The sequence below is a fragment of the Macaca nemestrina genome, chromosome 19 (genome assembly GCF_043159975.1).
Source record: "Macaca nemestrina isolate mMacNem1 chromosome 19, mMacNem.hap1, whole genome shotgun sequence".
NCBI classification, from domain to species: domain Eukaryota; kingdom Metazoa; phylum Chordata; class Mammalia; order Primates; family Cercopithecidae; genus Macaca; species Macaca nemestrina.
The window spans coordinates 56,036,921-56,109,009 of NC_092143.1; the positions used below are offsets into that span (position 1 = coordinate 56,036,921).

At 42.1% G+C, this 72,089-nt stretch overlaps 1 protein-coding gene across 2 annotated transcripts; it reads right to left on the reverse strand.

Moving 5' to 3' along the window:
• Nucleotides 1–1,327: 1,327 nt before the first annotated feature.
• On the reverse strand, nucleotides 1,328–8,301 carry C19H18orf21 (chromosome 19 C18orf21 homolog). Of its 2 annotated transcripts, XM_011771268.3 has the most exons (5): nucleotides 8,102–8,288; nucleotides 8,000–8,022; nucleotides 5,705–5,904; nucleotides 3,053–3,243; nucleotides 1,328–1,763 (listed from the first exon to the last, which is right to left on the reverse strand). In XM_011771268.3, exons 1-5 carry the CDS (start codon nucleotides 8,176–8,178, stop codon nucleotides 1,598–1,600), a joined length of 657 nt encoding a protein of 218 aa, XP_011769570.1. In that variant the 5' UTR covers nucleotides 8,179–8,288; the 3' UTR covers nucleotides 1,328–1,597. The 2 variants fall into 2 exon arrangements, with proteins under 2 accessions (XP_011769570.1, XP_011769577.1); XM_011771275.3 differs by lacking the exon at nucleotides 3,053–3,243 and having other exon boundaries at nucleotides 8,102–8,301.
• Between the last annotated feature and the right edge of the window lie 63,788 nt (nucleotides 8,302–72,089).

Genomic DNA, 72,089 nt, shown 5'->3' on the forward strand with positions numbered 1-72,089 from the left:
TGACACAATGTGTTTCATTACATGTATACACTGGTGTAATCCAATCAGGCTTATTAATAGATCCATCACCTCAAACGTTTATCATTTCTTTGTGGCGAGAACATTAAAAAATCCTCTTTTGGCTGGGCACTGTGGCTCACGCCTGTAATTGTAGCACTTTGGGAGAGTGAGTTGGGAGGATTGCTGGAAGCCAGGAATTCAAGATGAGCCTGGGCAACATAGTAAGATCCTGCCTCTACAAAAAATAAATAATTATGGCTTCTTGTAGTAGGAAATGAAAAAATTTAAAATGAAATATTAGCCAGGTGCAGTGGTGTGTGCCTGTAGTCCCAGCTATTCTGGAGGCTGAGGCAACAGATCACTTGAGCCCAGGAGTTCAAGGCTACAGTGATCTATAATCATGCTACAGCACTCTAGCCCAGAGCAAGACTCTATCTCTAAAGAAAAAAAAAAAAGCCAAAACCCTCTTTCAGCTATTTTGAAATATACATTAACTATAGTCATCATGCTGTACGATAGATCACTGGAACTTACTCCTCTTAATTGAAATTTCCCTTTCCCTTTCTACTCCCCCCACCCCCAGCCACAGCCTCCAGTAATCACCATTATGTCCTCTACTTCTATGAGCTCTACTTTTTTAGATCCCATGTAAATAATACAGTATTTGTCTCTGTGTCTGGCTTATTTCACTTAGCATAATGTCCGCCAGGTTCATCCATGTTATCACAACTGACAGAATTTCTTGCTTTTTAAAGGCTGAATAGTATTCCATTGTGTATATACACATTTACAAAAATCCATGCTTTGACAAGCATTTCTGTTGTTTCCGTATCTTGGTTATTGTGAATAATGCTACAATGAAATACTGTAGGGCAGACATCTCTTCGACTACTGATTTCAATTCCTTTGGATATATATGCAGATGTGGGATCATATGGTAATTCTACCTTTAGTTTTTTGAGGAACCTCCATACTGTTTTCCAAAGTTGCTGTACTAATTTATAGTATCACCAACAGTATGTTCCCTTTTCTAAACAGAAAGAAAATTTTAGTCTCCTATTGAGTGATCTATAATCAGGAATGTTCCAGATATTTACTTTTGCAATCAAAATAGGAATAAGGTTCAGGTTTTACTAAAAGTTATGCAGATAATTGTGAGAAAATAGGACTTGATCCCTTTCCTGAATTATCAGTAACGCTATAGACACATGGAAGAAACCCTTCTGAGTGAATAGACCCTCTCATAAAGATCTCAATTCCCTTTTGAAAGAAAATGACATAAATAAAAACTGCTGACAAAAGGAAGAAAAAATAGTAATGCCACTACTCAGTGTACACATATATCTTTATATACATACACATACATATCTATAGATATATATCTACAAGGAACTTTCATATATTTTTTGATCCTCACAGCCGTCCTATGAGGTAGGCAGGTTTCAGGTATTCATACTAATGAGGTACTTTCCCCATAAACACTGAAGGATGCCAAGAAAAGTTTGCATTCAGATCTAGTTTCCACGTATTCAAAAACTAAAAGTTTAAAAAGTTGTTTTACTTTAGTTTCAGAATTGACATCAGGCACTTCTTATTTTCAAAGTCCACCCTTCAGAGAAGATAAGAAATTTCTGAAGTCCACCTTTGGATTCTTTTGGGACTCATTCTGACTAAGTAACCTTTTCAGTTGAGAGAAGTGTTTCTTTGTTTTGCTTGTATTCTTTGAGGAGCAAGTAGATACGGACTGTCCAGACGTAGGTGTTCTGAAAAAAAAAACCCACACTTAGTTATACCAACAAATGACAATCATTTTCTACTCTTTTTTTTTATGGCCATATACAGGCAATGTATATGCTGTGTATTATCAGCATATATAATTGGTGTATTATCATTTGGCAAATGCCTGTTAAGATTTTCTCAGGAATTTCTGACAGAGAAAAGGGCAAGAACAAATGTTTAGGGCAAGAAAGTATACTATGAATGGTTCGGTTTTTTTTTTTTTTTTTTTTCTGGAGACGGAGTCTCGCTGTGTCGCCCAGGCTGGAGTACAGTGGCGCCATCTCAGCTCACTGCAACCTCTGTCTCCCAGGTTCAAGCAATTCTCCTGCCTCAGCTTCCCAAGTAGCTGGGACTACAGTTGCACGCTGCCATGCCCAGCTAATTTTTTGTATTTTAGGAGACATGAGACACGGGATTTCATTGTGTTGCACAGGCTGGTCTCGAACTCCTGAGCTCAGGCAATCCACCCGCCTTGGCCTCCCAAAGTGCTGGGATTACAAGTGTGAGCCACCATGCCCAGCCGTGAATGGTTCAGTTTTGTTGGCACATAGGATGATTTAAGGCAAAGAAAGACAGGCAGACAGATTGGTGCCAGATAGGGCTGGAAAGCACTGATCCATATGCTACACAGTGATGCTTCTAATCAGAGCTATGCTCCAGAAAGATGATCACACTAAAAGAGTTTGATCCTAGAAGCAGGGAGACCCATTAGGAAAATCACTGCAGTAGTCCTGACAAATGCTGCATAAGGACCTGAACCAGAATATAGCAGCACTAGAGAGAAAAAGGAGTAAAAAGATGAAAACATGGAAGTAGAATATATATATATTATAAAGTATAATATAAATCAGTGACAAGGATGAAGGGAATAGGGATTTTTGAATGTATCTGTCATTTTAGGTCAAAATGTCCAGAAAGGTGTGTTCATTCACAGAATAAGGAACTAAGGAGGATGGACAGGTTTGAGTGGTTAGCTGTGGGGAAATGATGAACTAAGTTTTGAACATGTAGGGGACTGAAGTGGATATATTTAGCAGGCAGTTAGAAATAGGTGCAGGAGATGTTGGAAGTAGAGTAACATACGTAGAAGTCAAATGCATTGAAATGAGCATTGAAGATATGGGAGTATGTGACATTAGAAAAGCATATGGAGGAAAAATGGCCAGGTTCTGAAATGCATGGCATATTTAGGGAGTATATATTAAACACAGGAAATTAGAAGAAAACACTTGAGTTAACACTGGCAATTCAAAAACTTCATGGATAAAGATACCTGAAAATCGATGCTGGACTCCTGCCTTTGGAACCAGACATGTCAGGATTTGGGTTTGCAGTCCTTCTCTCTGGTGTCTTCAGGCTGAGTTTACTTGTAGGAGTGGCAGGATTGCTCTTCAATGCTGATAGAAAGCTTCTACTTTTACCATGATGTTTCACTGTTCTGTTGCATGTTTTACAAGTGATCAACTACCATAAAAAGAAATATCAGTCCCGTCATTTATCTCATAATTTAACCCCATAAACCACATGTTAATTGAATTCTTAAATGTCAGGGACTACACCAGATACTATAGGGGTAAGTAAAATAGAGGCTGTCCTTAGGGAACTTGCAATCTAGTAGCAAGAATCAAATAAGACAAAAATTTTTTTTTTTTTTTTTTTCTGGGACGGATTCTTGCTCTGTCCCCAGGCTGGAGTGCAATGGCGTCATCTTGGCTCACTGCAACCTCTGCATCCCGGGTTCAAGCGATCCTCCTGCCTCAGCCTCCCATGCAGCTGGGACTACAGGTGCCTTCCACTGCATCTGGCTAATTTTGTATTTTTAGTAGAGACAGGGTTTTGCCATGTTGGCCAGCCTGGTCTTGAACTCCTGACCTCAGGCAATCCACCCGCCTCTGCCTCCCAAAGTGCTAGGATTACAGGTTTGAGTCACTGTGCCCAGCCGACAAATTTAAAGTGAGAAAATGTTCAATAAAAATGAATGGCTAAACATTTTTATTTAATTTAAAATAGATTTTCAAAGATAATGAACTCTTTACTTTTTAAATATAAAACCATGTTTGGGGGGAATTAGGGAAGAGATGGGAGACAATACTCTTTAACATCTGGAGGAATGTTCTTTGTAACAGCAGTAAGCATTTAGTATTTTTTTACAGATGAACTTCAAGCCTCTTCTCAAAAAAAGCATGGCAGAGTATCACTGGAAATTTAAGTAGCCCCTTCAAATCCTTAGCAATTTTGTAAATATAGGTCTAAAGTAACTTATACAACCAAACGAGTTGTTATATTCTCACACCTCTTCACTCCTATCATTAGATCTAGAAGTTGACTTTCTTTTCAAGATTCATTTCTCAAGAAATGGTCCATTTTCTAGCTAATTTCCTTTCTTCTACATATCTAACTGACTATGCACAGGACTCAGCCCATGCCTCAGCAAATTAATACAAACTAATTTAAGTGAGAAGTAGTTTGATGTTCATGAGCAGATGAAAATGCCAATGGAAGATCTGCATCTATCAAAGGTTTATGTTGCTTTACACTTTTTGGAAGGAGGCTGTATACAGATTAAAATAAATCAGAAAAACACCTCTAGCACCTTTCTAGCTGACTTCTGATTAAAGTACATTAGAATGTAAGCTTCATGAGGGCAAAACACTGCAAGACAGTGAGGCAGCATTTACTGTCTTCCCATTTAAGAACATTTTCCAAATATGTGGCAGTAATGATTTTTGAAAACTACAATTCTCCAAGAACTAAGAAACTGAATTCTATACTCACTTCAATATTCTATCTCTTCTTTCTTTCCCTTTAACCATTCAATTTTATGACAAAGCAAAATGTACCTACGTGACCAACACTAGTAAACTCCTAAATATGGCAATTTTCAACCCAAGTAATTACTAATTATAGTCTTAGGCCAGACATAAGCTGTCATCATGTCCAGTGCCTGGCACAGTGCTGGACAATAAGCACATACTTGAACAGTTGATAAATGTTAACATAGAATATGCAGGATATAAAGTGTATTTGCTACTGGCCTCCGTATGGTAAACCATACGTAATCTGATTTTGGTTGTTTTATTTCATCTTATATCCCCAATATTAAATGTTGCTTGGCATATGATAGACCCTCAATAAAATGTTTAAAGAACAAAAGGCGCATTCACCTTTGTTGGGCATACCTGTAAATACACACTGATATGGAGTGGGAGGACAGCTGAAGAAGTGGCATGATACCTACATACATAACATACTACTATTTGAAGCAAAGGACCATTAACTGAAAAAATAATGTAGTGGTAACTGCAATTTAGGTGGAGTCATAATGGTCAGTTCAAGAAATCTGCACGTTTGTGAAAAATAATGCTCAACAATGGGATCTCAAAACAACTGAGAGCTCACCATGTTTGGTTTAGGTAATCATGAAAAATAAAAATAAGCTGTCCTTATGATAAAACACTAATCATTAGAGAAATAGTTTATGTATATATTTTGATAATCCAAATATACTACTATAAATCTGAGTTATATCGAGGTTGATTCTTTTTTTTTTTTTTTTTTTTTTTTGAGACGGAGTCTCGCTCTGTCACCCAGGCTGGAGTGCAGTGGCTGGATCTCAGCTCACTGCAAGCTCCGCCTCCCGGGTTTACGCCATTCTCCGGCCTCAGCCTCCCGAGTAGCTGGGACTACAGGCGCCCGCCACCTCGCCCGGCTAGTTTTTTGTATTTCTTAATAGAGACGGGGTTTCACCGTGTTAGCCAGGATGGTCTCGATCTCCTGACCTCGTGATCCGCCCGTCTCGGCCTCCCAAAGTGCTGGGATTACAGGCTTGAGCCACCGCGCCCGGCCGAGGTTGATTCTTAAACTGATTTTAAGTGAAAGAAAAGAAAATTCTAGTTTACTCATACATACTGGACTGAAATCTTACCAATACACTTTTGGAGTCTTTGAACTTTTTCACAATTTTCGCTTCTTTAAAACTGAGTGTATAGTTTCTTGCTTCTCGATTAAGAAGTTTCTGTATTTTGGGTGTCAACTTGGCTTTGGGTTTGAGACGCACTCGAGAGTTATCCAGAACCAACAACTGGAAACAGTATGGACACGTTTCTTCAAAAGTGCTCTTATCATCTAAAATTATACAAATGAAACTCACAATTCAGCAAATTAGAATGTTTTGTTACCTCAAACTGCCAACACTATAAAAAGTATATTGATATTTAATATAAGCAGATATACATTTTTAAGTAAACTCAAAATATAAACATTTACAAAAAGACAAATTGGCAGTAATTTACTTTGCAAATATAATTCCATCCATTCACTCCTTTCAGCAACAGACCCGCAAATCTCCAACCTATGCTAGCAAATCCTGTAGGCTTTAAAATATATCCAAAATCTAGCCACTTCTCATTACTTGCTACCAAGTTTTAAAAGGCTGTTATGTTTCACCAATTTTACCAGTGCATTTACCACAAAATAACAAATTGCACTGCGATTTTGTTTCTTTTTTTAAATAATTAGCACAATGAATAGTATCTACCATTGAGCACTGTGCTAAGTGCCAGGGATATAGCAGCACTTATGAAGCTAAAGACCACACTTAAATTTAGCTCCGCCAAATGTGAAATTCATTCATATTTACTAAGTGACAATTAAGAATGCCAGGCACTGTTCTGAGTGCTGGAGACACAGCAGTGAACAAAGGACAATTCACTGAGGCATACAATAAATATAGCAACATCAAATGTTAAGTGCTGGGAATAAAAAAGCAGATACGAAAGGGGAATAGAAGTGTTGATGGAGTTAACTGTAATTTTAATTTTAAATAGGTGGCTAGGGAAAGCTTCATTGAGTGATATCATAGAGACCAGATGGAAACGGAGGATTAGCATGATAGCAGGTATGTGAGGCAAGAATCCCAGGCAGAGTGAGGAGTAGCTGCAAACGCCCTGAAACAGAAAAGCAAGGATGCCTAGTGTGACTGGAGTTGTGTGAAGGAGAGAGTAGGTCAGAGAGGTATGCGGGCCTATGATGTAGGGCCTTACAATCCTTTTAAAGGACTTTCACTTTTACTGGGAGATGGGAAGCCATTTGAGTTTGTGGCAGAGAAGTGACATGATCTAGCTTTGGTTTTTATCAGAATCACTCATGCTGCTGGCTTGAGAACACACTAGAAACGCATGGGAGCTGTTAGCAATAATCCAGGAGAGAGCTGGTGATAGGCTGGGGCAGGGTAGTAGCAATGGATGTGGTGAGGAATGGAGTGCATTGGCGCCACCTCTGCTCACTGCAACCTCCACCTCCCAGGTTCAAGAGAGTCTCATGCCTCACCCTCCGGAGCAGCTGGGATTACAGGCGTGCACCACCACGCCGGGTAATTTTTTTGTATTTTTAGTAGAGACGGGGTTTCGCCATGTTGGTCTCGAACTCCTGGCCTCAAATCCACCCGCCTCGGCCTCCCAGAGTGCTGGGATTACAGGTGTGAGCCACCGCTCCTGGCTGATTCTGGATACATTTTAAAGCCAACAGGATTTGCTCGCATACTGGCTTGGGGGAAGAAAGAGAGTTTGGGAGTCAAGAATGGCTCCAAGGTTTTGGGGCTCAATAACTGTAAGGGAAGGATGGAATTATTTACTGAAATGAGAAAAACTGGAGGATCTTGTTGGGGGGTAAAGCTCAGGTTTTGGACATATTAGCTAAGTTTGAATTACTAGACACTGAAAAGAATTTGTCACGACATTTGGATATATGAGTCTAGAATTCAGAGGAGAGGTCTGCACTGAGTATATACATTTGTAAGTCCTCGGTATATGGTATTTAAAAGCCATGAGATTGGATGAAAAACTGTCACCAAAGAAGTGAGTGTACCTAGAAAGGAGGTCCAAGGGCTGAGTACTGAGATACGACAATACTTAAAGCTTGGGGAGATTAGGAGGAACCAGCAAAGCAAATCGAGAAGTAATAAATAAAGAGGAGGTGAACTACGTAATGACCTAGAAGCCAAGGCAGGAAACTATTTCAAGACTGATCAGTGTCTCAAATGCCGCTAACAAAGCAAGCAGGCACATTAAGGAATCTGGATTTTTCACGAAACGCAGAAACATGCGGGTTTTGTTTTGTTGTAGTTTTTAAGGAGGGGAGAGAGTCCATCGTCCTTATTTGAGCGTTGTGCAGAACGGAGGAAAGCGGGGCAGGAGCACTAAGAGACAGGCGTTCTTCCTACCGTGTGACGAAGTGTAGGCCCAACTGTAAAAGAGAAACAGACTTGTGAGGAGCAAAGGAACACCTCCCCGCTCGCCTCCCGCTTCCTCTCCAGTCCTCTTACAGGAGATAGCGGGCTTGGCCCGGGCAGCTGTCGTGCAGTCCCCGCGCTGCAGCCTCAAGGTAGTGCTTCTGTCTCATCGCCGCCGCCGCCGCTAGCTCGCCGCAGATACCTGGTGAAACTATATGGCGCCGGAAGTCTGCTTCCCAGCGTCGCCGACGTTGGCGTCCAGACTCAAGCTGCTTCCGGAAACTGGCACCCCCCCCCCCGGCAGAGAGGTTCCGGTTTCCTTCGTGTCAAGTCTGGCGTGGAGGCGTGCCCAGGCGGGAGGCTGCCCCACCCGCCCGCCGCGTCCCCGTCCCCTCAGTACCACCCCTCCGCCTGCCGCGTCGTCTCAGGCACCCAGCGGAGTTAGGAGTCCGATTTGAGCCTGGGCGGAGCGGCTTGGCCGGGCTGCGGCAGTGGAGTCCAGAGATGAGGCTGCCACCCGCCTTTCCATCTTCCTCCCGGCTCGCCTCCTCTCTGACAGTCCTATTGTGATTGCTCCACCGCAGCTTCGCCCTCCAGATTCGCCGGGCGCCGTACTGACTGGGGCGCCGGCGGGCGGAAGCGCTGCCAGCAACGAGGCCGCCCGGGAGGAGCGTCCCCATCCTGCCCTCTGCCTGCGTAAACGCTAGCGTTTCTCTTTCTTTTTGTAATTAAAGTGAAATTCAGGTAATGTAATATGGACCGTTTTAAGGTGAACAATTCAGTGGCGTTTAGTAAATTTACAATGTTGTGCAAGCACTATTCTGCTATTTCCAAAATATTTCGATCACTCCGAAGGACAGCCAACTCCGTGAAGCACTTACGGCCCATTTCCCCCTCCTTCCCGGGTCTTGGCAACCACCAGTCCGCTTTCTGTCTGTATGGGTTTACCTATTCTGGACATTTCATATAAATGGAATCATACACGTGACCTTTTGTGTCTGGCTTCCTTCACTTAGCATGTTTCTGAGTTTCATCCACCTTGGAGCACCTATCAGTACTTCGTTTTTTTTTTTTTTTTTAAGACAGAGTCTCGCTCTGTCGCCCAGTCTGGAGTGCAGTGGCCCAATCTCGGCTCACTGGAAGCTCCGCCTCCCGGGTTCACGCCATTCTCCTGCCTCAGCCTCCCATGTAGCTGGGACTACAGGCCCCCACCACCGCACCCGGCTAATTTTTTGTATTTTTAGTAGAGACGGGGTTTTACCGTGTTATTCATTCGTTTTTATGGCTAAATCATACTCCATTGTATGGCTGTATCACAATGGTTTATCAATTCATCAGTTGATGAACGTTTGAATTGTTTCTACCTTTTGGCTGTTATGAATGAATGCCGCTGTGAACATGTGTGTACATGCATTTGTTTGAGTGCCTGTTTTCTGTTCTTTGGGTATAATACCTACGAGTAGATCTGCTGGGTTATGTGGTAATTCTGTGCTTAATGAGGGTTCCAGTTTCCCCGTATCCTCACCAACATTTGTTTTTCCTTTTTTTTTTTTTTAATGTAGCCTTCCTAGTGAGTGTGATGTAGCATCTCATTGTGGTTTTTATTAACATTTCCCTGACGACTGATGCTTTTGAGCAGCTTTTCATGTGCTTGTTGGCAATTTACAGTTCTTTGGCTGTTTAAGTTCTTTGCTCATTTTTAAATTGGGGTTGTCTTTTTGTTGATGAGTTGTAAGTTTTTTTAATGTGTATATTCTGGATAGTGGACCCATATTTAGACTGATTTATTTATTTATTTATTTATTTATTTATTTATTTGAGATGGTATCTCACTCTGTTGCTAAGGCTGGAGTGCAGTCGTGTGATCACAGTTCACTGCATTCTTGAATTCCTGGGCTGGGCTAAAGGGTTCCCTTGCCTCAGCCTCCCTAGTAGCTGGGAACCAGGCACACTGCCATACCTAGCTTTTGTTTTTGTTTTTGTTTTTGGTAGAGATGGGGGAATCTCACTATGTTGCCCAGGTTGGTCCCGAACTCCTGGGCTCAAGGGATCCTCCCACCTCAGTCTCCCACAGTGTTAGGATCACAGGTGTGAGCTACTATGCCCAGCCCATTTTTAATTTTAAAAGGGAGCTAAATTGGCTAGGTGCAGTGGCTCACACCTGTAATTCCAGCACTTTGGGAAGCCAAGGCGGGTGGATTACCTGATCTCAGGAGTTCACAACCAGCTTTGGCAACACGGTGAAACCCTGTCCCTACTAAAATACAAAAATTCAGCCAGGTGTGGCGGCATGCACCTGTAGTCCCATCTACTTGGGAGGCTGAGGCAGGAGAATGGCTTGAATCACAACCAAAGAGGTTGCAGTGAACTGGGATCGTGCCACTGCACTCCAGCCTGGGCGACAGAGCTAAAGTCCATCTAAAAAAAAAAAAAAAAAAAAAAAAAAAAAAAAAAAAGGGAGGGGGGTCTAAATTATATAAAGATTTGTAAAGAGAAAGTATGTATTTACGTCTCTATAGGCATTTTAACTTTTTCCAAAGTACGGTTCTTTTCCCTGCTCTTCCCACCTTTCCATCCCACTTCTCTGAGGCGATCAACATGAATAATTGGGTGTCTCCTCTACATATGTCCTTATACACTTAAGTACATGTATAAATGTGCACCTCCCCCCACTTACCACCACCACAACAAAAAGAAACAAACCAAACACACACACAAAACCAAAACCAAAAGTAAAATGTTAGTTCTTTACTATATAACTTGCCTTTTTTCCTTAACAGCAGGCCACAGACATGTTTTCAAGTTAGTATATGCTTTTAAATAGCTGAACATATTACAAAATGTAATGAAACATAATTTATTTAATACATAAATAACCATAATTAATTTTCCTATTGATGATCATTCAGAAAAAAATTAGTGCTTTGCTGGTTCATACAGTACTGGTGCTTTTTATTTCTTTTGTCTGAATTCCTAAAAGAGAAATTACTGGGTAGAATAATATGCACATTTTTTATATGCCAGATCATCCAGAAGAGGTTGTAGCAATTCATATTCCCAGCATCAATGACTAAGAAGGCTGGGTCAAATTAGACGGGTGAAAAGCAAATCCTCTTTTCATTTATCCCTTGATGGTTTGCATTTTCTCTTATGAAGAGAAATCTCCTGTTGGATTATTTATCCGGGTTTTTTTTTTTTTTTTTTTTTTTTTTTTGAGATAGAGTCTTGCTCTGTCGCCCAGGCTGGAGGGCAGTGGTGCCATCTCGGCTCACTGCAAGCTCCGCCTCCCAGGTTCACGTCAGTCTCCTGCCTCAGCCTCCCAAGTACCTGGGACTACAGGTGCCCGCCACCACGCCCAGCTAATTTTTTTGTATTTTTAGTAGAGACGGGGTTTCACCATGTTAGCCAGGATGGTCTCCATCTCCTGGCCTCATGATCCACCCGCCTCAGCCTCCCAAAGTGCTGGGATTATAGGTGTGAGCCACCGCTGCTGGCCTTATTTATCAGTTTGTAGATCTTTTATTTCGGTGAAATTCACTTTCTGCTTGTCATATATGATGCAATATTTTCTTTTTCCTTATCTTTGGCATAATTTATAACTTTTTTTAACTTTACAGAATTTTGTATGTGATCAAACAAGTCACTCTTTTCATTATTGCATCTGGGTCTTCCGTGTGGTCTAAAAAGTCCTGCTTTGTCAAGGTTAGGCAACTAACTATTCAATCAGATTTTTGTTTTGTTTTGTTTTGTTTGAGACGGAGTCTCACTCTGTTGCCAGGCTGGAGTGCGGTGGTGCGATCTTGGTTCACTGCAACCTCTGACTCCCTGGTTCAAGCGATTCTCCTGCTTCAGCCTCCCAAGTAGGTGGGATAACAGGCATGTGCCACCATGCCCAGCTAATTTTTGTATTTTTAGTAGAGACAGGGTGTCACCATGTCCTGTTGGCCAGGATGGTCTCGATCTCCTGAACACGTGATCCACCTACCTCAGCCTCCCAAAGTGCTGGGATTACAGGCGTGAGCCACTGTGCCAGGCCAATCAGATGTTTTTCTCATACTTTTCTAGTATGATTTCTTCCATGCACATATTTAATATTAAATGTATTTTCAATTAAAGGTAAGAGCATCTGACATTTTTTCAAAATGGATAGTAAGTTATGCAAAAGCCCCTTGCTAGGTAAACTAGTCTTTTTCCATTTGAATTGAAATAAAAATAATATGCAATGAGCACTGTATATGTGCCAGGCACTTTTCTAAGCATCTTAACATGTATTAATTTATTTAATCTTCACAACAACACCATGGCATAGGAGAAATGCCACTACACCATATAGAAGTTTTGTTTTGTTTTTTACATAGTTGTATATGTTTCTAGGTCACTCACTAGTAAAGCAGAAAGAGGGAAAATGTGAAAATGAAATCCAATATGTGTGCAAGGGTGCTCACTCACCCACCTGCCCACCCTCACACACTCCTCCTCCTCCCAGCACATTTCCCTTCAGCTGCTTCTCTTCTCTCTCCTCTGAGCGCTACACTCCTCCATCCGGGATGCCTCCTCAGCATTCTGCCCTTGCATTGCAGCTTGTCTTCTTAGATGCAGTGTGGCCAAAAGCACTCTTGCTTTCCCCACCAACTTGCCTGGCTGCCCAGTCTTCTTCCATCTTAAACCCAGCAAGTGTCATTGGTGCTTCTTCCTTCCCACGGCTTGCAGCTGGTCTGCCCACAGGTCCTGCTGGCTGTACATCAGAAGCAAATCCTGACTACCCGCTTCTCTGCACCACCACAGCCACCCTCTTCTCTTGCCCGCACCCCTACTATGGCCCTGTGCATTCATTTCCTGCCTTCCTCTTTTATCTCTCCCAGTCCAATTGAAACTGCTTTTGCAAAAATTAACAGTGAAAACGATTAGCGTGAAAGAGATCTGACCTAACCAACTCCATCTTGCTTCTAACCTCTAAGCTGTCCTTGCTCATTCCCAGGAATTGGCTGAACTAATTTTGGGAGGAACTTAGTTTATAATTTAACTTTGTAACAGCCCTTTATAGTTTAACTTTGAAAAAAAGATGATAACAGCTCTTTCCCAAAACAAAACCCCTTCTTGCCTAGGGACCAGTCTGCCTTTGTAGGACTAACAAATTAGCTACAAGATTAGAAATTATGGTTTAGGAGCCATGCAGCTGGAGGCTGCAAGATTCTGATCCTCCCCAAATTGCTCCTGGGGATAATAACATCACTGTTGTAAAATCTGAGATCAGTGCTTGGTAATCTGGCTCAACCAGTTCTGTTGTGATGCCCTACCTTGTTTTAACCTGACTGACTCTGTCTTAGCTGAGAGAGCCGGACAGACTTCATTTTGGTTCCTTCACTTGCAGCCCCCCTTAACCCCCTCCCTTAAGGACATAACTAGTGCAGGCTGACTCCAAGCACATCCAGGAATGCACTTGCTGATAAGATACTGAGGCAAGCTGTACCAGCAGCTCCTAGGAACGTGCTCAGTTGATGGCACCGAAAGCCCCTGCATTGATCACTTTGTGATAGTTTAAACCTGTGCACCTGGAACTGTTTATTTTCCGGTAACTGTTTCTGTAACCATTTATCTTTTAACTTTTTGCCTGTTCTGCTTCTGTAAAAATTGCTTCAGCTAGACTCCCCCTCCCCTATTTAGACCAAGGTATAAAAAGAAATCTAGCCCCTTCTTCAGGGCCGAGAGAATTTTGAGCTCTAGCCGTCTCTCGGTCGCCGGCAATAAAGGACTCCTGAATTAGTCTCAGTGTGTGGTGTTTTCTACAACTCGCTGGGTTACAGCACTGTGATCCTACACTGGAACAGAAGACAACAAGAAAAACCCACTTTAACCCCCTATGGTTTCTCTCTTTTTTTTTTTTAAAGGCAGAATCTCGCTCTGTCATCCAGGCTGGAGTGCAGTGGCACAATCTCGGCTCACTGCAACCTCTGCCTCCTGAGTTCAATTGATTTTCCCGCCTCAGCCTCCCGAGTAGCTGGGACTACAGGCATGCACCACCATGCCTGGCTAATTTTTTTGAAGTTTTAGTAGAGATGGGCTTTTGCCATGTTGGTCAGGCTGGTCTCGAACTCCTGATCTCAAATGATCTGCCCCCTTCGGCCTCCCAAAGTGCTGGGATTACAGTTGTGAGCTACTGTAATAGCTCACAATAGCCATTAGGCCCCTATGATTTCATTGTTGACCCAACCAAACAGCATTCCTCACTTCCTAACCCCGTACCCACCAAATTATCCTTAAAGACCCCAATTCTTATATTTTTGGGGAGAAAAAATACAATAAAAAATACAAAAATTATTTTGACTTGAATAATAATAAAACTCCAGCCAGCAATGTGTGAATTAAATACTTTCTCTGTTACAATTCCCCTGTCTTGATAAATTGGCTGTGTTTAGGCACAGGCAAGGAGAACTCGTTGAGCAGTGACACATTTTCCACATGGCAGACAGAGTGGCCTTCGTAAAATGTCAATCATTGGCCAGGCGTGATCACTCACAATTGTAAGCTCAGCACTTTGGGAGGGCAAGGACTTGAGCCCAGGAGTTTGACACCAGCCTGAGCAACATAGGGAGACCCCATCTCTACAAAAATTACAAAAATTTGCTAGTCATGGTGGCCCACAGCTGTAAGTCCCACCTATTCAAGAGGCTGACTTGGGGGGATCACTTGAGCCCAGAAGGCAGATGTTGCAGTGAGCCGAGACTGCTCCACTGCACTCCAGCCTGGGCGACAGAGTGAGACCCTGTCTCTATAAAAAATAATAAAAGGTTAATTACTTTTTGGACATGGAATGTTCCTGCTCAGAGCCTCTCAGGGCTCCTTATTGCCCTTGGAACACCAGTGCCTCGCCATGCTTTCCAGAGCCCTGTCTGGGCAGGTTGCTGTCCCCACCTCAGACTCACCTTGTCTCACCTGGCCACCTTCTCACTGCTCTTGCCACACTGGTCTTGTCCCCATCCCAGTGCTTTTGCTGCTCTTTGCTTTGAATGAGGGTCCCTCCTATAGCTGTGTTTCCTCATCATTCTAAGGGGAAGCCTTTGTTGACTACTCCAATAAATAATTCCTCCCTGCCCCCACCCAACAAGTCATTCTTTGTCCTTACTGGCTTGTATTGTTGTCACAGTAACCTTATATCTGAGATTACTTTATTTATTCATTGTTTACCTGTTCCCCTCCAGAATGAACCCCTGGCAGCTGGACTGTATCTGTCCTGTTTGCTGTTCCATATGTGATTCCTAGCCTAGGGCCTGGACTCTATAAGGATTTGCTAAATGCATGAGTTCCCTCAGTGGCCCTGGGAGGCAGGCACTGTTGTCATCCCCACTTCACAGGTGCAGAGACTGAGGCTTAGAGAGATGGAGTCACTAGGCCAAGGCCATGCAGATGGTGTGGGACTTGATCCAGCTCCCTCTGGCTCAGAACCCCATGCTCTTCCTATTGGTCCTCTCCTTGCCTGGTTTACCTGCTATAGATCTTCCAGCACTTCACAAGCCCTGAAGGGAAGGCTGTGTTTCTGAGCCCCGGTTTCCGCAACACATTAATTTTCTCTGCATCATTTCCTTGTTCTAAAACTGGCACTAGGAGTCCATATAAATTCCTCTGTCTAAAATATCAAGCTTTCCTGTAATTTCTCATTAGTACCACTTCTCCTTTCTCTAGAAACCCTTGCTTTATCTATTCCCTACCCAGGAATAATTATTTTTTTGGTTCAACAGGAAGGCAAGATGACTTCAAAGATCTGCTGGTGCACCTGGATTCTGGTTTTCTTACTATTCAACTTCATGACCTTGAGCAAACTTTACTCAGTTTGGCTGTGCCTCAGTTTAGTCATCTGGAAAGGAAGGGGATAGAACTATAACTAAATATAATTCTAGATCATTTTAAGTATCATCTGTGCACTCATGCAATACGTGCCTGAAACATGGAGGCGAGAGTACAAAAGGCATGGTGCTTGCCTGTCGACATGAGGCTCCTACAACCCAGGGAAGGCCTGGTGGTCCAGGATCCAGTGCTGCTTCCTGTCGGGGGAAACCAGCCCCCGATAATTCAACATAGGTTCTTTTCTATTTTCCCTAAGTGTCGGCGGCCTGAGAAATAAAAGGAAAGAGTACAAAAAGAGAGAAATTTTAAAGCTGGGTGTCCAGGGGAGACATCACATGTTGGCAGGTTCTGTGATGCCCCCTGAGACGCAAAACCAGCAAGTTTTTATTAGTGATTTTCAAAGGGGAGGGAGTGTAAGAATAGGGTGTGGGTCACAGAGATCACATGCTTCACAAGATAACAAAATATCACAAGGCAAATGGGCAGGGCAAGGTCACAAGGCAAAGGTGAAATTGGCATTACTGATGAGGTTCCCTGTCTTGCTGTGCACGCACTGTCATTGATAAACATTTTAACAGGGTTCAAGAGCAGAGAACCGGTCTGACTAGAATTCGCTAGGCTGGAACTTCCTAATCCTTGCAAGCCTGGGGGTGCTGCAGGAGGCCAGGGTGCGTTTCATCCCTTATCTGCAACTGCATAATGTAGGCATTTCTAGGACAGCCATTTTAGAGGCCTCCCCTGGGAATGCATTCTTTTCCCAGGGCTGTTAATTATTAATATTCCTTACTGGGCAAAGAAGTCAGTGGTATTTCTCTTACTCGTTTTCAGTAATAAGAGAAATATGGCTCTGTCCTGCCTGGCCCACAGGCAGTCAGACTTTAAGGTTATCTCCCTTGTTCCCTGAAAATCGCTGTTATCCTGTTCTTAAGGTGCCCAGATTTCATACTGTTTAAACACACATGCTTTATGAACAATTTGTGCAGTAAACGCAATCATCACAGAATCCTGAGGCGACATACATCCTCAGTTTATGAAGATGACAGGATTAAGAGATTAAAGTAAAGACAGGCATAGGAAATCACAAGAATATTGATTGGGGAAGTGATAAATGTCCATGAAATCTTCACAATTTATGTTCAGAGATTGCAGTAGAGAGAGGCGTAAGAAATTACAAAAGTATTAATTTGGGGAACTAATACATGTCCATGAAATCTTCACAATTTATGTTCTTCTGCCATGGCTTCAGCTGGTCCCTCCGTTCAGGGTCCCTGACTTCTCAAAACAGCTCCCCATGTGCCCATCTCACCCACTGCTTGGCACCAGCAGCAATCACCACTCCACTTCTCTCAAGAGGTAAGAAGAAATTCTTAGAATCATTAAGACAAATTGATGTATTTTTGACAAATTAATTTTGATTTAAAAACAACTTATACCAGAGGGTATTTTTATTTTCATTTATTTCCTTTAGAGACAAAGCCTCACTATGTTGCCCAGGCTGGTCTCAAACTGCTAGACTCAGGTGATACTCCCTAGTAGTTGGAACTACAGGAGAGTGCACCACACCTGGCTCCCAGTAGAGGGTCTCTTTAGAGGAATGGAGTGTTGACTGGGCGCAGTGGCTCATGCCCGTAATCCTAGCACTTTGGGAGGCCGAGGCAGGTGGATCACTTGAAGCCAGGAGTTTGAGACCAGCCTGGCCAACATGGAGAAAGCCTGTCTCTACAAAAAATACAAAAATTAGCTGGACATGGTGGGGTGCACCTGTAGTCCCAGCTAGTTAGGAGACTGAGGCAGAGAATTGCTTGAAGCTGGGAGGTGGAGGTTGCAGTGAGCTGAGATTAGGCCACTGCACTCCAGTCTGGGCAACAGAGCAAGACTCCATCTTGAAGAAGAAGAAGAAGAAAAGAAGAAGGAGAAGGAGAAGGAGAAGGAGAGGAAGAGGAAGAGGAAGAGGAAGAAGAAGAAGGAGGAGGAGGAGGAGGAGGAGGAGGAGGAGGCGACAACAAAAAACACATAAGCATGAGCATGTCAGTAATTCTGAAACAGTTGGGAATTACTGTCACAAATATTGACGATGAAGGGGAAGAAAGAAAAGCCTGGGGAGATGTAGAAATGAACTATTCATCAATGACATTATGATTTGGAGAAACATCGGTACTTTACTGAGTGTCTGCTCCAGCATCCGAAAGTCGTCACAGCTCTTGCTCTATGTGGATGAATTATTTTGTCATCACACTGACTTAAATTCATCTTTGTCTGGTGTGCATGTTAGGAACTCTTTCAGTTCCATGTAACTTTCACCAACTTGAGTTGGAAAAATCAGTCAAAAGACAACACTGCAGCTCTGTGGGTCGGGCCTGAATCCAGGCCCCAGAGCAGGCCTTGTCCAGCTGAGTATAGTGGACTTTGGGTGAGAGGCGGAGGAAGCACTTGGAGTCCTGAGCAGAACCAGGGATGAGGAAGGCCACCCCTGTGCCAGTACAGACTCAGAAGTGGGGATCAGTGCCCAGAGAGGGGCTGTGTAAGTAACCCAGCCTTGTAGACTTGCTCTACTGTTGGCTGCCTGTTTTGGCTTCTGAAAGGTTTTTCTTTGTGAGATGTACACTTATGAATCATGCACTGCCTATAGTAGTTAGGAGTTTTGTTTCCAATTTCATTCATTTTACTCCTTAAAAATATCTTTTTATCACGGAAAATTTCAAAGGTACAAAAGTAGTAAAAACAATGGAATGAATCCATCACCCACCCTCCATAAGTAATAAATAAATGGCCAGTCTTGTTTTGTCTATACTTCCATCTACTCCTCCACCCACCTTCTGCCCCACCGTCTGTCTGGTTTTTCTGTTTGCTTGTTTTGTTTTTTGAAGCAAATATGTACTTTTTTTTTTTTTTTTTTTTTGAGATGGAGTCTTGCTGTGTCATCCAGGCTGGAGTGCAGTGGCACGATCTTGGCTCAATGCAAGCTCCGCCTCCCGCGTTCCTGCCATTCTCCTGTCTCAGCCTCCCAAGTAGCTGCGACTACAGGCGCTTGCCACCATGCCTGGCTAATTTTTTTGTATTTTTAGTAGAGATGGGGTTTCACCATGTTAGCCAGGATGGTCTCAATCTCCTGACCTCATGATCCACCTGCCTCGGCCTCCCGAAGCGCTGGTATTACAGGTGTGAGCACCACGCCTGGCCCATGTATAGAGTTTTTAGGGTAAACAAACTGAATGATTTATAGAAACAAACCAGAATGCTGCTGGAAAAAGGCACAGCCAAATAAAGGGTTGCCAATTTCAAATGTCCTTGGTCATCTCACCCATTCCCCTAAAGCCATTTTGGTTCTTCCCCATGCCCTTATCATCCTATGCCTCACCTGCTGCTTCACAGAAAAACTAGAGTCCGTCACAGGTATGTCATTTAGGAAGGGTCAGCAAACTACCAGGGAGGGCTCCAATCAGATATCCGAGAAGTGGCCGGGCGTGGTGGCTCACACCTGTAATCCCAGCACTTTGGGAGGCCGAGGCAGGTGGATCATCTGAGGTACAGCCTCAACTTCCCTTGCTCAAGCAATCTTCCCACCTCAGCCTCCCAAGTAGCTGGGACTACAGGTGCATGCCACCACACCTGGCTATTTTTTTTTTTTTTTTTTTTGAGATGGGGTCTCAGTATATTGCTGAAACTGGTCTCAGACTCCTGGACTCAAGCGATCTTCCTGCCTCAGCCTCCCAAAGTGCTAAGATTATAGGCATGAGCCACCGTGCCTGGCCAGTCATAGATCTTTTAAGCCCTTTTTATTGTTATCCTCTCCAACTCTCTCTCTCTCTCTTTTGCTTTACAAATTTTTAGGGATTTTTATTTATTTCTTAAATTGACAGATAAAATTGTATGTGTTTATCAGGCACATGCTATACATATGTATCACCTCACATAGTTAACATTTTGTGGTGACAGTACTTATCCATTCTTGTATTTTTTTTTTCCAAGAATAAGCTTTGCAATTTTTTTTTTTTTGAGGCGGAGTCTCGCTCTGTCGCCCAGGCTGGAGTGCAGTGGCGCGATCTCGGCTCACTGCAAGCTCCGCCTCCCGGGTTCCCGCCATTCTCCTGCCTCAGCCTCCCGAGTAGCTGGGACTACAGGCGCCGCCACCACGCCCGGCTAATTTTTTTGTATTTTTAGTGGAGACGGGGTTTCATTGTGTTAGCCAGGATGGTCTCGATCTCCTGACCTCGTGATCCTCCCGTCTCGGCCTCCCAAAGTGCTGGGATTACAGGCTTGAGCCACCGCGCCCGGCCTGCAATTTATTTGTTGAAGAAAAGCAGCTATTTTTATGTGGAGTTTCACACAATCTGGATTTTCCTAAACTGTATCTCTTCGGTGTGGTTTAACACAGGGGTCCTCAATCCCCAGGCCACTGACCAGGACCAGTCAATGCCCTTTTAGGAAAGGGCTGCACAGCAGGAGGTGAGCAGCAGGCAAGAACTATCACCTGAGCTCTGCCTCCTGTCAGATCGGGGTGGCCTTAGATTCTTATAAAAGCACAAACTATTGTGAACTGCATGTGCGAGAGATCTAGGTTGCATGCTCCTTATGAAAATCTAATGCCTGATAGTCTGAGGTGGAACAATTTCATCCTGAAACCATCCCCTCCCACCCACCCCTTTCTCCCCATCTGTGGAAAAATTGTCTTCCATAAAACCAGTCCCTGGTGCCGAAAAGGTTGGGGACCACTGATTTACCAGTTTCCTCTGTCCTCTGCATTTTTTGTCATTTGGCAGTTGGATTCAGAGGCTTGATCAGATTCGGGTTTGATTTTAATGGCAAGACTACTTCATGGTTTGTAGTGCGTTCTTTCATCAGGAGGCACATGCGTACCTGCTTGCCTCTTCTTTTGAGATAGGTTAGTATGACAGTCAGTTATTAATAGTAGAGTCTAAAGGGCAGCCGGGGAAAAGAAAGAGAAAGGGAAGAGACAAAAAAACCAAAATAAACAAAAAGTTACACAGAAAGGTAGAGACATGTAAATGATGACTTAGAGACCAGACGGGGATTTGTACAGAGATTACCAGGAGCACAGAGACAGACAGGCACAGAGAGCTACAAGCAGAAACTGATGGACAGATGGCTGATATTGCCAGAGCCAAGTAAGACAGAGGATGAGATCTATTCCCTCTGCTGACACGGGTGCAGGGCAAGAAGCAAAACTGCAGTGCATGGGTGGAGACACAGGAGGGAGACACAGAGGCACCGAGTGTGGACAGGTGGCTCAAGAAGCTGGGCTGTTCGGCAAGTGCGGCAGAACACTGGGGGCAATCCATGAGTTGTGGTGTGTGTTGGTGATAATGTGAGAGGGACTGAGTTTGCATGAAAGATAATGAGAAAGCTAGTGGGAAGGGAAAGGAAGAAGACACAGGAGATAACTGCAGCACAAGTTTCCTGAGCGATGGAGGAGTTTGGAGCCTGGGAGCACAGGTCAGGAGCCGCCTGGGCAGAGAGGAGAAACCACTTCCTCCCACCCCGGCCCCAATACACATTGAGAGGAAGAGGGAGGGAGAGGGGATGGAGGGAGGGGCAAGACAGTAAGGCACCCCTCGTTGTGCAGACTCTGTGAACTGGTCACCCGAAGTCCATTCCCAACTGTACCACAGGGGCTAAAAAACCAAAAATCCTCCCCTTCAAGGAACCCCTTGCAGGTATGGGTAGCCAAGTGACTAAGATTTGGGGAAAGAACCAGAGGCTTCACTTCCTAAAAAAAATAAAAAAAAAAAAAAAAAAAAAAGCAAAGACTTTTGGATTTCCTTATTTCCACCTAGAAGAAAGATGCCATGCCTAGAGGTTCAGCAGCCATCCTGCAACCACAAGGATGGGGCCACATGCTAAAGATGTCGGAGCAGGAAGACTGAAGGAATCTATGTCTCTGGTGACCTCCCTCAGCCCAGGTCTTAATTGCCCCCTCCACAGACTTCTCGAAATTCTTTCTCTCTCTCTCTCTCTCTCTCTTTTTCTTTTGGACCGCAGGAACACTACCAAACCCAACTGATTCTTAAATTTTTGTGTAGAGACAGGGTCTCTCTATGTTGCATTGACTGGTCTCAAATGCCTGGTCTTAAGCAATCCTCTGGCTTTAACCTCCCAAAGTGCTGGGATTACAGGCGTGAGCCTGTTATTTCTTGAGACTTGTATTTTAAAGATGGACACGGAATGTTTGCAGTTGAAATAAGTTTCTGGGACGTGCTGCAAAATCATTTTGGAAGGAAAGAAAGCTGAGGGGGTGAAAATAAAACTAGATTGGTATGAATTGACAATTGTTGGCAGTGAATTTGTTATATTTGTTCATTTTTTATTTTAAAAACTTTATTCTGGAAAATGTCAAACATATACAAAACAAACACAGTGTTATGATAAACCCTCATATATCCAACTGCCAACTTCAATAACTATCAGCATCTTGGCATTGGTTTCATCTGTACCTCTCCCTACTCCCCATTCAATTATTATAATTATTTTAGAAAGTTTTAGGTTAAATGTACCTATGTTGAAATGTATGTATCTTAACTGTACAACTTAAAAAATGAATACACCCCTATAAAGATAGAATATTTCCATCACCCCAGAAGATAAATCACATTCTATCAAGATTTCCTTCACCTTGGAAGTTTCCCTAATGTCCTTTCCTTTTGAACATCCCTTAAAGAAGCCACCACTAGGCCGGGCGCAGTGGCTCACTTCTGTAATCCCAGCACTTTGGGAGGCCGAGGCGGGTGGATCACCTGAGGTTGGGAGTTCAAGACCAGCCTGACCAACATGGAGAAACCCCGTCTCTACTAAAAATACAAAATTAGCCAGGCATGGTGGCGCATGCCTGTAATCCCAGCTACTCGGGAGGCTGAGGCAGGAGAATTGCTTGAACCCAGGAGGCGGAGGTTGTGGTGAGCTGAGATTGTGCCATTGCACTCCAGCCTGGGCAAAAAGAGCGAACCTCCATCTCAAAAAAAAAAAAAAAAAAAAAAAAGAAGCCACCACTACTCCATCTCTCTTTATCTCTTAACATATATTAATCTTTCTAGAACTTCAAAAAATGGAGTAATATAGTATATACTCTTTCACATAGACTAGTTACGATTTTCTAGAACTTTACACTAATGGAAAAAAATAGTATGTACATCTTTTACTGTGAGTTTCATTCATCTTGTGTGCATCAGTAGTTTGTTCCTTTTATTGCTGAGTAGTATTTCATTTTGTAAATATACCACACGCTGTTTATTCATTAACCTGTTGATGGACATTGGACTGTTTCCAGTTTTTGGCTATTATAAATAAAGCTGTGATAAACATTCTTATACAAGTCTTTTTGTAACCTATTTTTCTTAGTTAAGTAACTAGGAATGGAATTTCTTAGTCAGAGGGTAGTAGCATGTTTATCTTTATTATAAATGGCTAAATGGTTTTTCAAAGACTTTGAACCATTTTGCATTGCCAAGAATGTATAAGAGTTCCAGTTGCTCCAAATCCTTACCAACATTTGGTGTTGTTTGTCTTAACTTTTTTTTTGTTTGTTTTTTGTTTTTTGAGACAGGGTCTCACCAGTCATGCGGGCTGGAGTGCAGTGGGGTGATCTTGGCTCACTTCAACCTCTGCCTCCCAGGCTCAAGCTATCCTCCCACCTCAGCCTCCTGAGTAGCTGGGACTATAGGAATGCACCACCATGCCCAGCTAAATTGTCATTCTTAAATTTTAACCATTTTAGTAAGTATGGAGTAGTATGTCATTGTGATTTCAATACTCATTCACCTGATAACCAATGATATTGGGCAATTTTCATGTGTTTATTGGCCATTTGTCTGACTTCCTCTGTGAAGTCTTATTCTTTTGCACATTTTTAAAAAATTGTGTTGCTTTCATGATCTAATTATAGGTGTTCATTATATATTCTTCATAAAAGTCTGTAGTTTGACTACCCATTTTCTTAATGGTGTCTTTAGATGAGGAGAAGTTTTTGTTTTGCTGAAATCTAATTTACTACTTTTTTTCTCTTATGGTTATTACTTGTCTATCCCCAGATCATAAAATATTCTCCTAGATTTTCTTCTAAAAGCCTGAGTGTTTAAGTGTTTATATTTAGATTTATGAGCTATCTCAAATTAATTTTTGTATGGTATGATTTATGGGAGCCCAGGACAATTATTAAAAAGACTTACCTTTCCCTGTTGAATTTCTCTAGCACCTTTGTCAATAATCAACTGACCATTTAACTGCAAATTTATTTCTGGATATCCCATTCTGTCGTCTTGATCTATTTGTCTATCCTTATGTACACACCACAATATCTTAATTACTATAACTTCGTGGTAAACCTTGAAGTCAGGTAATATAAGTTCCCAGCTGACTTTATTCCACTTTTTCAAGATTGTTTTAGGTATTCTAGATCTTTTGCATGTCCATATGTATTTTAGAATCATCTTGTCAATTTCTAAGAAAAACCTATCGACATTGAGTTGAAACTGTAGATCAATTTGGGGAGGCATCTTAATAATATTGAATCTTTCAATCTGTGAATATGATATATATTTCCATTTATTTAGGCCTTCTTTAACTTATCTCAATGGTATTTTGTTATTTTCAATGTACAGGGCTTGCATATCTTTTATTGAATGTATTCAAACGTTTTCTTATATTATGATAAATGAGATTATTTTTAAAATTCCACTTTCCCAGTTTTTTCTTTCTTTTTTTGTAGATATGCCTTAAAAGTCAACACTTTTGCAGTGTTTTCTACTATTATATAGACATCCTATTGATTTTTGTACATTGAGTTAAACTGATATATTAGTTGATAGGAGGAACCTAGTTTAACTGCTGTATTTGATCTAGAAGGTTTTTGTTGTTGATTCTTTAGGATTTTCTATGCCAACAATCATAACATTTTCAAATAGGGATGTATTTATTGCTTCCTTTTCAACTCTCTTTCTTTCTCTTTCTTTCTTTTCTTTCTTTTCTCTCTTTCTCTTTTTATTTTTTTCTTCCTCCCTCCCTCCCTTCCTCTTTCTTCCTTTTCTTTTTCTTTCTTTTCTTTTCTTTCTTCTTTCTTTTCTTTCTCCCTTCCTCCCTTTCTTTCTTTCTTCTTTCTTTCTCTTTCTTTCTTTTTATTTTTATTGTTTTCCTCCCTCCCTCCCTTCCCCTTCTTTCCTTCTTCTTTTCTTTTTTCTTTCTTTCCTTCCTTCCTTTCTTCCTTCCTTCTTTTTCTTTTTCCCTCCCTCCCTTCCTTTCTTTGTTATTTTCCTTCCTGCCTGCCTTCCTGCCTTCTTGCCTTCCTGCCTTCCTTCCTTCCTCTTTCTTTTTCTTTCTTTCTTCTTTCTCACTCTCTTTCTTTCAACCTTTCTTTCTTTTATTTCTTTCTTTTTCTTCTTCCTATTGAACTATCCAGGATGCCCAGTACAGTAGAAGCAGTAAGAATAGAGAACATTGCCTTCTTTCCAATATTAGGGGAAAATGTTTAGCAATCAATAGGAATTATCAGTGGTAGTTTTTTCTTTGTAGGTGCCTGCAATTAAATTAAACAAGTTCTCTTTTGTTCCTAGTTTGCTGAGAGTGAAAAACATTTTTTTCATCATTATGGGTATTGAATATTGTCAAATGCCTTTTCTGTATCAATTGATGTATTATTTTTTCCCTTTATTACCTTAATATAGTGGGTTACAGATGTTGGAATTATCTGACAAAGACTTAAAGCAGGTACTATACAAATGCTTCAAGAGGCTCATGCACATTCTTGACATGAGTGGAAAGATAGAAAGCATCAGCAAAGAAAGAGAAGATATAAGAGAGAAATAAAAGGACATTTCAGACCAGAAAAATGAAATAACTGAAGTAAAAAACTTGTTGGATGGACTTAAGAATGGAATAGAGATGATTGAGGAGTTGGCAAACTTGAGACAGGATCAATAGAAATCATCCAGTCTGAACGACAGAGAGAATAAAGTGAAAAACAATGAACATACCTTTAGGGACCTGTAGGAAAATATCAAAAGGTGAATATTCATGCCATCAGAGTAACAGAAATGGAGGAGAAAGATTGTTTGTTCTCAGAAAATATTTGGAGAGGCTGGGTGCAGTGGCTCACACCTGTAATCCCAGCATTTTAGGAGGCCAAGGTGAGTGGATCACCTGAAGTCAGGAGTTCAAGACCAGCCTGGCCAAAATGGTGAAATCACACCTCTACTAAAAATACAAAATTATCTTGGCATGGTGGTACATGCCTGTAGTCCCAGCTACTTGGGAGGGTGAGGCAGAATTGCTTGAACCTGGGAGGTGAAGGTTGCAGAGAGCTGAGATTGTACCAGTGCACTCCAGCCTGGGCAACAGAGCAAGACTCCATCTCAAAATAGTAATATAATCATAATAATTTCCAGAGTTTGGTGAAAGACAAAACCTACAGATTCAAGAATCTTAGCGAGCCCCAAAAGGATAAACAAAAGAAATTTGTGCCCAGAAACATCATAATCAAATTACTAGAAACTACAGACAAAGAACAATTTTGAAGGCAGCCCGGGGAAACCTATGCATTACCTGTAAGAGGGATGAAGATTTAAATGACTGCACATTTCTTATCAGAAACCATGGAGGCAAGAAAGAAGTGACACGACATTTTTAAAGTGCTAAAAGGAAAGAACTGTCAATGCAGAATTCTATATCCAGTGAAAATATATTTTGTGAATGAAGATGACATAGAGACAATCTCAGATAAAAGAAAATTATTTTTGATGAATGTATCATGTGCAGTTAGTTGCCAGTAAACCTGTTCAATTACTAAAGGAAGTTTTTCAAATAGAAAGGAATGATACCAGAAAGAAACTTAGAATATCAGGAATGAAGGAAGAGTAACAAATGACAAAATGCTGGTAATATAATAACTATTCTTCTCCTGAGATGTTTAAAGTATATTTGACAGTTGAAAGCAAAAATTATAGCATTATCTTATGAGATTTTAATGCACATAGATGTAATATGTAGATACCATAACATAAAAGGGGAGGGTGAATGAGTTAACATAGTGGTAAGATTTCTACCTTCCAGTTGGAGTGGTAAAATATTGATTCCGGATAGATTGTGATACTGTTCTGTATACTGTAATCCCTAGATAAGGCATTTAAAAACCTATACAAAGAGGTATAGTCAAAATCACAGTAGAAAATTAAAATGAAATACTAAAAAATGTTCATTCACATAACTAAAAATATGTTGGAAAGGGAAATTTGAGGGATAAAAAGCAAAAGGAACAAACAGGAAACAAATAACATGATAGGCCTAATTCCTGTTATTGGTAAATTCTGTTTTGTATCTTTTCTTCTTGATTAATCTTGTGTGAAACTTCAATTTTATTAATCTTTTAAAAGACTTGCTTTTTGCTTTGTTAATTTTCTATAGTTTTTCTATTTTCAATTTTATCGATTTCTACATGGATCTTTATTATTTCTTTCCTTCTACTTACTTTGTGTTTAGTTTGCTCTACTTTTCCTAGGTTTTTAAAGTGGAATTTGGCTCATTGATTTTAAGACTGTCTTCCTTTCTAATATAATTTTTAAAGCTGAAAATTGACCTTTAAACACTGCTATAGCTGCAGCACCTAAACTTTAGTCTGCTACTTTTTATTATCATTCAGTTTGAAATATTTTCTAACCCAGATATCTTATTTGACCCATATATTACTCAGAAGTGTGTAGTTTAATTTCTAAATATCTGTGGCTTTTCTAGATATATTTATTGATTTCTATTTTAATTCCATTATGGTTAGAAAACATACACTGTAAGATTTCAGTCTTTTGAAGTCTACTGAGAGATATTTTATGGCCAATTTTGGTTTCTTTTAGTGAATGTACCATGTGCAGTTGGAAAGAATGTATATTCTGCTATCATCGGGTATAGTGTTCTATAAATGTCAATTAGGTTTAGATGGCCTATAGCAGAGTTTAGCAAACTCTTCCCATGAAGGGCCAGATAATAGACATTTCCAGCTTTGTGAGCCATATGATCTCTTTTGCATCTCAATTCTGCAAAAGCTGCTATAAACAACCATAGACAACACATAAATGAATAGGTGTGGCTGTTTTCTAATTTTTTTTTTTTTTTTTGAGATGGAGTCTTGCTCTGTTGCCCAGGCTGGAGTGCAGTGGTGCAATCTCGGCTCACTGCAACCTTTGCCTCCTGGGTTCAAGTGATTCTCCTGCCTCAGCCTCCTGAGTAGCTGGGATTACAGATGCATGCCACCGCACCCGGCTAATTTTTGTATTTTTAGTAGAGACAGCATTCCACCATGTTGTTCAGGCTGGTCTGGAACTCCTGACCTCGTGATCCACCTGCCTCGGCCTCCCAAAGTGCTGGGATTACAGGTGTGAGCCACCGTGCCCAGCCTAAAATTTTATTTTTGAGATTTGTCTCATGGACCATAATTCAACAATCCCTGATCTATAGTGTTTTTTAAAAGATACTGTATATATTTACTGTTTTTTTTTTTTTTGTCTAGTTATTCTATCACTTTTTAAAAGCAGGGTATCAAAATCTTTCATTATGAGTATGGATTTGTTTATTTCTCTCTTTAGTTCTGCTTGTTATTTTTAAATTCTGATTTTAGATGCATGAACATATATAATTGTTATGTTTCCCTGATGTATCGACTCATTCATCATTTGACATTTCCCTCTTTGTCTCTAATTATATTTTGTCTTAAAGTCTATTTTGTCAAATATTAATATAGTCACTTCAGATTTCTTTTATTAAAAACATATAACACTATTCACAAAGATTAAGAATAAAAACTTGTATTTTAAAAATACCTAACATTAAATTTATCATCTTCACCATTTTTAGCTTTATAGTTCAGTAGTGTTAAGTTTTTTTTTTTGTTTTTTTTTTTGAGACAGAGTCTCGCTCTGTTGCCCAGGCTGGAGTGCAGTGGCGCGATCTCAGCTCACTGCAAGCTCCGCCTCCTGGGTTTACACCATTCTCCTGCCTCAGCCTCCCGAGTAGCTGGGACTACAGGCACCCGCCACCTCGCCCGGCTAGTTTTTTGTATTTTTTAGTAGAGACGGGGTTTCACCGTGTTAGCCAGGATGGTCTCGATCTTCTGACCTCGTGATCCGCCTGTCTCGGCCTCCCAAAGTGCTGGGATTACAGGCTTGAGCCACCGCGCCCGGCCAGTAGTGTTAAGTTTTATTCACATTGTTGTCCAACAGTTCTCTAATACTTTTTCATCTTGCAAAAGTGAAACTCAACACCCGTTAAACACTAATTCCTCCTCTCCTCCCCTCAGCCCTTGGCAACCACCTTTCTACTTTCTGTTTCTATGATTTTTGACCACTTTAGATACTTCAAATGAGTGGAATCATACAGTACTTGTCCTTTAGTGATTGGCTTATTTCACTTAGCATAATGTTCTCAAGTTTCATCCATAGTGTAGTGACAACAGGGTTTTCTTTTTCTTTTTTCTTTTTTGAGATGGAGTCTCACTCTATCACCCATACTGGAGAGCAGTTGCGATTCTCCTGCCTCAGCTTCCTGAGTAGCTGGGACTACAGATGCATACCACCACACCCAGCTAATTTTTTTTTTTTTTTTGTATTTTTTGTGGAGATGAGTTTCGCCATGTTGACCAGGCTGCTCTCGAACACCTGACCTCAGATCATCCACCTGCCTCGGCCTCCCAAAGTGCTGGGATTACAGGCGTGAGTCACCGTGCCTGGCTGGATTTTTTACTTTTTAAAGGCTACATAACATTCCATCATGTGTGTACCACATTTTCTTTAGCCATTCATCTGCTGATGGACATTTGGGTTGCTTCCTCCTCTTGCATATTTTGAATAATGCTGTAATGGACAAATGGATGTGTAAATATCTCTTTGAGATCCTGCTTTGACGTTTTTTGGATACATACCCAGAAGTGGGGTTTGCTGGGTCATGTGGTAATTCTATTTTCAATTTTTGGAGAAACCTCTATACTGTTTCCCATAATGGCTGCAGCATTTTACATTCCCACCAGCAGTGCACAAGGGTTCCAATTTTTCCACACCCTTGCCAACACTTGTTATTTTCTGTTCTTTTGATGATGGCCCTTCTCGTGGGTATGCAATGATATCTCATTGTGATTTCAACTTGCATTTTCTTTTATGATTAGTGATGTTGATTATCTTTTTGTATGCTTGTTGACCACCTTGGATTTCTTTTTTTTTTTTTTTTTGAGACAGAGTCTCGCTCTGTCGCCCAGGCTGGAGTGCAGTGGTGCGATTTCGGCTCACTGCAAGCTCCGCCTCCCGGGTTCACGCCATTCTCCTGCCTCAGCCTCCCGAGTAGGTGGGACTACAGGCGCCGCCACCAAGCCCGGCTAGTTTTTTGTATTTTTTAGTAGAGACGGGGTTTCACGGTGTTAGCCAGGATGGTCTTGATCTCCTGACCTCGTGATCCGCCCGTCTCGGCCTCCCAAAGTGCTGGGATTACAGGGTTGAGCCACCGCGCCTGGCCTGACCACCTTGGATTTCTTATTCTTTCTTTTTACACAGTGTATCCTTTCTATTCTTTTACTTTCAACCTATTTATGTTTTTGCAGTTAAGTCATCCTTTGTGGATAGTATACAACTAGGTCTTGTTTTTGGTTTGTTTTAAATCCAGTCTGACAATCTCTGTCTTTTTATTAGCATATTTAGTGTATTTATATTTAATATAGTCTTTTTATTTATTTATTTATTTATTTTGGAGACAGAGCCTTGCTCTATCCCCCAGGCGGGAGTGCAGTGACATGATCTCGGCTCACCGCAACCTCCCTCTCCTGGGTCAAGTGGTTCTCCTGCCTCAGCCTCTTGAGTATCTGGGATTACAGGTGTGTGCCACCACACCCAGCTAATTTTTGTATTTTTAGTGAAGATGAGGTTTCACCATGTTGGCCAGGCTGGTCTCGAACTCCTGGCCTCAAGTGATCCACTTGTCTTGGCCCCCCAAAGTGTTAGGATTACCGGCATGAGCCACTATGCCTGGCCTAATTTTTTTGTATTTTTGGTAGAGACGGGGTTTCACCATGTTGGCCAGGCTGGTCTTGAACTCCTGAGCTCAATCGATCCACCCACCCTGGCCTCCCAAAGTGCTGGGATTACAGGTCACCACACCTGGCTATATTTAATATAGTTATTGATGTTAGGCTGTGACATCTTTGAGGGATCAGAGGGTAGATTCTGGCAGGCAGCTTAATGGCTACCTGAGGATGTTCATGTCCTACTCCCTGGCACCTATGAATATGTTACCTTCCATGGCAAAAGAGATTTTGCAGATGTGATTAAGGTTACTGACCTTAAAATGGGGAAGATTAGCCTATCCTGGATAATCTAGGTGGGCCCAATCTAATTACACAAATCCTTAAGAGGGGAGAACTTTTCCAGGCTGGGTCACAGAGATGACATGGGAGGAAGAGGACAGATTTGAAGTGTGAGAGGAACTTGACTGATAGTTCCTGGCTTTGGCTTTGAAGATGGAGGAAGGAGGTCCCAAGCCAAGGAATGCAGCATGGGTCTCTAGAAGATGGAATGACCCCCACCTTACAGCCAGCAAGAAATCAGGGAACTCAGTCCTACCCAAGTGAAAAGGAAATCAATTCTCCTCTGCAGCCTCTAGAAAGAACACAGCCTGTCAACACCCTGATTTTGGCCCAATGAGCCCTGTACCTCGAGAACTGTAACATAATAAATTTGTGTTGTTTTAAGCTATTAAGCTGTGGTTAATTTGTTATGGTACCAAGAGAAAGCTAACATGACACATACTTCTCTATATATTCTTCCCTTCTAGAATTACCTCTTCCCAATTTTCCTTTTTTTTTTTTCAGACAAGTTCTCCCTCTGTCACTCAGACTGGAGTGCAGTGGCACTATCTCGGCTCACTGCAGCCTCCACCTCCTTGGTTCCAGCAATTCTCATGCCTCAGCCTCCTGAGTAGCTGGGATTACAGGCGTCTGCCACCATGCCCAGCTAATTTTCTGTGTTTTTAGTAGAGACAGGGTTTTGCCTTGTTGGCCAGGCTGGTCTCAAACTCCTGGCCTCGGGTGATCTGCCCACCTCGGCCTCCCAAAGTGCTGGGATTACAAGTGTGAGCCACCACTCCTGGCCCCAATTTTCCAATTCTATTAGTCTCAAGCTCTGTTTTCTGTCCACCTGAAGTCAATCAAGCGATGACTCACTCTCTGCAGCTGGAGCTGCTCACGGGAGGTTTTTTTGCCCTCAGGTAAAAAGCCACAAACTCACAAATCCCAACAATTTTCATTCATTTTTCAAGGGCGGTTTTCCTACATTTTCTGCCTTCTTTTGGTCAATCTCTAATGCCTTCACTTATTATTTTTAAAATGCTTTGCTCAGATTGTATAATTTTTATTTTATTTTGTTTATTTATTTTTTTTTGAGACAGAGTCTTACTCTGTCGCCCAGGCTGGTGCACCACCACGCCCACCTAATTGTTTTTTCTTCTTTGGTATTTCTAGTAGAGACGGGGTTTCACCATGTTGGGCAGACTGGTCTCAAACTCCTGACATCAAGTGATTCGCCTGTCTTGGCCTCCCTAAGTGCTGGGATTACAGGAGTAAGCCACGGAGCCCGGCCAGATTGTATAATTTTTATCTGCAAGATTATCCACCGTTACCAAAAGCTGGAACTTCATTATACTCTTCTGCCTACTTTTACGTTTGCAATTTCCCATAATTTAAAAAGAGACAAAAAAAAATTTAAACACTCTAGTGGGATGTTTTAATTTTACTTATTCCCATTAATCTGAAACCTAAAAATGAGTTGCTATCTCTTAATGTGACAGTTGAAATAAAAGAAAAGGAATAAAAAGGGGAGTTTTCGAAGCCTTTGATGGGGGAGGAAAGACCCCAACCTTCCCTCGGAGGGAAGGAATCCTTGCTTACAGGTTAGTTCCACCACGTGCAGTTCCTCACAGTCACCAGCAGGGGGAAAAAGTAGTTTTGCGTTTCCGATGGATCCCTGCGCCCCTCTGCCAATTCCCCATGCAAAGGGAAGCCAGGGGAGAGCGCGGAGTCCCCTATCAGCGTTCGGAGGAACTGGCCTGGAGGGGCCACTGAGCGCAAAGGCCCCGCGAAATAGAATATCCGTACGCCCAGCAACCCTCTCTTTCGAGGCGCACGGGATAACTTGGCTGGAACTCTCCGCTGACCGCTCCGCCTGGGACTCAGGGCTGCAGCCGCACAGAGCTTCCTCCAGGGCGCCCGGGGCGGCGCGAGCAGGAGGGGGACCCGGTGTGGCCGTGCCCGGGACCTCGGGGGACCAGGTGAGCCCGCGCCCGGGTCCCAGTGGGATCCAGATGAGCGTACGCCCAAGTCCGCGGGGGACCAGGTGAGCCCGCGACCGGGTCTGAGTGGGATCCAGGTGAGCCAGCGTCCAGCGTCTCCAGGCTCCGGGGCAGGGTCGTCGGGCTTACGACTCAAGCAGTCAGTGGGCAGAATGGGTTGGCGCGGAGAGCCAGGCGCGCTCAGGTCCAGGCGATGGGCCTGGGCATAGCCGTGTCTGCAAGGGCTGTGGTCAGGGGATCGTTGAGAGGACTTGCTTCTCTACCTAGCGGATTCACAGAACTAGCCATAAAAATAAACCCTGCTAATGAGACGGTGTGTGGGGAGGGGGTGGGAGCGTGGTCATTTTATTAGAGCTGAGCATTAATAATTTCCTTGAGGACCTTGACCAAACTCTTTGTTGTGAAGCCAGTGGAGGGCCTGGGTCCGTGTCCCTGAGTTCTGAGTTAACTACGTGGACAAATGATGAGAAACAGCCGTCACTTTAGGAATGTTTTAAGAGAAAGTCGGTGGGTGCTGAAACAGTGAGTTAGAGAGACTGGGAACAGAAAGCAAAGACCGGAAAGACAAGAAGCAAAGATATGAGAAGTCTAAAAAGGAAACTGCCTGGTAATAAAGCCAGATGGGTCTGGCAGGAGCGCTGTCTTGGTTGACATCTGTTGGGGGACATGACCCTGGACAGATCACTGGAGTCAGAGGAGGTCATTAATTAAGAATCTGCTAGTTATCCTTGGTGTTTTAAGGTTACCACGGTAGGAATAGAAACGTGTGCAGCACATAGGCAACAAGTTTTGGCAAATGACCAAATAAGATACAAACATTTACTTGGATTAGGAGATCAGTTGCAAAGTGCTGTGTTTCTATGCCATGATGACCATTCAGAGTGGAATCTCTAGAAAAACACTATGTGTAAATGATTAGAAATGTAGGACTAAGGTGCTGCAAAACAGTACAGTAAATTATTTACTCTTTTAAAAATTTTATTTATGTATTTATTTATTTTTTGAGACGGAGTCTCGCTCTGTCACCCAGGCTGGAGGGCAGTGGCTTGATCTCAGCTCACTGCAACCTCTGCCTGCTGGGTTCAAGCAGTAAATTATTTACTCTTAGTTTCAATAATACTGTGTGTATCAGTAATATTCTGATTACATTTAAGTATATTCAATTCAAGAAGGTTTCCATTTGTTTTAGACAGGTAATTACTAGTTTAAAATAGATGGGAATATAAAACATTCTGATAATTTGAAATATAGGCTAAAGTCAAGTAAAACATTTGCAAAACCGTACATGAAAATGAGTAAAATAATAGCATAGCCATGTTCAGCTAGTTTTCAAAAGAAATATAGGATGCTACTCTTTCCCCTGTCCTTGTACTTGAGGGTTGAGGGGCTGTTTGTTGTTGCAGGCTCACATCTATGTGTCTGGGTCAGGCCTGCAAAACCTGACTGTGTGTCCCACTTCTCAATTTACCCAGTTCTAGAGTCTTCCTATGCACACCTGTGAAAAGACAACTTATTCTTGTGGTTTAAAACTTGCCGGCCCGGCGCGGTGGCTCACACCTGTAATCCCAGCACTTTGGGAGCCCGAGGCAGGTGGATCACGAGGTCAAGAGATTGAGACCATCCTAGCCATTTGAGACCATCCTAGCCAACATGGTGAAACCCTGTCTCTACTAAAAATACAAAAATTAGCTGGGCGTGGTGACGCGTGCCTGTAATCCCATCTACTTGGGAGGCTGAGGTAGGAGAATCACTTGAACCAGGGAGGCGGAGGTTGCAGTGAGTCGAGATCGGGCCATTGCACTCCTGCCTGGGTGACAAGAGCAAAACTCTGTCTCAAAAAAAACCAACCAACCAACCAAACAAACAAACAAAAACTTGCCTATACTGCTTGGTGTTTTAAAAAATTGGGAAGGGGGAGGAAAAGACAGGTTACTCTTCCATGAATCAGACACAGCAACTGAGCCTCAATTGTTGGGGAGGGATTGTTGGCTGAATGAAGAAATTAGGTGGGAGGCAGGATGGGTGGATATGATGACCTCATTTGAACTTTGCATGCCATTTCTTCTTAAACGGTGAGGAGTTTAGAAAAAGTACTCAAGCTTAGTTTTGGCGGAAAGGCATTAGTAGTATTTTCTCAAGCAGGGTTTGTACAGAAGTATTAAGGAGCCCCCTAACACTTTCTCATAAGCCCCCAGGAATGGATTCCTTGTACCTCAGAGGCAAGGTACTTGCCAAAAAACCTTTAGCTTGAGGCTTGCTTTAATATTGAATATACTTAAATGTAATCAGAATATTACTGATACACACAGTATATATCAGTATATGCTTTAATATATTTTATATGACTGTAATGGAACTTAGCAATTAATCAGAGTATGTGCTTCTCATTATATTCTTAAAAAATACCATGCATCAGCAAATGTTGCATTATAGGCTATGAAATTCCTTCCGTTAGTTGTTCACATTTGAGCCTGTGCGCACTGTGTTTTGTATGATGGACAAACCAAATAATCATTGTGTAAGTAAGGTAGAGCTTTATATTTTTTCCAATGTGTAAACACTCTCCAAATAGGCAGTCCTTGGTGGGTGTGGCAGCTCCTCTATCTCATCAGGAACCTGGACTCCTCTTTCTTCTCTGCTATCCTCAGTGTGTAGTTCTCATCTTTCAGGCTGCCTCGTGGTTGCAAGATGACTGCTGAAGTTCTAGTCATGACACTCATGTTCTAGGCAGGAAGAAGGAGGAAAGGGAGAAGGTAGCTGAATGCAATTTAACAACTTCCATTTAAATTTTGTGGTAGGATGTCTGCAAAGATGGCTGCCAATAATTTTTGTAGGCTTAAGTCATTTTTCCTATCAAGGGGTATGGTCTGTTTCTCTTCTCCTTTAGTCAGGGCTGGCTCTATGACTTGCTTTGACCAATAGAATGTATTGGAAGGCCTTACTAGGCTTTGCTGCTTCTGTTTTTTACCCTTTTGGGATCCAGCTGCCATGTGAAGAAGCTTAGACTAGAGAGTGTGTGTGTGTGTGTGTATATATGTGTATATGTGTGTGTGTGTGTGTGTGTGTATATATATATATATATATATATATATATATATATATATATATATATATATGAAAAACTGGAGTACCGTGGTGTGAACACAGCTCACTGCAGCCTCAACCTCCTGGGCTCAGGTGATCCTCCCACCTCAGCTTTGATAGTAGCTGGGACTACAGGTGCACTTTACCATGCCCAGCTAATTTTTTGTAGAGACAGGGTTTCCCCATTTTGCCCAGGTTGGTCTTGAACTCCTGGGCTCAAGTGATCCACCTGCCTTGGCCTCCCAAAGTGCTAGGATTACAGGTGTGAGCCACCGCAACTGGCCCGGACTGAACTATTGAATAATGAACAACCATGTGAAGAGAGGCCTAGCCAATCTCCAGCTATTCCAAGTATCCCAGTTGAGGCATAAGTCATGTGTATGAAGCCATCTTTGGTGTACCAGTCCCAGTCAAACTCCACTTGATACCATGTGGAATGCAAGAACCACCCAGTTGAGCCCTGTCAACTTATAGAAATGATCAGAAATAGTAAGTCATTGCCGAATTGTGCCAAAACACAATTAATTGGCTCTCTGCCTCCAAATGCCAGATGGTCAAGAAGTCAAGTTCATTAATTAGGCTCTTTGCCATACTAGACATGTTACGAGTCTATTACTATAGAGGAAGGGGATGGCTGTCTGGGATGGGGAGGAGAGGTAAGAGTTGGCCACAGTCACCAATCACAAGATGGCAGCTTGGGACAGAAAAGGCATCTCTGGGACCCCAGAAGCAGGGTCCTATGGGATTGTTACTCTCATGCTTTGGCATTAATGGGACTGGGCCACCCACAGAGGCTGTGCTTTTGTGTCCTGCCTCGGCCCTTCCTCTGCTCTGAAGCTTGCTGCCTCACAGTTTCTGTGCCTGCGTGACCTCAGGGCCCACTTCGTGCACACGGTGAGCTCCCAGCTCCTGGCTGCTGCCAGGTAGCCTAACTCCTGTTCTCAGAGAGGAAGTTGAATCGTATCAGCTCCATTGTCCAGTGAGGTCACTGCAAAGGTCAGCTCTGGTTTCTGGATTGGCTGCACAGCCCTTTATCCAGTCAGCTCTGGCAGGAGAGGGACATGGCTTCATGAGAACTTTGTCAATAACTAGGGTTGTAGGAAGCACAGGCTCTCTTGGGGGCACCATGCATGTGTCAACCAATGTTCTTTTCCAGTTTTTTGAGCAGGAATGAGGCAGGGAAGGAAGACTGTGTGACATGGTGGATTTGCCTTGAGCTCTAGAAGAACTGGATCAAGTTCTGGCTACCTCACTTACTGGCTGTGTGACTTTGAGCAGCTTTTATAGAACTTTGCCTCAGTTTTCTTATCTGTAAAATGTGGTGATTGGTATCCACTTCAGAAGGTTGTTGTGAAGATTAAATGAGAGAGTGTGTGTAAAACACATAATGTGTGCTTACTAAATGTAGCCATTATGTTACTATTTTATTTTAACGTACATAAGCAACTGTGTGTCTCTTTTGTGGAATCAATGTTCCTTTAAAAATTAGCCATCAATCAAGTGATATTTTCCCATAGCTGTCTATTATACAATTGATAATTCTTTCATAGTAAAATGTTTATTTCCAATGATATTACATCATTTAAAAACTTCTTTTAAAATACTGCAAAACTTTTTTCAAGATCATGACTTGAGAGAGAAATTTACTGGTAATATATTAAAGGGAACCAAAAGTCTCTCTCTATTGTATATACCTGTTTTTTCTCTGTCTGGAGTGAGCCGGGGTAGTTTGGGAGTCTGGGCTCATGGGATGCTCCTCTACTTACCGGTTCACATGATCGCATGATCGTCCAACATAGGGTGGGACTTAGACTGCCTCCCTGGGCAAGAGCAGCTCGGGAGAAAAAGCAGTGAGTGCTTTAGAAGACAGGCTGTCAATTCCTTCGAGGCTGCAACTTAACTCAAGGTATGTGTGATCTTCCTATAGTAAGGCTTTTACAATTTTTGTAAAGTAGATTCTCTCAATTGCTTGTGTAATAGCAATGGACAGGGATGTTACAAGTTTTTTTTTTTTTTTTTTTTTTTTTTGGAGACGGAGTCTCGCTCTGTCCCCCAGGCTGGAGTGCAGTGGCCAGATCTCAGCTCACTGCAAGCTCCGCCTCCCGGGTTCACGCCATTCTCCTGCCTCAGCCTCCCGAGTAGTTGGGACTACAGGCGCCCGCCACCGCGCCCGGCTAGTTTTCTGTATTTTTTAGTAGAGACGGGGTTTCACCGTGTTAGCCAGGATGGTCTCGATCTCCTGACCTCGTGATCCGCCCGTCTCGGCCTCCCAAAGTGCTGGGATTACAGGCTTGAGCCACCGCGCCCGGCCTGTTACAAGTTATTGATGCATTTATTTGATATTTTTTCTAGTGTTTATAGTGAGCACAGGTTTGCCATTCTGTTTATGGTGTATCTTTAAAATGACTGTTTCCATAATGTGTTACTTCCATAAAGACAAATTCCTTGCCGAGTATTTTTTACCCTTCTTAGATTATCATGCTCTGTAAAAATGTAGGTATCACTATCTTTTATTTTTATTTTTTTAAGAAATTGGATCATGCTCTGTTGCTCAGGCTGAAGTACAGTGATATGTTGATTGCTCACTGTAGCCTTAAACTCGGGCTCAAGTGATCTTCCTGCCTCAGCCCCACAAGTAGTTGGGACTACATGTGTGAGCTACAACACTATCATTCTTTAAGTTGGACACACCCTTAGTTGGTTGTGCCATTTATTTTCATAACTCCTGAGGGGCAGGTGGTACCACATATAGAAATTATTTTGATTTTGTGAACTTGAGGCTGATGTAGATTTATAAGTGCTGGTTGGAGACTGCACTCACATCTTAGTGCAGTCTGTCAATATGAGGCAAGAAAAACAATAGCTTATCCTAAAACAACTAGTTTTTACTTATTTACAAGTAATCTACCCTTAGAAAGTTCAGACAGGACAGGAGGGTGTGAGGCCTCCCTCCTATCCTACTTGCCAGAGGTAGGTGGCTGCTGCTAAGAGTCTCTGATCCTCTCTCTCTCTCTCTCTCTCTCTCTCTTTCTCTCTGTGTGTGTGTGTGTGTGTGTGCATTAACAAACATACATATGCATGTCTTGTTTCTACATAATGCAAATAGTATCTCACTGTAAGTTTAGTTATTGCATCTTTTTGTACATATCTAAATGTGTTCCCATTGCAACATACACAGCTCTATTTCACTCTTTAAACTGCGCCATTGTATCCTCTTGCATGGCTGGACCACAATCGACCAATGCCATATGAAGATAATTTCCAAAAAGACTCTGTTTAAAGCTAGACACTTCTCTAGATTTTTAAAAATTATACAAAAAAGCATGCCAACCATAGCATGTGTAACAAAGCAGAGTCGTATACAGAAAAATTCAATAATATGTTGTTTGCCTCTGATTGTACCCTTTGGGCTACAATCTGAACAGTCTGATTTGGAACTTTCTGCATCTTCTCTCTGCTCAGATGTGTATGTGTTGTGTGTAGAAATGTGCATGGACTTTTTCCCTATTATATGTTTGTTCAAAAATAAGCTTCTTCTCTGGCCGGTCATGGTGGCTCACACCTGTAGTCCCAGCACTTTGGGAGGCCGAGGCAAGTGGACCACTTGAGGTCAGGAGTTTGAGACTAGCCTGGACAACATGGCAAAACCCTGTCTCTACTAAAAATACAAAAGTTAGCTGCGCGTGGTGGCACACACCTGTAATCCCAGCTACTCGGGAGGCTGAGACAGGAGAATCGCTTGAACCCAGGAGGCAGAGGTTGCAGTGAGCTGAGGTCATGCCACCGCACTCTAGCCTGGGTGACAGAGCTAGACTCTGTCTCAAAAAACAGAAACAAAAAAAGGCTTATTTTCTCTATATAGGTCTATAATTTTCTTTTATTTTCCTCCCTCTAAACAATATACCACTGGCCTATTTCTAGGTAAGTAAGTATAAGAGTAACTTATTCTTTTTCATGGCTGTGTAATATTCATTGGTACAGATATCATAATGTAGCCAGCCATTCCTCTATTTGAGGTATTTAGAATATTTCCAGTTTTTTCCATTATAAACAATGCTGGTACTTTTATTCCTGTAGGAGAAATTCCTCAAAGTGTGACTCCTGGGCCAAAGGTCATGTATATTTCTAATTTTAATGGATGTTGTCAGATTATTTTCCAAAAGATTGTAAAGATTTATATTCCCACCAGCGATATACGATATATGCATTTCCTCATCTCTTCATCAGTGCTAGGTGCTATTAGTCTTTACAGTGTTTACCCATCTGTTCTTATTGTTTTAATTTGAATTGGTCTTACAGTTAGTGGTGTTGGACATCTTTCTGGAGGCATGCAGCTTGGTTATTCATATCCTTTGCCCATGTGTCTAATGGGTTTAAATGTGGTGACCTTTAAAAGATCACCTTCCAAGGCTGGAGTAGGACACAGCAGCACGGGGCAGGCATCATATTTATGATGGGTGGGGTATATGTCCGTTCGTGTCCCCTGGATGGCTACCATCACCACAATAGGATGGTGATGCCCACCATGAGCACCTCTTCCACCCAGCTGTGCTCCTGGGTCATGTCCAGGGCTTCTGGGCTGCACAGCTCCAGAGGCCATGCTTATATGGTAAGTGGACAAGGAGTGGCAATTCCCACAGACTCCCACAGATTGCGCCCTCTAGAGTTGTGCATTGCCAGGACCTTGGTCCTGCTTTCTGATAGCACTCACAAGGTTGTAAGTTAACCTCTATGTATGTGTGTGTTTGCCATCTTTTCAGTCATGGAGCTTGCTAAACTTTGATTCCCCAGTGTTTAATCTAGTGCCTGGCACATCATCAGGCCTCCAAGATGTTTGCAGATTGAGTGAATAAAAGTGTCTGCGAGAGCTGGCAGGTTGTTTGGGCACAGTGGCTCATGCCTGTAGTCCCAGCACTTTGGGAGGCCAAGGTGGGAGGAAACTCCTCAGCCCAGGAGTTTGAGACCTGCCTGGGCAACATAGTGAGACATCATCTCTACAGAAAACGAAACTCTTAGCCAGGCATGAAGGTACATGTCTGTAGTCCCAGTTACTCGGGAGGCTGAGGCAGGAGGATCACTTGAGCCCAGGAGATTGAGGCTGGGGTGAGCTGTGTTCACATCACTGTACTCCAGCCTGGGCAACAGAGCAAGACCCTGTCTCAACAGAAAAAGGGCTAGCAGGTCTCTGAAAGTGGTGGGTAAGGGACTTGGTGTGTGTGTGTGTGTATATGTGTGTGTGTGTGTGTGTGTGTGTTGTGTGAGTGGGGTGTATGAGTAAGGTTTGTGTGAGAGTGGTGTGTGTGTGTGTGTGTGTGTGTGTGTGTGTGTTTGTAGAAATGCCAGGCATTAGAACTGGGTTCAGGGGCAACCAGGAGGACGCTCAACCCAGCAGGGTGGAGAGCTTCCCAGCAGCTCGTGCCTTTTTCCTCTACCCACTTCCATCCCAGACAGTGACCTCTGAGGCCTCTCTGCTATTCCCTCTCCCTCTGACTTGATCTTGGAGATGCCAAGATCTTCTCTGAGAACTCCCTCCCACCCACAGCTCAAGAGGCCTCTTTGCGCAAGGACAAAGGGATTGTGTTAGATGAGGCCAATTATTCCCCCTGCTATTAGTCCCTGGGAATATAGGGTCAGCAGACCAACATTTGACTTGTCTGTAGTTAAAAAGAAACTGTCCTAACCCCAATGACAGAGCTCAGAAAAATAATGACTATTAATGATTAAAGGAGCTGTGTGTGTGAATGCGTGTGTGTGGTGTATGCATCTGTGTGTGGGATGCGTTGTGAAGGGATCAGGGGTTGGGGATCTGTAATCAAATGAACAACCAAAGCCGGACGGAATAACATTTCACTCATGTATTTATTTTGTTCTATTCATTCATACAACAGATTTTGGACAGGTTCTCGACCTTTTTGAGGTCAAAAAATTCTCTGATAATCTGGTGAAAGCTATCAACATTTTCTCTCACAAAGCACCCCTTACATACACAAAAGTCTTGTATATAATTTGGGGGGGCTTCACCAATCCCCCGAGACCTCTAGGTTCCTTAGCCCTTTGGCTGTAACCTCGGAGGAGGAAAGATATCCTAGAGGTATCTGATTTCTTAAAGGACTATTACCACATTATAATTACTTTTTTCCCCAAGAGCTAATTAAAGCACCCACAAAGCCTTGAGATTTACTTAGTCGGCCGAGTCACAATGGAACAGTAAAGAAAGCGAGATGGAAGCATCTGTTGCCAGAAGCACATGAATGCCAGGTGATGATTAGAAAAAAATCTTATAAGAGAGATAAAAGGCATCGTTGTCACTTTGAACTTGAAAAGCATCTACACTGCACAGAAGCATGTGGCCCAAGTTAAACGTGACGATAACAACAGAAAGAGTTCAGAACTGTAATCACAGGCACTCAGAGCCATAGGGACTTTTTAAAACGTGCATAATGCATTTACCCTCAGTGCTGTCTTGTACATTTACTCCATAATTTTGCCATATTTTCCTATTCTAAACCTAAATGTTTTCTTTATCATCACCTGATGGGAAAGGGCCCTGTATGATACACATGCCAGAGACCACGCACCTGCCAGCCCCAGGGACTGCCGGCAAGGCAAGGGCTGATGGGTATAGCTGAGAGCCTTCTCAGAAAGGTGGATGGGAGAAGTGCAGGGGAGCCCCTTTTTCCATTGAGGGGCTGTAATTTTCATCCTGAGGCTTTTTTCTTTTTCTTTTTTCTTTTCTTTTCTTTTTTTTTTTTTTTTTGAGACGGAGTCTTGCTCTGTCGCCCAGGCTGGAGTGCAGTGGCGCGCTCTCAGCTCACTGTAACCTCTGCCTCCTGGGTTCAAGCAATTCTTCTGCCTTAGCTTCCTGAGTAGCTGAGACTACAAGTGTACAAGTCCATGCCACCATGCCTGGCTAATTTTTGTATTTTTAGTAGAGATGGGGTTTCACTAGGTTGGCCAGGCTGGTCTCAAACTCCTGCCCTCTCAGGTGATCCACCTGCCTTGGCCTCCCAAAGTGCTGGGATTACAGGCGTGAGCCACTGCACCTGGCCAACCTGGGGTTTTCAAAAAGTCCTCACCCGCCTGGGCGTTGGCTGTGAGCGACCATTGCCGTAGGATTTGCCTATTTTCTTTTCTTGACTGTCAGTCAGTACCACCTTGACTGTCCGGGGTCTTTGAACGCTAGTTTTCTGGATTAATAAATGTCAATCCGGCCAGGTGCAGTGGCGCACGCCTGTAATACCAACACTTTAGGAGGCCGAGGCGGGCAGATCACGAGGTCAGGAGTTTGAGACCAGCCTGGCCAACATGATGAAACTCCATCTCTATTAAAGATACAAAAGACAATTTGCTGGGCATGGTGGCACGAGCCTGTAATCCCAGCTACTCGGGAGGCTGGCAGGAGAATCACTTGAACCTGGGAGACGGAGGTTGCAGTGAGCCAAGATCGCGCCACTGCACTCCAGCCTGGGCAACAGGGTGTGAGACTCCATATCAAACAAACAAACAAACAAACAAATAAATAAATGTCAGTCCTTTACATCCACATGTCCTGTATCTTTGAACAGAAATCTTTCCAAAATCTCCCTGATGTTTTGACCTCACTGAACTGAATAAACTGGTTCTATTCTGGGTAGGATGGGGAGGAAGCCCCAATGGGTTGGTTAATGCTCTGGGAGTCCGTGCCGGCTCAGAAGAGTTCCAAGGGTTAGGCCAATTACCTGTTTGCCTCTTTCTCACAGAAGTGCAAATGAAACTGTGGGACATCTGACCTAGAGGCAGTTTAACGTGGCTGCTTTTTCTTCAAAATTAATCAACGAGTTATAGCAGAAGCAACCTTTTTCCACAATGCATAATGCTCTCTTAAATGCCAGAAAAACTCCACTTTTTTCTTTTTATCTACCTTTCTCTGCATCCTTTGATTTTCCACTGACTTCCCAAACATTGTCTATTTATGCGTCTTGAACACAATGCAGTTCTTCAGCCTGCTCTTCTATCTTCCTGATATTGAAATTGCTACAATATGCAGGAGATGCATCCTTTGCCATTTCCAGGTTTTATCCAAGGCCGACTTTGTCTGTTGAGTGTACCTTTGCCAACATAGTATGAGACTACAGTTCCTCCATGGCTTCCTTGATAGTTTACTTTTTCACTGAATTCCAAGCACAGGCAATATCTGAAAATTAGATTTTTGGTATTCTGAGGTCGAAAGTCTTGTAAGATGCTGTGCCAGGTATTAAGCTGTTGGTTCTTAGCTGCAAACCCACCCTGCCCTGCCCTGCTCTGCTCTGTGAGGCTGGGGCGGCTACTCTGCAAATCTCATTTCCGCTTCTCCAGTAAGGCTCTGTCAATAGGGGGTGCTAGACAAACTGCAAGGCTGTGGGAGGGAGAAGGGACTTGCTGTGGCCTCCCCTTCCCTGCTTGTGGTTCCTGTGAAATTCAGCCCAATAACGATTCTTCACTCTGGCAGAGACAGTTCCTCCCATGGAAGCAGCTGAATCCTGTTGGATCCTGTTTGTAGTTTTTTCAACACTTGCAAAGCCAGTTTCATCCTGTCACTCTGACAGATACTGGCACCCGCCACCCAGCACCTCCGCTTCAGAGGTCTGAGTCCCAGACCCACTGGGTTCTTATCCAAGTTCAGAGACATCAGCACCAACTGACCAGTACCCTCTCGTCAAAGGTCTGGGCCCCGTCCCTCTGAGCAGCTCAGAAGCACCAGTGCCAGTGCAAGCAGCTTGCCCTCTTGTGACTGAGGTAACTAGCCTTCCCTTCCTGGAAATTTTCTCATGAAATGTTTCATAAAATGAAATTCTCAGGCCGGGCGCAGTGGCTCAAGCCTGTAATCCCAGCACTTTGGGAGGCCGAGACGGGCGGATCACGAGGTCAGGAGATCGAGACCATCCTGGCTAACACGGTGAAACCCCGTCTCTACTAAAAATACAAAAAATTAGCCGGTCGTGGTGGCGCGCGCCTGTAGTCCCAGCTACACGGGAGGCTGAGGCAGGAGAATGGTGTGAACCCGGGAGGCGGAGCTTGCAGTGAGTGGAGATCGCGCCACTGCACTCCAGCCTGGGCGACAGAGTGAGACTCCGTCTCAAAAAAAAAAAAAAAAAAAAGAAATTCTCTAATAGCACTTTATTTTCTGAATAATGTCTTAGACCATAAGTTGAATCACTGAGGTAAGAGTGATGGATACAAAAAGGATAACACTAACCTTGGACTCTTCCCTTGATCAAGAGGAGCCCCACATATGTAGCAGTTGAGTCATTTGCTGTCCTCAGGCAAACTCCTAGTTCTGTAATAACCATTAAATACAGTTGCATAAATATATTGCAATCATGAAAGTCTCTTTCTCAGCCATGTATTGACTTATACTTTGCAAAGAGCTGGTAAAAATGTGACACCTTGGAGAGCCTGGAAAAGATTAAATTGTTCCCTAGGCACCAAAAGTTCTGGTTTTTTTTTTTTTTTTTTTTTTTTTTTTTAAATTTTTCAGTGGATACCTATAGCATTAGAATATTCAGTAAGAATCAGTGTGTCCCTTTTCTCCAGCTTAAAATCAAGGGCATGAACACCACTTACAAGGAAACTGGCAAGCAACAATAAACAAACCCTTTGCATCAGCTTTATATAAACGCCCAAAAGAAAGAAATACGTTTATCTGAGAACACCACACATTGTCCAACAACTCCATGGTCTTGTCATGACTCACTTTGAAATGGACAAGTCATCGTTCAGAAAACATATAGCTCAGTCAGACATATTTGTTCATTGAAATCTTTTGCCTTTGGCTGAGCCCTGAGCCAATATTTCACTGAAAACCTCTTCCTCCTCTGAAACTTCTTTCTCCAAAGCAGGACAGTGGTTGTTGACTTTAACAATCAAATGTGAACCTGCTGAGAATTTGATGAGATCCTGTCAGATCTCTGATGTCCTATAATGCAGATACCTTCTTTTGCTTTAAGTTTCCTTTGTTGCAGAGCCTGAGACATTCTGCTACAGCTAGTTTATTTGGGATGTGATTCCCAAAGAAGGGAGCATGGGGCAGAGAAGAAGCAGAGGTTACCTCTAAGGTTGGTGGAGCTCGATTCTGTCAGGCCTAGAGTTAGCACACTGAAGGCCTTTCAGAACCATCTGCTGCAGGCCAGGAGTCTGGAGCATTTCTCCATCGGCTTCCACTGCAAATTGGTTGAAGGTTACCTGGGGCTGTTCACTGTCTTGCACTTCTGGGCTGCGTAGAGTGGGATTATGTGGGACAGCACACTGGGGTTGGGGATGCTGTCACAGCTCACATGAAACTGTCTCCCACAGTTGCAGCTCCAGTCAGAGCAGGTAGATGGGATGGACTTAGTCACCAGAGGTGAGCAGCTGGCTTTGGAGCTGGACTACCTGGCATCAGGTCCCAAACTCCATCACTGATCAGCCATGAAATCTTGGGCAAATAATCAAACATTGCTTTTCTTGTCAGTGTAACAGGGGTAATAATAGTGCTTTACCTTAGCTATGGTTACCCAACTATGCTCTCCTAGTTTAAACTGTGTGCAAATCTCCCTTTTATCTTTTAAGGTGGCCACAACTTCTCTGTGTTTCCGTATTTCTCTTCTGTGCCAGCACATGCTGAATGAAGTACCCCTTCCCTTTCCAGTTGCATACTTTAGGGTTTTGCAGCTTAGCTGCCCTTCTGTGGACTCCCCCACATGGTTTCCCTCCTCCTTTTTCATCCCTCTGCTTCTCTGCCTCCCTACCCTGTTTGTCCTCAGGGTGCAGAGGGGCTGCAGAGTTCAAGCCCTCAGTGTGCCCTCCTGCTGCTGCTGACCACAGCCCTGTGGGGCTGAGGTCATATGGTACTTCCTTGAACAACTCACTGCAACCCACCCTACTTTCTTGCAAGTGCTGATGTAAACATTTCTCTGCCAGAATCTGATAACATTCTAACACTGCCAGTACATAGATTAATGTTTACACTTTTAGTGATGCTCTAAATACAGATAAGCTAAAGTGGTTCAGCTAATGTCAGCATTCAGGGGCCTAAACTTCCCAAACTAACTGCAGCTGCTCTAGAGTTTACTTACTACTGCTAGGAAAAAGCGTCATACCTCCCGGCAAACACAGATATATTTCTTTTTCAGATAGTAAGATACAGGTTGAGTTGAGTAGCCCTTATCTGAAATGCTTGGGACCAGAAGTGTTGTAGATTTCAATGTTGTTCAGATTTTGGAATATTTGCATTACATTTAGTTGTTCAGCATCCCTAAACCAAAAATCTAAAATTGGAAATGCTCCAGTGAGCATTTCTTTTGAGCATCATGTTGGTGCTCAAAAAGTTTTGGATTTTAGAGCATTTCAGATTTCAGATTTTCAGAGTAGGGATACTCAACCTGTAATAATTTTAACCTTGGCTGACAGAATACTCGGAGCTAAATTGTATGTTCCAACATAAGAGTTATACTTCACTGATGTTTTCTGATATATCCATCTTTTCCCCTGGATAATTAACTCTTATTTTAATTATCCTAATATATAGGTACTTTGTTGTAAGCTCAGTGAAATCCTTACAGAAGTAAGCAGTGTGTGAGTAGAAAATGATGCGTGAATTACCAGAGGTGTCATTGCCCCGTGAAAATATACAACCTACGTTGGTTGTATAGTCATTCCTGAACACAACGTCTTTCAAAGTCAGGATTTCTAAAACTTGTTACATGGGTAGTTGGTAGTTTCCACTATCTTTTTGTTTAATATTTCAGAGGATATGTAGTATTTTAGTGAAGATATTTTGGGTGCATGGTACCAAAAACCTAATCCAATGCACAGCCTTGAACATTAGATGGGATTCACTGAGTTTTTGTGACACAGATGCTTGGTGGTTTGATCAGGGTTCTGGTTCTGTCTTAACTTCTCTTACTTTCTCCTGCCCTGTGTGGGCTTTGTCTTCAGGCTGGCTTTCCTCGGCAGTGCAGGCCTGCCAGTTGTCTCTGATGAAGACATACTCTCTCTGCAGGAGTTCATCCCTCAACCAAACACCACAGCAAGGGTAGTTGGAGGTGCCCTGATTGGGCTAGACTGGCCAGGCCCGGGCTGATGCTGGGATGCACGGGGGAGTCCACCCCACACAAAGCCCAGGTGCTTCACAGTAGGGGTGGGGTGGGGTAGCAGACAGGAAGGGAGGTTTATTGCTCACTCCATTGACAAGGCTGATGAAAAGAACCACTAGGAGGTGAGCTACCATAAAACTGCATATGTAATTATTTGGGATGAACAATGCCAGGTTGTGCTTGATGGGCCTTCTAAGTCCTTTTGGAGCCCTCCCACTTTCTGGTAAGCCTTTAAGACAAAATCTGCTTTGTGATGCCTCTAGAATGGGGCAGGTGGAAAGCTTCCTGCAATTACATTCCTTTTATATGTTTCTACACCAGAGGTTTGCAGTTTTATAGGATTCACCTGCCAATTGGCAACCGATTTGAGACATTTTAGTGCATCAGGAGAAGGGAGGGACATGCTGAGGGAGCAGCCTGGTGCTTGGTGGAATGTATACTGTAATCACTTTACATCGGAAAGATCCTTAAAGCAATTATACACTTCTGCAAAGAGAACTCGAAAAACGTTCTGGATACTTTCTCCTCTTAATTTACCAAAGAATTTACCAATTCTTTTTAGAAAATAAACTTTTTTCCCTAGTAACTATATTGTCCCATATCTGGTTATAATTTATGTGTGAAGTAAGTAATTAATAGAGGACTGCCAGAATTTAGGAGAATAAGAAACCCCATGAGTTCACGTGCACACACACACTCAGAGGACATTGATATAGTTTGGATACTTGTACCCTACAGATCTCACATTGGAATGTCAACCCCAATGTTTGAGGTGGGCCTAGTGGGAGGTGTATGCAACACAGGGGTAGATGCCTTGTGGCCTGGTGCCATCCTTGCAGTCATGAGTGAGTTCGTGCTCTACTAATTTGCCCAAGATCTGGACGTTTAAAAGAGTCTGAGACTTCTTCCTCTCTCCCTTGCTCCCTCTCTCACTACATGATATACTGGCTCCCCTTCACCTGCTGCTGTGATTGGAAGCTTCCTGAGGCCCTATGCTTCCTGTATAGCCTGCAGAAGCATGAGCCAAATAAACCTCTTTTTTTAAATATAAATTACCCAGTCTCAGGTATTCCTTTACTGCAATGTAAACAGTCTAAGAAAACTGTTTTCACTGCCTAACTAAAAGGAGACAATGGCCTCTGTAAAGCACCTTGTCATGGATAAGTGATGCTGGCATGTCATTATAATTGTGACCTATGAAATCTTTGCCTATTCTCAGGTTGCAAATATTTTTCTCCTGACAGTTCTATATAGTAGCCCCTGCTTATCTGCAGGGGGCATATTCTAAGACTCCCCAGTGGATACCTGAAAACATGGATACTAAAGAACTCTATATATACTGTGTTTTTTTCTTATACATATATTCCTATTATAAAGTTTAATTTATAAATTAGGCACAGGAAGAGATTACAACAAATTATAATAAAACAGACAATTATAATGACATGCCAGCATCACTATTCTTGCACATTGGGGCCATTACAAAGTAAAATAAGTGTTACTTGAACATGAGCACTGTGATGTCACGACAGTTGATCTGATAACCCAGATGGCTGCTAAATGATCCATAGGCAGGTAGCATCTACAGTGGAGATCCACCAGACAAAGGGATGACACATCTTAGGAGGGATGGGACAGATGACCTGAGATTTCATCACGCTACTCAGAACAGCACACAATTTAAAAAGTGTGAGTTGACCAGGTGTAGTGGCTCACACCAGTAATCTCAGCACTTCAGGAGGCTGATGTGGGTAGACCACTTGAGCCCAGGAGTTCAAGACCAGCCTGGACAATGTGGCTAACTCCTATCTTTACAAAAAATACACAAATTAACCAGGTGTGGTGGTGCATGCCTGTAGTTCCAGCTACTCGGGAGGCTGAGGTTGGAGGATTGCTTGAGCCTGAGAGACCAAGGCTGCAGTGAGCCACGATTGTGCCATTGCACTCCAGCCTGGGTGACAGACTGAGATTCTCTCTCAAAATAAAATTTTTTTTTGTAAAGGATGAATTATTTATTTCTAAAATTTCTCATTTAGGTTGTTTTTGGGTGTGAGTGGATGATGAGCCACATATCCCTTTGCTTGGCTGAGGGTAACTGAAACCATGGAAAGCAAAACTGCGGATAAAGGGGGAGTACTATAATTTTAGCTGTATTATGTTTATATTGAATTGATTTTGTGTATGAGTGCAGATAGGAATTGAGATTCATTTTCTTCCCCATGTGGATATCTACTTTTGCAGCATCATTTATTGAAAAGTGCTTACTTTTCCTATTGGAGCTTTGGTGGCTTTGTCAGTCATTAAGTAACCTTACAGATGTGAGTCTAGGTCTAGGCTCCCTGTTGTGTTTTATTCATGTATTTGCATAAACTTGCTTTGTGTACATTAGCTTGACTACTGGAGCCTCAAAATCAGGTTGTGGGAGTCCTCATATTCTGTCTTGTCGATATTAATTTAGAGATCCTAGGACCTTAGTGTTTCCATATAAATTTCAGAATCAATTTGTCAGTTTCTCTGAAAACCTGACCTAATTATGAGTTGTATTGCATTGAATCTATAGATCAATCTGGGGAGACTGTATATTATAAAAGCATTGGGTTTTTCAACTTATGAACATGAAATACCTCTCCATGTATTTAGGTCTTCTAAATTCATAGTTTTCTGTGTAGAGTTACTAAATATTTTTTGTTAACCTTATTTCTAAGTATTTAATGTTTTAGATATCATTATAAATAAAATTGGTTTTTAAACTTTATTTACCTTTTTTTTGCTGGTAATTAATCAAAATATAATTGATTTTTGCAGATTGACCTTGTATTCTGTGACCTTGCTATCTTTACATAAATTCCTCAGGATTCTCTTTGTAAACAATGATGTCATTTGTACACAAAGAGAGTTTTACTTCTTCATTGTCAATGTTTATGACTATTATTTATTTTTGTTTTATTTTACTGCCTAGGACCTCCAGTGCAATGTTGAACAGAAGTGGTGAGAGTGAACATTTTTAGCTTGTTCTTGATAATAAAAGAGGACACTATTTCACCATTATCATAAATGGCAGTTGGACTTGGTGAAATAATGTCTGTGCTTATGAAATGATTATACATTTGTCTTCTCTTTCATTTTATTAATATGGTGGATTACAGTGACAATTTAATATGCTAAATCAACATTGCATTCTTGTGATACGCCTACTTGTGTATGGAATATGACCTTTTGCATAGATTTTTGTATTTGATTTGCTAGTAGTTTATTTAAGTTCATGAGGGATATTCTGTAGTTTTCTTTTATTGTAATATATTTGTTAGTTGTTTGGTATCAAATTTACATAGGCCTCATAAAAGTGATTCAGACAATGTTCTCTTGTATTTTAGAAAGAGTTTGTCTAAATTTGATGTCATTTCTTCCTCAAATGTTTGACAGAAATCACCAAAGAAACCATCTGAGTCTGGAATTTTCTTTGTGTGAAGGTTTTTGATAATACATTCAATTTCTTTACTAAGTATAAGGCTAGTAACATTTTTTTTTCATTGTGTGTTATTTTTATTTTTCAAAGGATTATTTTATTTTATCCAAATTGACAAATTTATTGGCATTAAGTTATTCATATATTGCCTTATTATTTTTTAAATGTCTATAGGCTCTATACTGGTGTCCCTGATTTTATTCTTGATATTGCTAATTTGTGTCTTCTTTTTTCCTTTCTTAGTCTAGGTAGAGGTATATAATTTTTATGCCTATTTTTAAGAACCACCTTTTGGCTCTGTTATTTGTCTATCATTTGTCTGCTTTCTCTTTTGTTAGTTTCGGCTTTATTTTCTCACTCCTTAACATTTCTTATAGTGTAGATGTGTGGCAGTGAACTCAGGTAGTTTTTATTTTCCTGAAAATATTTTTCTTACTTTCCTTCTTGAAGAATATTTTGTTTGGATATCAAATTCTAGGTTGACAGTGTTCCCTCCACCCCAGCACTTCTACTGTTTGGTTCCATTATTTTCTGGCCTATGTTTTATCAGATGAAAAGTTGGCCATCATTTATATTATTATTCCCTTCTATGCAATTTATCTTTTTTTGAGATAGGGTCTCACTCTGTCATCCATGCTACAGTGCAGCCGTGTGATCTCAGCTTACTGCAACCTTCACCTCCTGAGCTCAAGTGAGCCTCCCACCTCAGTCCCCCAAGTAGCTGGGACCACAGGTGCCTGCCACCACACCTGGCTAATTTTTTTATTTTTAATAGAGATGGGGTTTTGCTATGTTGTTCAGCCCAGTCTCAAACTCATGAGCTGAGGCGATCTGTCTGCCTCAACCTCCCAATGTGCTGGAATTACAAGCATGAGCCACCACACCCAGACTTTAATTTACCATTTTTATTTGGCTTTTTTTTTTTTTTTTGCAGAAATGGGATCCACTGTGTTGCTCAAGCTGGTCTCGAACTCCTGGTGTCAAGCAATCCTCCCACCTTAGTCTCCCAAAATGCTGGGATTATAGGCATGAGCTGCCATGCCCAGTCAATAATTTTTTTAACCTCTGATTTCAGAAGTTTGATTGTAATGTGTATGCACACATACACACACACACATACATATATGTGTATATATATATGCATGTGGAGATATACTTATGACATTGGCAATTTTAATATTTTAAATCAACATTGCATTCTTGTGATAAACCTACTTGTTCATAGTGTATTTTTTTGCATGTATTTTTGTATTTGCATAAATATTTATATTTGCATATTTTTTGTATATATCTCCACATAGCACATATATATATATATGTGTGTGTGTGTGTATATATATTCATTCTGCTTGTTCACTGAGGTTCTTTAGATATTTTGGAGATTGTTTTTCAAAAAACTTTAATTTTTGCTTCATTCTTTTTCTCCTTTTTTGGAACCTCAATTATATGTATGTTATACCTTTTGATATTATCCCATAGGTTAAATTTTTTTTTCTTCAGATTGAATTATGTTGATTAATCTTTTTTTCAAAATCACAGGTTCTTTCTTCTAACATTTTCAATATTCTATTAAGCCCATCTAGTGAATTTTTAATTTTACATGTTGTAATTGTGAGCTTGGTATATTTAATGTTTTTGTTTCTCTGCAATGATTTCCTATTTGTCAATTCATTAGGAACTTATTTTCTTTTACATCTTTGAACATAGTTTCATTTGCTGATTTAAAAATCTTCATCTGCTTAATCCAACGTGTTGGTTGTTATGGAGTGTCATTTCCTGTTTGTGTGTGCATGAGTGTGCACACACCCACTCACCTGTATGTCTAGTGATTTTTATTTTATTCTGGACATTGTGGACAACCTGCTCTACAGCCTATGGCTTCTCTTATGGTTCCTCTGAAGAGATGTAAATTTTTGTTTTAAAAAGGCCAGGTAAGGTTACTCACACGTGTAATCCCAGCAGTTTGGGAGGCCAAGGTGGGAGAATTACTTGAGCACAGGAGTTTGAGAACAGCCTGGGCAACACAGGGAGACTTCCTCTCTACTAAAAATTAAAAGATAAGTGAGGCATGGTGGCATGTACCTGTAGTCCCAGCTACTTGGAAGGCTAAGGCCAAGGATTGCTTGAGCCCGTAAGCTTGAGGTTGCAGTGAGCTATGATTGTGCTGCTGACCTCCAGCTTGGGTGACAGAGCAAGACTTTGTGTCAAAAAAAAAAAAAAAAGTTCTATTTAAGCAGAACATTAACTTGGTTGAACTCAAATTCCAAAAATCTGTCATAGCTGTTGTGAGAAACAGCTGACATTTTCTCTAATTCTTTTAGTCTTACATAGGCTGCTTGAAGTCTGTCTCATACATGCATAGTTCAGGGGCATTGAGAGATTTACAGAGTTTATATTCTGAATTTGGAGCTCCTCTTCTGTGGCTTTCTCCTTTTAATGCTTTCTCTCAGCACTTTTCAGCTGTGGTCATAGCCCTGAGTTTTATCCTTTGATTTCCCCAAGCAAGTAAGACTGCAAGTTTCTATTTGATTTCAAGATGCCCTGAGAGGTGCCAACTGGGATCTTACTGCCTTCAGGCAAGAAGCTGTGAAAACAGAAAACTCATTAGTGTGGGTCACTTCTTTGAAGGGCAGACTCCTGTCCAGTTTCTGCTTTCTTTTGGCCCCCTTTCAGTGCCTTTAGATTGTTATTTTTAGATAGTTTTAAAAAATATTTCTTCCAGAATTTATAGTTGTTATCTGCAGATTGGTCTTACACAGACTTCTCTACCATTACCATGTCAGTTGTCTTTTGACCTTGTTTATGATGTTTTTTGACATGCAAACATCTTTTATTTTTTAAATGTAAATTAATCAATCTTTCCTTTTATTGCCTCTGGATTTTAGGTCACAGTTCTTTCTTTACACCCAAGTTAAACAGAAATTCACCTATGTTTTCTTCTAGTGCTTGTATGGGTTTGTTAAAAATTTTTACATTATTTTCCTAATATATTCAGAGTTTATGTATAAAGTGTGAGATATAATTTAATTTTATCTTTTTTCAAATGGTTAATTAGTTGTCCCAGGACTATTTATTAAAAAGTCTGTCTTTGTCCTAATGATATGAGATGTAACCTTTATCATATTCCAAATTTCCACATATTCTGTGGTCTATTTTGAAATTTGTATTCTATTCTGTCCACTCATTGGCATCTCACTGTTTTAATTAGAGAGACTTTAATGTGTGTTTTCATATAGGAAAGTGTTAGTCCTGACTTGTGTCTTTTCTTTTTCATTGTTTTCCAATTTCTGTATGTTTACTTTTCACTATAAATTTTTAAACAGTCATATTGGGATGTAATTTACATACCATACATTTTACCCATTTAACATGTGCAATTTAATATTTTTTAGTATATTTAATATGTTTTGTATATTGAAACCATCATCCCCATTTAATTTTAGAACATTGTTGCCCCTCCTAAAAGAAACCTTCTACCCATTATCAGTCATTCCCTGTTCTTTCTCCTACCCTCCTCCCAGCCCTAAGCCATCACTATTCTACTTATTTTATTTATTTATTTTTTTGAGACAGAGTCTCTCTCTCTTGCTCAGGCTGGAGTGCAGTGGTGTGATCTCAGCTCACTGCAAACTCCACCTCTTGGGTTCAAGTGATTCTCATATCTCAGCCTCCTAAGTAGCTGAGATTACTGGCATGCGCCACTATGCCTGGCTAATTTTTGTATTTTTAGTAGAGACAGGGTTTCACCCTGTTGGCCAGGCTGGTCTAAAGCTCCTAGCCTCAAGTGATCCACCCACCTCGGCCTCCCAAAGTGCTGGGATTCCAGGTATGAGCCATTGCCCCGGCCTCTGCTTTCTTTCTCTATAAATTTGCCTACTTTGGACATTTCATATAAATAGAATCATATAACCTGTGATCTTTTGTGATTAATCATATAAATTTTAGTGCGAACTTAGCATCATAAAAAATGCTTACTGGTATTTTTATTGATATTTCATTAAATTTATAAATTAAGGAGAACTAACATCTTTATGATATAGAGTTTTCCTACAAGAAGAATAAGAGCTGTTTTTCCGTTTGTTCAAATCTAGTTTTCTGTCATCAGGAATTTGAAATTTTCCTCATTTAGATTTTATACATTTCCTGTTAAGTTTATTCCTATATATTTTATTTCATGCTGTGTTGCTCTTATAAATGGGATTTGCACTACATTATATTTTCTAACTGGTTATTGTTTGTGTTTTAAAAGACTATTGTTTCTAAAGGTTAATTTTACCTTCTTTTATCTTATGGAATTATTTTATTGTTTTAGTTGTATTGATTTTCTCAGACTTTCCAAGTATACTCTCATATCATCTTCAAATAAAAATAGGTTTACTTCTTTTGCAATTCTCTAAGTCTTGCAAGCATCTAAGTGCTCTCCCTTATCTATAGGCGTTGCCATATAATGTTGAATAACAGAGGAGATAAAAGTCATTCTCACTTTGTGTCTTACCTTAATAGAAGTGCTTCTAATGGGAAACAAATCCTTTCATTAACATACACACCTTGAATGACTTATTCTTGTCTGTTTAATAAATGAATATTTATTCCTCTGTCTCTTGGAATTATGATTAACCTCAAATCTTTGCTTTGGATTCACAAATCCATTTTGTGACTCACAATGATATTAGATTACATGGAGTCATGTTACAAGCTATGTATTAATGTATGAAATCTGTCCCAATGTCTCCAGCTTGGGTCATTATACTCTAAAATATTTTTGCTTATTTAAATGAGTAAAATGTTATCTTTTTGGTATAATCACTCTGGAAAACTTTATGGCAGTATTTACTAAAGCAATAACATATAATATGATCCAGCAATTTCCTCCTGTATATATCCCACAGAATGACTGCTATGTCCTACAAAAAACATGGGTTAGAATGTTCATAAAAGCTTTATTCGTAGTAGCTAAAACCCACAAACAATCCAAATTCTCGTTGTAAGTAAAATGGATCTGAGACAGGAGAGTTCCCTTGACCTCCACACTGGACTTGCGACAGGGGTGGCCCATGTACTCAGCCACCATGCTCAAACCCTTTGCAGGAGGGGGAGCATGCAGGCGAGCAGGTGCAGGAGCCAGGCGAGTACCTTTGGGTGCCAGCAGGAACGAGCTCCGTACCGGCCCACGGCAGCATCTAGGGGTTGCCCACGATTTCTGGAGGCCCAGAAGGCATGTGTTACAAACAATGCTCTTTTAGCCCTGCCATCAGTGGATGGCTTAAGTGTTAAACAGCTCAGTGAAGAGTCAGTGTGACAGCCTTTTTGGGTTCCCATACCCAGTGCATCCTGAATTCTTGTCTGGAGTCCAGGAAGAATCAGGTTACACAAACAGACTAAAGGGTGGTGTATGTGGAGGATTTTGTTGAGCAATGGAAGTGGCTCTCAGTGGGATGGGGAGCTGGAAAGGGAATTAAATGGGAAGATAATCCCTGATCAGCCCCGGCCAAACTCTCAACATTCAGATGCTGCTTCTTTCTCTCCTTCTCTGCTACACTACTCTGCTCCTCTGCCAGTGGAACTTGGGGTTTTTATGGGTACAGGGTGGGGGGTGTGGTGGGCCAGGATGGTTTTGGAAAAGGTAGCATTCAGGTGGGAAAACAAGGAATGCATGTTCTCATTTAGGGTGGCAGATCCAGGCTTTAGAGTGGAGCCCTCGACAGGGACCCTGCTCTTTTCTACACAGTATTTCCCTGCCTCCTGTCCATGTCTTATGATACATTCAAACAATGGAATTCTACATAGCAATAAGAATGAACTGTCTGTACCTATTTGCAACCATGTAGATGAATCTCACAAGAATGATGAGTGAAAGAAACCAGAAACAAAACATCACTTACTGTACGTGTTCATTAACATAAAGTTCAAAGATAGATTAAAAAAAAAAGTCAATGATTACAGAATAGTAACTGGTGGGGAGGGACAATTGGGGCAGGTAATGATCTGCTTCTTGTTCGAGTGCTCGTGTTCTGGTTCTCTTTTCATGATGATTTGTGAAGTTTTCTGCATGTATATTATACTTCAATAAAAATTATTTTTTTAACTGAAATTGTTTCACCAAATTCCAAATGCCAGGGAATGGTGAAGTGACCTTTTCTCTTTTATGGACCTTTGGGATTGAGACCCATAAAGTTGAGGAAATTCTCAATTCATTGCGCAACTGTCATTCTGCTCTTCTTTAGGATGTAGAAAACCATTGTGCCAATGTAGATCAGAACCTAGATGTTTAGTATTTGCATTTCCTTACGCACTTTGAATATAGGTTCAGGAATTACTCTACTTCCAAGTAGAGGAGCCAGGTCCTTGAAAGTGGCTCCTGGTGGACACCTGTTTTCCAGAGGGATTGTCATTCTTTCCTGTGTGCTGACTGTCAGTTAGGACACATGTGTCAGGTTCTGGAGTCAGTAACCTTGTTTCAGGTCTGGAAATCTGCCTGGAAGAGCAATTTCAAACTTACTACAGTCAGATTGTTAGAAAAAGCTTGGAAGATTTGTCCAAGGTGGTGGCATACATCCGCAGCTCCACCTGCCAGGAATTAAGCTGGGAATGTGGGAATGTTGAGCTCTGGACCATGAGTGGGCTTGGCATTCTTGCAGCATTGCTTTCACCTAATTGCAATCTCAAGGCCAGACCATCAGGCTGAGTTGATGAGGATATTCACTTTGTGACACAGTCTTTGCTTTCCTGGGACCCTCACGAGGAGAAATGTGGCCTACTTGAAGAATAGGAGACTGGCACTTCTCAGCATGCCACTTATTTTTATCTTAACAACACTGTGAACCAGGTAAGCTTCTCCTTTCAGTGTTAAAAGCTTCTGAAAGCCAAATGTAAGGATTTAAACGTGTCTATAGAGCTTTACAGTATGCATTTTTATATCTGCTAATTTCTAGCTCCATTTTAAACCCCTACTCTTGTTTCATTCTTTCTTTCTCACCTACCTTTTTATGTGTCTTGATGTAGTTTATGTATGTTTTCAGATTTGGCTTCCAAGGGTGTGCTAGAACCTTTGCACTTGTTAAATATTCAGAAATTTTGTGTGCCCCTTCTTAAACAGTTGATAGTTTGAAATCAGCCATACTGGGAATAGTTACACTATGGATATAGGCAAATGCTCCAAAACAGATCTTCTCCTGCCCCAAGGGAGCCAGTTTACCATCCCACCTTTGTTTATATCTTTTCTAGAAAAGGTGGAGTCCAAATGTGTTTTTAAAAGGTTTAATGAAATTACCTACTTATTTAGATGCTGTATGTTATTTAAAATCTGTCCCTTATTCTTTTTTTTTAAACAAGTTTAGAATACCTGGTTTATTGGGAAAACTTCATAATGAAAACTACAATTGGCTTTTTCCAATAAAATCACAATAATCGATCTGATGCATCATATATGTGCTATTCAGAGAAACTCAAATCCCCAGATTCTCCTGTGGCATGTTTTACATCAGAGAGTTTACATCTGTTTACCAAGAAAGACCAGGATTTTAACTATATGTAGGTTTCTGCTTACAGTTGCAAACTATCAGAAGTCTGTCTATATGATAGAGCCCAGAAAAACCTGAGATTTAGAAAAGCGAGTCATTTATTCTCCTGAGGCTGTTTTAGTGGCACTTTTGTGACAGGAATGACCCTCCTAATGCTTTACTATACAACTTAACCAGATCTATCAGTCATGATAAATTAGACCCAGTCCATCTTTCAATCCAGTCTACTCTGGTTTTGAACATATAAATACAAACCACTACAGATTTATTAATATAGCATTTTCCCACACCCTAATCCTATAAAGAACTTTAAAAGAGAAAATTTCATCTAAATATTTCACACTTAAAGGAAAGCCTTACTAACTATAGCAACAGGTTTGGACCACGAAACAGTACTTTCCTAGATGACAAATCGAGTCAACATGAAGCCTTAGCAAAAATGAATGATTCAGGATATTAATGAGAAATCCTCACAAACGATATGCATTTAGGAAATGATTTTGCTTTCCTTAACTAGTTTGAAGGCTTGAAAATAAGCTTTTTTTGCATTTCTTATAGAATATTTGGTCATTAACAATTTTTAGTATTATCTTCCTCTTCTCCTTAGCCCTTAACAGACCCAGTCCATTCTATTTGCTTTCCCTTATTCTTAAGAGTAATGGCACTGTTTTGGGTCCAAAAATGTTTCAAGGGGAGTAGATCTATGAGATTGTTTTCATTCATAGCAAGGAAAAAATAAGATTAATCTAAAATGTGCTATCTATTCAACTTGGCTGTAGTGCAAATATTCTGCAAAGGAGTATATTTACAGCTGTTGATATGATGAAAGCTGTTTACATTTCTGTTTATCACATTTTAAGTTGTGTTCCGGAAGAGCAAAGATTCTGGGAAATCTAGCGGTACTGGAAGCAAGTTAGTATCAAGTTCAGTGTGTGATGGCTGCTAAGGGACTATTCAATGCAAATTAGAAGTAATAATAGCTCTGGTTTAAAAGGGCAAAGAATTAGGGCTGGGAAGGGAAATGACTCCCTGCAGAGGACAAGGGCTTTGCACTGACGAATGTGACTGCTTGGGACACAGCTCTTCTCTACGCTCTGTCGGGACAGAGAGCCAAGGAGGGTGGGGACAGAGCAGGGGTGAGGAAAGCCACAGAGGAAAGCTGCAGTAGCTGCCAGCAGGAATTCAGGCTGCTCTGCTATCAGACACAGCTTAGAGAGTGGTCTACGTTAGAATAAGTGCAAACAACTAATAGAAGGCAAGTTTATTACGGAGAGTTGACTGCCCAGCAATCTAAAACTTCTGCAACAGCACAAAAGAGAGGAGAAGGAGGTCCCTGCTGGTAAAATGCCAATCCTTGAGCCACAAACAACACCGAAGGCAGCTGGAAAGTGCCCCAAACCTGAAGCACCCCCAGAGGCATTGCAGCAGGGTGGCTTGGTTCACTGACCACAGGAAGCACCAGCAATGACTGTGCACTTACTGCCAGTCACCTGACTGTGCTAACAAACTCTTCACTTTGCTTTAGCCACTTAATTCTCACAGCAGATGGGGAAACTGAATCACAGAGTGGTGCCCCTGGTGACTGTTCATACTAAGGACTAAACTCTGATTTTTATCTTGCCCAAATTCCTATCTATCTAAGGGGTCTGAGGAGTCATGCATACAAATAATAAATTCTTATCAGTTGGGTTTTATTTAACCCTGTATATCATAACTGACTTTCCAATTTGACTCTGGCATAACATTATGAGACAAGGAAGAAAATCAAATACTTTACCCCAAAACATGTTTCTTGGAAAGGCCCTGCGAAGCTGTTCTTTATGGGGGAAAAATTTGCATCTGTAAAGAATCTCTATTAACATAGCTAGATTTCTTTCTTCCAGACCCTCCCAATCCTAAAGAGATTAACTAATACCTGAATAGAAAACATTTGTCATCTATTGTCTCTAAGGGCAGCCACTGTAACACTTCAAAGAACTTTGGCCTCCATAGTCTTTTATCTTGACCTGAACGTTCCCTTTCTATTGATCCCAGGTCTTTGGACAAACTCAACCAATTGTCAACAGAAAATGTTTAAATTCACCTATAGCCTGGAAGTCCCCACTTTGAGTTGTGCCGCCTTTCTGGACCAAACCAATGTATTTCTTAAATGTATTTGATTGCTGTCTCATGCCTCTGTAAAATGCATAAAACCAAGCTGCGCCCCAGCCACCCTAGGGGACATGTTCTCAGGACCTCCTGAGGGCTGTGTCATGGGCCATGGTCACTCACATTTGGCTCAGAATAAATCTGTTCAAATATTTTACTGAGTTTGACTCTTTGTCGACAGTACCCAGTAAATAGAAGAAGCCAGGATTTGAGTCTCTGCTTCCTACTGTTCAGATTAAAAAGAAGGAAGGATTTGTATCGATGAGAGTGGTCTGAGGTGCCAGTGATCGGGGGATGGACAATGGGTGCGTGAGGAATGAGGATGTAAGTAGTATGAGAATAGTCAAAGAGAGGCCAGTAGCAGAGGCAGATTTGAGGATGAGACAGGAGACCCACAGCCTTGAACCAGAGCGAGACAAAACTCACCTAGAAATCCTAGAAAAGCTGTCATCTACCAGCTAAATTATCTCATATATTCAGGCCATCGCTGAGCCTCTGTCCTGTTCAAGACAGCCACAGCTGTGGGATTTGAGGGGTTAGGTCAGTAGAAAAAGTTCCAGCCAAGGCTTACTCACTTCTTCCCTTTAGTAACTCAGCAAAATCATCACATTCTGAGTGAGCTCATGCCAATTCAGGACAGTTTTCTAAAAAGGACCATGCTGAGGTGCATGGTGGATTATCATTGTGTAGGAGAACCCCATTGAAGCAGGGGATGGAGACAGAAATTCAGAGTCCTTGGCATAGTCAGGAGCAAGCCCAAACACTAAGCTGGACTTCAAGGAGAAAATGGAAATCTTTGTGTAAATGGAACAAGGTGAATGTGGAAAATTTGGTTGGATGAGCAAGTGTTGGTTCTACCACATGCACTCCATGTATTCATCTCTGAAGACTACTACTGCTTAGCAAAGAATACGAGGCACTGCTCTCCTCACTGGCTGATACAAATTTTTGTGGATTACTGGTCACATAATGATGAATCAAATCACCACACAAACATACTGGGGGCTAGACCTGGTTGAATTTGCAGAATTCTTAGCTGCCACTAGACAGAGCCTTGACTTCTGCAGGTGGCTTCGGAGTTTCCAGATCCAGCAGCACCAAAGGCAAGTTCTGGCTTCTGAGAAGTGAGCAAGAAGTCTTGGAGCTGGAGGTTAGCAGCGTCCTCCTGGAGCACCCATGTCTTCTCTGAACAGTTTTGTCTTTTTAAAACAGTTTTGAGATATAATTACATGCCATAATATTCACCTGTTTGTTTTGTTTTTGTTTTTGTTTTCTGAGATGGAGTCTCACTCTGTCACCAGGCTGGAATGCAGTGGCACAATCTTGGCTCACTGCAACCTCCCGGGTTCAAGTGATTCTTCTGCCTCAGCCTCCCGAGTAGCTGGGACTACAGGCGCACACCACCATGCCCAGCTAATTTTTAGTAGAGACAGGGTTTCACCATGTTGGCCAGGATGGTCTTGATCTCTTGACCTCATGATCAGCCCACCTTGGCCTCCCAAAGTGCTGGGGTTACAGGTGTGAGCCACCATACCCGGCCCATTCACTTGTTTTAAGTGTACAATGCAATGAATTTTAGTATATTTAAAGAGTTGTAAATATACTACACAATCTAATTGTAGAACATTTCCATCACCCCAAAAAGAAATCTCTTGCCCATTTACATTGACACCCCAATTTTACCCCCAAGGCCTAGGCAGTTACTACTCTATTTTCTGTGAACAGTTTTATATGCTGATGAAACAGAAGATGTTTTGCAAACACAGCTTCTGCCCCGCACCTGGAGTGACGCAGAACACAGAAAACTTAACTATTTTTGCATAAGCTGATGTTCCCATAAAAGAAAAAACGTATTAGACTTAACAAGTTTCACGTGTTAAAAGATACAATCACCCGGCAGGGTGCGGTGGCTCACACCTGTAATCCCAGCACTTTGGGAGGCCGAGGCGGGTGGATCATGAAGTCAGGAGGTCGAGACCATCCTGGCTAACACAGTGAAACCCCATCTCTACTAAAAGTACAAAAAATAAGCCAGGTGTGGTGGCGGGCACCTATAGTCCCAGCTACTCGGGAGGCTGAGGCAGGAGAATGGCGTAAACCCGGGAGGTGGAGCTTGCAGTGAACTGAGATCATGCCACTGCACTCCAGCCTAGGCTACAGAGCGAGACTCTGTCTCAAAAAAAATTAAAAAAGGATACAATCACCTAATGCTTATCATCTTTTAATATATATTCTGTGAAAGATTAGTGAAACTCATTAACTGACCTGAAGGTCCAAACTTTCACATTGCTAAATAATTGTAGAGCTGCCTTTGAGAAAGTAGGATAAATGCCTAGATATTTTTATTGCTTACCATTTTCTTGTCCTCTGAAATTCCATGTCATTGATTTAACTTGTACCCTTGGGTGCTGCTCAGAATATGAGCTGCTATTACACAGCAGACTTCATGAGGAAGTTGGCCCAATGTTTCAACTCCTCAGAACCTCCCAGATATACTTGAATCTTGTCTTATTTCCTATAGTATTAGATGGCTGAGTGTCTCCTGTCTCACCCTGTCTCCTTTCTTTGCAGGACCCTCTCCTCCTGAAATTCTCATCTTTCCCTTCTGTATTGTCAACTTTCCCCTATCTACTGGACCATTTGTGTCAGATGCAAGATTGCTGCAATTTCTTCCATTTACAAAAGCCCTCTCTCTGATAGGGCTTCTCCTCCAAATACTGCCCATTATCTCTGATTCCCTTTTCAGAAAATTATCTGATGAAATAAGATAGCTGTCTAAGGTAGCTGTCCCCATATCTTCAATTCCCTCTAGGTGGGGCTTTGCATCTGTCACTCCACCAAAACAGGCCACAGCATGGCTGCCAGTGACCACGTGTGGCCAATCCAACAGTTAATCCTCAGCCTCCCATGGTTTATCAGTTGTATTTGACATGTTGATCACTCTTTCCTTCCTGAAGTACTTTTTCCGCTGGCCTCTGGAACAGCATGTCTCTTGGCTCAGCTGCCTCATTACTGTTTCTCTTCATTTTGCCATGTTGGCTACCACTCGTCATTATCAACCACTACAGGGTGGAGATTTCCAGCACTTGATTCTATTCCTCTCTTCTCTGCCTGGAACACCCTCCAGGTTATCTCCTAGAGACTGGTGGGTACTTTAAATACTCTCTATGCTGACTTCCAAATTTGTATCTCCAAGCCTATCCCAACTCTCTTAAAACAAAGGGAGTTCAAGAAAGTTGTTTATGGAGGTGCTGGAAATGTTAAAGCATCTGTCCTTGGACTGTTTCTCTTCTCTCTGCACTCCCTCTCTTAGTGGTCTTATCCAGTCCCATGGTTTTATTTTTAAAAAGTTCAGCTTATCCATTTTTTTCTTTTATGGATCGTGCATTTGGCATTGCATCTGAAAACTCATCACTAAACCCAAGGTAACATATATTTAATCTTACATTTTCTTCTGCAAGTTTTATGGCTTTATATTTTACATTTCAGTCCATAATCCATTTGAGTTGCTTTTTTTGTGAAAACTGTAGAGTTCTATGTCTGTTTCACTTTTTGTATATGGACATCCAGTTGTCTCAGCACCATTTATTGAAAAGATGATTCTTTCTCTACTTAATTTGTCTTTGCCAAAGATCGATTGACTACATTATGTGGATCTATTTCTGGGCTCTATTTTTCTCCCATATCTCATGGCTCTCGATATCATTTAGATGCTGACAGCTCTTCACTTTATACACTTTATACACTTTATACATCTTGTCTGGCCCTGTCCTCTGAAGTCCACTGCCTCCCTGCTGTAACCCCTGAATGCCTAACAGACACCTCGAAGTGAATATGTCCAAACTAATGTGATCTCCCTCTCCCCGCCTAGCCTGCTCCTCCTCCCATCTCAGTTAATCGCGATACCATCTTTCCTGGCGCTCAAGGGGAAAAAAATCTTGACTTCTCTCATCTCTCACGCTTCTCATCAAATCAGGAAATTCTGTTGGTTCTACTTCGAAATACGTCAAGAATTAATCTTTTCTCACCATCTCCGTGGCTACCTTGCTGGTCCAAGCACCCCTGGCCTGGCTCACTCACAGCCTCCTGACTGGTGTCTCTGCCTCTGCCTTTGCTTCACTGTAGTCTGCTGTCCATAGGGCAGCTAGAGGGGTCCTGTTAAAAGCCAGATGACGGATCACTGTCCTGCCCGCTTCCCTACAGTGTCTTCTCTTGAATTCAGAGTAAGTTCCTGAGACCTTACAGTAGGCTCTCTGGCCTTTCTCACTTGCCCTCCCCCGCTTACCTCTGCAACCTCACCTTTGGCTGCTCGCCCTTGTCCACGCAGCCCTAACCACCCTGGCCTCCTCCCTGTTCTTTGGACGTCTTGCATAAGTTCCTGCTCAGGACCTTGTACCAGCTCCCTCTGCCTGGCACCTTCCCCAAGATATCTGCAGGGACTGCTTCCTCACCCCCTGCAAGTCTTTTGCTCAAACGTCACCTTCTCTGACCAATCCATTTAAACTCCCCACGCTGCTGGCACCCTTCACCCTCTTACCTTGGTCCGTCCCCTTTCCCCTCTCCTCTAACATGTGATTTACTTATTTGTAAGTTCCATAAGGGCAGGAGTTTTATATCTTTGTGATATTCCCAATGCCTCCAGCTGTGCCTGCTTGATCCTTGGTGATTGATACATGTTTGCAGAGTGAATGAATGATTGGCAGAAAAGGTGACTGGCCGGTCATTCCCTGGTTGAGTGTCTGCATATGCAGCATGCTTGTTGTGTGGGGGGATAGGAACCTATGAGAGCTGGTGTAGTAAGGAGAGGGTCACCTGCAGTGGAGCAGCCTACAGGTGTGGCCAAAATGGTGGTGGCTCCCTGGCTTAAGTGTCATTGATTCGCTGGCTGAGCTAGGAATGTGGGGCGTGGGAGCTGCTGGAGGCTGGAGCTGGGGTAGTGGAGAAGGCTGAGTAGGGCAGGTCTGCCATGTTCCCGGGTGAGGGAAGGGAGTGCTGGTATGGTTCCTGCAGGCCTTTGAGGAAGCCTGTCTCACCCCTTGACACAACAGCATTTGGGTACCCCGTTCCCCACAGGACATCGACAGCTAGCAGGGTTGACTTGGAGGCATTGGGCAAGGGAGGCTGCTTGTTCAGCTCCTTCTCACCCATCCTTCCGCGTGCCTCCCCGCACTCCCCACCCTGCTGAGGAGTGGAGACCCAGAGGAGGGAAGGCAGGAGGGGGAGCCGGCCCTCCAAGGAGACCCCTCTGCACTCCTGACCCCTGGCTCCTCTGGCCAGACGGGCGAGGAGGAAACCTTGCTGGATGTGAGGTCAAGGCTGTGACATGGTAGGGTCCAAGTTCTATCAGAATGTCACCGAGGGAGGAGGTAAAAGAACAATCCTACTGAGTGTGACTGGAGGCAGAGGTTGTAGTAAATAGCAACATGTTATGTTAGTTAAATAAAGCAACTAAGGGAAAATAAACGTTTTAAGGACTGATTTTGCAAATCCAAATCCATGAAGACCAAGAAAGGGTTATTACCTTTGCTTCACGAGACAGCTTTATTCAAGATAGCAAGCAAAACAGGCCGGGTGCGGTGGCTCACGCCTGTAATCCCAACACTCTGGGAGGCCGAGGCGGGTGGATCACTTGAGGTCAGGAGTTCGAGACCAACATGGTGAAACCCCATCTCTACTAAAAATACAAAAAATTAGCTGGGCGTGGTGGTGGGTGCCTGTAGTCCCAACTACTGGGGAGGCAGACTGGGGGTGAATCTCTTGAACCCAGGAGGCAGAGGTTGCAGTGAGCCAAGATCATGCCACTGTACTCCAGCCTAGGTGACAGAGTGAGACGCTGTCTCAAAAATAATAATAATAATAATACAAAGAGATAGCAAGTAAAACAAAATCTAATATACCAGGCTAGTTTGAATAGGGAAACACCTTGAGATGCCGTAAGTCCTGGTGTCAGCCCCATGCTATTTTGCTTCCACAGGGACAATCTCAGTCATAACCAGAGAGATGGCACTTGGCCTGAGTTTCCATCTCACCAATGTATGCTGGTGAACCCTAGGTCACAGAACCACATAACCAAATGAAATTATGTCTTTCATTGTGGAGCTGAAAGGCATAATTTAGTTCAATTCTTCGTGATATGCAAGATGAGGCAGGCTCAGAGAGGTGGATGACTTGTTCAGGATCACACAGCAAGTTAAGGGTTGTAATAGAAAGAATAATGACCCCCCAAAATGTCTACATACGAATCCCTAGCACCTGTATATTCCCTTATATGGCAAAAAGATCTTGAGATGGCGGGGGGGTAGCTAATCCTGGAGTATCCAGGTATAATCCCAAGTTTCACATAAGAGGGAAGCAGAGGAGTCAGTGTCAAGGAGAGAATGTGACAATGGAAGCAGCCGTCAGAATGACACAGTCATGAGCTAAGGAAGCAGACGGTTTCTAGCAACTGAAAAAATATCAGGGTTACTCTGCCCTGAACAGTCTGATAAGCTCTAGACTGAGGAACAGCCTCCTTTGCTGACAGGGTGAAGGGAGAAATCTGTGACTGTGTTTCTCACAATCTGAACTTTCACTGTGGACCTCTGGAAAACAACCACCCAAACAGACAGTGAAAAGTGACACTTTACAGGCAGAGGTAGGTCAGTCTGAGTCCACCCGGAAAACACTCATGCTGTTCTAAAGAGGTGGTCTTCAGAGAGGGGCAGATTGCAGAATTATGAATACAAAATTAGTTATGAAAGTGTTTATGTAGAATGAGAAGAAAACCCCACCCAAATGGCAAATTTTAAAAAGCTGAAAAATATCTTGAATAGCACTAAATCTAGGAAAATAGCTTATTATTTTAATCAAGTCATAGCTTCTATGTTTTCCCTTATTTTTTTTGGCTGCATACTGTTTGATTATCTATCAGATTCTATAGACAGAATAGAAAGATAATACTTTCTATTTAACATATTTTTAATTAGCATATTTTCCTTTACAAGAGTGATAACAATTTATTTCACTTGGAACTACCAGGCTTCATCAGAACAAGATGTTTCAAATGTGTTAAAATGTGATCTGATATGTTGAGATACATAAAACATGCAGCTCCCACATAGACATACTTGGTGTTGGTAGTATTTTCCAAGTCATGTCACACAAACACAGAAATTCTGACAAAGTTTATTTCACCAAAAATGGGAAGAGTGTGGTGCATTTGTAACTGTATAAGCTGCGTTATCGAAACTATTACTGACAAGGGAGAACTTCCGTTCTGAATAGGGTTGATGAGATCTGAATTTTCTGCTTATAATTTTACTCATCTTGATGATTCAAGGAATTTTCCACAGATCAGCTTCTGCCTCTGTGCATTCCAAACCTGTTTTTCCTCCTACCCACATACTTCTGTTGCTGGGGGCCCCAAGATATGTTCTTGTTACAATCTGACCACTGGCCCTCGACCCTCGGGGGCAGGCCAGGGGAGTTGGCTCAGTGGGTGGCAGGACGTTCCTGGAAGATGCTCTTGCATCAGGGCAGCTGGCAGTAACTGCATATGGAAGTGACTGCAAACCATGTAGAAGATCTCACTAAACCCAAACTACATGTGTCCCCAACTTTATTTCTCTTACTGCATCCCCTAAATGCTTGTGACCGTTCCACCATCACCTGGCCTTCAGGTGATGTGACATAGATAGGGAAGGCTGGTGTAGAGTTAGGCAGTGTCTTACTCAATTGCAGTTAAAATATCTTACTTTCAGAAAGCTTATGGAAATTTATGACCATGTTTCCAGGGTCCAGGAAGTGACCTGTACAGGAGAGGGACCTGAAACTAGAGCTTCAGAGCCCTACCTAGGTCAGTCGCAAGGCACCTTTTATGTACAGCATCAACCTACCTCCAGCTCCTCTCCTGCAGATCTACTTCTAGAGGTAGGTTGACCTTGAGACCTGAGGAAGTGGGGACTTGGTTTATATTCAAATAGCCAAAAGACCATTTGGACTGTTCTCCCCGCAACAAGGGACACTGTCTCCAGAACTCAAGCTTCCACCATTTGGGAGACAGAAAACTAATTGAAACTCTTGTAAGTTTTTTCGGTATCTACTCATTATGATTGAAAAATTATTTTTTCCCCAGTACTAGCCATTTCCCTTCTTATATCTTCTAGAACACCTTGCCGCTTTTTTAGTTATCTGGTGTTACTCACTAAGTGAGTGTTTTGTAAACTGGGGTCCACACATTCTTGTGTATGTGTGTGTGTGTGTGTGTGTGCGCACGCGTGCGCACTTTGAGACAGGGTCTCTCTGTCACCCTGGCTGGAGTGCAGTGGCACAATCACAGCTCACTGCATCCTCAACCTCCTGGGCTCAAGCGATCCTCCTGCCTCAGTCTTCAGAATAGTTGAGACTACACCCTGGCTAATTTTTAAATATTTTTGTGGAGAAGAGATCTCCCTATGTTGTTCAGGCTGGTCTTGAGCTCCTGAGCTCAAGCAGTACTCCTGCCTTGGCCTCCCAAAGTGCTAGGGTTACAGGCTTGAGCCATCACACCCGGCCCACACATTCTTTAAGATAATTCTAAAATGTTATGTTGAGTAAAATGCTACAGGTACTCTGAAAAGGTTTGGAAGTTTCTTTTAAAACTAAACATACAATTATCTTACAACCTAGCATGCTCACTCTTAGAATTTTTTTCCCAGAGAAATGAAAACTTACATTCAAACAAAAATCTGTCCACAGATGCTCATAGCAGCTCTATAATAACCCAGATCTGGAAACAACCCAGATGTGCTACCATGGGTAAATGGTTAAAGACACTGCAATACAGCCACGCCTGCCATGGAATTCTGCTCAGCAGTGAAAGGAGCAAACATTAATGCAACAGTTTGGATGGATGTTAAGGGAATTAGGATGCTGAGTACAAACAGCCAGTCCTAAAAGGTTGCATACTGTATGAGTCTATAGTATAACATTTTTGAAATGACAAAACTATAGGGATAGAGAATATAGAGTGATTGCCAGGGGCTTGAGGTTGTGTGCGGCACATGAGGGAGGGGTTATGTGGCTAGAGAAGGGCAGCTCCAGGCATCCTTGTAGTGATGGAATTGGTCTGTACCTTGTCTGTGGTGGTGGATATGTGAACCTACACATATGATAAAAGTGCATAGAACTCAACATGAAATAACACACAAAAATAAATACAAATGAGTGAGTGCATGTAAAATCTGTTTAAGATGAGTGGATTGTATCAATGTCGATTTACTGTTTGTGATGCTACTATAGTTTCACAAAATGTTACCATTGGGGAAACTGGGTGAAGGGTGCATGGGATCTCTGTATTATTTCTTCCAATGGCATGTGAATCCACAATTATCTCAATAAGTTTAATTTTTAAAAAAAGCTTCATGGATATTTTGATAGCATAAAAAGATGAGTGTTGGTATATCTGAGATGCCCTGGGTGACCCCTTGATAGCTTTATAACTTAGTTCCCCTGCCTGCCATCAGTACTGTCATGGGCAACAGTGTTTATTGCCAGACATTTTGCACCAAACAATAACAACTACTAGTCAAGAACTGAGTCAAAGGACAGGTCCCCCAGTGAGAGCAGGTCAAATGTCAGGTGCTGGTACAAACCAAGGAAGGTTTTGCAAGGCAGAACTGAGAAAAATTCTTATGGATCCCCACTGTTGATTTTATTGTTATAATGCTGCTTAAATATGCAAAAGCTCATATACAGCTATGAAGCCAAAACAAATTTCTAAACCGAATATAATAAAAACTACAAAACCAATAAAATTCAAATTAGTGGCATTAATCTAATGTGATGAATGGTGCTGGTATGCTGAAACTAAATTGCTGATCGCAAAGAAGAGATTACAGTGACACTGTTTCAGAGCTTTCCTGCTATCTCTGTTCGGAACTGTGTTTCTTTACGTACAACTTGAACTTTCTAGGGATGTAGGGAGCAAGTAAGAAAAGGCCTCGGATCTCCCAGCATGAATGTAACAGGAACCGGTTGTTCTCTACCTTAGCAACATGCATCTTACTCTGATACAGCTCTCACCAACTTGGCCATCTAGTCTCCTGGCCTTTCCAAAGACGTGTATGTCTGTTGCAGGGGTGGCAGAAACTGCTTCTGCAGGCCGTCCCCATATGAAACGACAACAAAGAATCTGACAGTTATAGCGAGAGAGCAAGATGATGAAAAGCAGATGCAGAAACTAAATGTTTTAGCAATTGAGAGGAAAAGGCACAGTGCTGCTGAGAAAATCACAGTATGACTGCAGAGCACAACAAACAATATTTTGGTAATGACCCTGAGCAGTAAATGAAAGGTTGAATTATGTTGAGAATCTCGTGTTTAGAAAGGCTAGGCAGTCCCGTTTGAACCCTTGTATGTTTTTGAGTTTTGGTTCTTCAGTGTGCACACTTCAGTTATCTCAAAACCTGTGCGTTTGTGGACATTCCTTCCCAGGAGAGAGAAGGATGGCTTTGCATCTGTGTGTGTGTTTTGGGTGTGTGTGTGTGTGTGTGTGTGTGTGTGTGTGTGTGTGTGTGGTGGGATGGGGGAAGGGAGACTGAATTCTATGACATTCAGAACCAATGGCTGCATATACAATTAACAGTGCCCCCCAG

Coding starts and splice junctions, on each gene's coding strand:
- C19H18orf21 (XM_011771268.3), bottom strand. CDS start 8,178: ATGAGACAGAAGCACTACCTTGAGGCTGCAGCGCGGGGACTGCACGAC. Junction 8,023..8,101: donor GGCCAAGCCCGCTATCTCCT/GTAAGAGGACTG, acceptor TCTCTTTTACAG/TTGGGCCTACACTTCGTCAC. Junction 1,764..3,052: donor AGTCCAGCATCGATTTTCAG/GTATCTTTATCC, acceptor TTTTTTTTTCAG/AACACCTACGTCTGGACAGT.